General features: G+C 41.2%; 1 protein-coding gene across 6 annotated transcripts; it reads left to right on the top strand.

Annotated features, from left to right (window-relative positions):
* The first annotated feature begins 38,621 nt into the window (after nt 1-38,621).
* On the top strand, nt 38,622-70,261 carry slc38a4 (solute carrier family 38 member 4). Of its 6 annotated transcripts, XM_085251114.1 has the most exons (19): nt 38,701-38,767; nt 38,881-38,915; nt 51,359-51,608; nt 52,232-52,306; nt 53,196-53,234; nt 54,260-54,350; nt 54,873-54,988; nt 56,434-56,507; nt 56,924-57,016; nt 57,163-57,244; nt 57,328-57,410; nt 57,855-57,913; nt 58,831-59,091; nt 59,943-60,022; nt 60,866-60,966; nt 61,122-61,246; nt 65,484-65,628; nt 66,263-66,360; nt 66,564-70,261. In XM_085251114.1, the coding sequence occupies exons 3-19, from the start codon at nt 51,493-51,495 to the stop codon at nt 66,666-66,668; spliced, it is 1,743 nt and encodes a 580-aa protein (XP_085107240.1). In that variant the 5' UTR covers nt 38,701-38,767; nt 38,881-38,915; nt 51,359-51,492; the 3' UTR covers nt 66,669-70,261. The 6 variants fall into 6 exon arrangements, with proteins under 6 accessions (XP_085107239.1, XP_085107240.1, XP_085107237.1 ...); XM_085251113.1 differs by lacking the exon at nt 38,881-38,915 and having other exon boundaries at nt 38,622-38,767; XM_085251111.1 differs by lacking the exons at nt 38,701-38,767; nt 38,881-38,915 and adding an exon at nt 48,312-48,429.
* The last annotated feature ends 1,828 nt before the right edge of the window (nt 70,262-72,089 follow it).

The following is a 72,089-nucleotide window of genomic DNA, read 5'->3' as shown; positions in this document are numbered from 1 at the left end:
CTGCAGAGAATTTGGGCTTCAACATCTACTGGCTCTTCAAGGAAGGGGCACGCCATGTCTGACACTTCCTACTGTCAGGTTTCCGACAAAGAGGCGGAGAACGTCAGGGTTAGTTGAAGTAAACCTGCTAGGGGGCAGGTTAGCTTCACGGAGTGTGTCGTCATAGTGACTCACTCAGGATTAATCTAAACTCGCTTTGTGAAACCGAAAACCCAGAGTTTTCGTTAACTCAGGGTTTACTTACTCAGAGTTTGCACTAAACCGGCTTCCTGAAATAGGGCCCTGGGGTTGAAAGTCTCGATAAATGCACGGCGTTTCGGCGGGTACACCGGCTTCTGCAAGTGCGACGCTTATTTTGAGCGATCAAAAAATATAATTTTATATTTATATTTCAACATCACAATAATCTTCCAATTTAGAACTACAAGTTAAAAAAGAATTAACATTAATAAAATACACTTCAGCTAATTACTTAAAAAAACAATTTATTTTCCCAAACCACGCGGAGCTGCACTTTGAGGACTAAAGAGCTGCATGCGGCTCCGGAGCCGCAGGTTGCTGACCCCTGGTCTAGCACAAGAGCTGGAGCTAAGGGGGCAAAACAATCGCATGAGTGCTGCTGTTTGACTGAGGAAGAATAAAGTAGTCGTGGTAAGCCAATCACATGACCACTTAAAGACAAAGCAACAAGGTGATATATACCAGTTTATAAATTGTGTTGATCGGCCAAGATAACAGTATATTCGCGGCGTTTTTTCCTCGTCACGTTTACTGTCTAAGGACACCGCAGCAAGCACTCTGTGCTTATGAGCAAAAAAAAAACAAAACAAAAAAAAACAGGGGAAGTTTTAGGAGTGACGGCAAGAGAGAGAGAGAGAGAGAGAGAGAGAGGGAGAGAGAGAGAGAGAGAGAGAGGGAGAGAGAGAGAGTTTTGAGATGTGAGAGATTTGTGACGATTAGCGTGTTTGCAGTATGTAGTTAATGTGTTGTCTTGTGTAGTTAGTGTGTAGTGTTGTGGATAGTTTTGTGTTGTGTGTCAGAACAATGTATTTAATAGAATTCTGTTAGCACACGTGCTATTTATTATGATAAAAGCTTCTTATTCTCACTTTAGGTATCTATGACTTTCCATTATGGCAACATGAAGGCAGAGCTGCCCAGAATGTCCAGCAACAAGATTGAAATTCCATACGAGTGCAAGTCGAAATGCTTGAACATGTTTTTGCAAGCTTACAGTGATAAAGTGCTTGAGCCCAGAACACTGAGAGCGTTGGAGAGAGAAAGGATGTTTTCAGTGGAGGAGGTAGGTAGACAGAGGAGGGAATGTGATTCAGTGCTGAGAGACTGATGCGAGCTCATCCCTTTCGTTGAAGGGATGAGTATTTAGCCCACAGTGAGATAGGGAGGAATTGTAATGCGGCAGACTGACTTGATAATCTACATATGTAGGATAAGCTTTACAAAAGCCAAGAAAAGATTCTGAGCTTTAAACGCAGAGTAACCAAAGCTAAATTTTATGCAGCATATTACATGCTGTGTGAGCTAATTCAGTGGGATTTGTGGGATAAATGCAACACATTACAAATGAAACTGCCATTGATTTGTTTCTGGAAAACTAAAAAGGAACCATCTGGTTAGTCTCAGTGGGGGAAAAAGGCATCAGCATTGTCATACTAAAAAACTGATGCTAAATATAACTATATTTGGAAGCAGTGATTTTGTGGAGGGCACACTGCTCTTAAGCCCATTTCCATGAGATGTCTGTGTGTTGACGGTACCTGCAGAAGCTTTAGATCAACAAGTTTTTTTTACATTTTAATCCACGAAGGTCAAGCTGACCCCTCATATTCCTCCTCCTCTGAATGCACTTTAGCTTATGCAAGGTCAAAAAATGCACAAAAACACAACATAAAGAGCTTCCATGTCATGTAAGCTACAGCAAGGTTGGGGAAAAGTGTCACTCTGCTCAGACCCTAGTACCACTGACTCTAATTAACCATTGCTAATGTAACCTTGCCCAGTATCTGTTGTATCTATGTTGCAGGTTTAAACGTTGTTCTTTTGTTATGAGTCTCCATGTTAGACTATTATTTTAGAGGCATCCCCCCTCCCCATCATGTCCGACATTACTAGGTTTAGACCCAAGGGGCACCTCTGGAGATGAAAAATAAAACCAATGACAAAGGAGTTAAAAACTGCAGTTCCTCAAGGCTGGCTCCATAAAAGAGTCAATCCCCAAAAATTAGGTATTTTCAGCTGCTCTCTAATTCCCCAAAGGGTCACCACAGCAGATGGACCCACATGTTGCACAGACTCCTGGGTTGAAAGTGACAACTAACAACACATTTAAAAAAAAAAAAAAAAAAAACATATTTACAGCCTGATGCAAAAGATTGCTTTGGGTTTTGGATAGCTTGCACTTTGATTTATGATGTCATGTCTGACATCACTAGGTTAGACCCAAGGGGCAACCCCTGGAGCTGCAAAACAAAACCAATGACGAAAGGGTAAACACAGGAGTTGTTCGAAAATGGCTCCAAAAGGGAGTCACTCCCCACAGACTAACTTTTGGGGGGGTTTTAAATATCAGAAGTAATTTTCCTACCATAATTAGCCTTTCCTAGGAGTTTTTCAGTTATGTAAACTAACTCACTGAGTGTCATTTGATTCTCTATTAATATTGTTTTGTACTGTAGGTATACTGGCTTTGCACAAATACCGGCTGAAACTAATCGAATGTGAACTAAACATCCGATGCATAGTCAGTTGCCTTTTGTTTTCAACTATTAGAGGTAATTTGGGTGTTCTTTTGTATTAGTTTCCCAAGTAAATGCTGGAAACTCCATTATTATTAAACTATAATCCACTCAACCAAATGGAATATTTTCAATGCAGTAGAGTACAATGAAAACAATATGATGAAAACAAAAGAACTACCAATGTTAAAAAAAAATTAAGCCTGGAAGATATTTATAATGCATTTATGTCCTAACCCTGTGAGCACTCAGTCATCATATTCTGACCCTAACCACATATGTTGCAAACAGCCAAAACCGACTTTGTGGAAAAAAATGTGAATGTTTTTGATGTGTCTCACTTCTTCACCATCATGAACACAGGATGGACATCACTCTTCCACCTAAACACGAACATTTCACCATGTTTAACTCCGGACCCAACCTGGCCAAAGGAGATCCTGAGAGAGAACAAAGGACGCGACCCTAAGCGACAGCCTCGAGGTAAAAGAGCCGGCATCAGGAACAGGCTACGGGCTCGCGCATACCGCGCACCCATGCCCAGTATCCTGCTAGCCAATGTTCAATCCATCAAGAACAAGCTTGATGACCTCAGAGCCAGAATCAAGTTCCAGAGAGACATTTTGCAACCTCCTCTGCTTCACCGAGACTTGGCTGAACCCAGCAATACCAGACCACGCCGTGCAGCCGACGGGGTTCTTTTCGGTTTACCACATGGACAGGACAATGGAGTCGGGGAAGAAAAGAGGTGGTGGAGTGTGTCTGATGGTGAACAACAGATGGTGCGACAGCACAAACATCTCCCCACTCACACGCTCTTGCTCGCCCAATCTGGAGATTTTGATCGTTAAATGTCGCCCTTTCTATCTCCCTCGGGAATTCACTGCCTTATGTGAGCTATGAGGCTTTCACACATCAACAAACACTTCACCAAGATGCCGCACTCATTGTTATGGGAGATTTTAACAGAGTGAATCTCAAACGGACATTTCACAACCTTCACCAGCACATCAACTGCCCCACCCGGGGCACTAGAACATTAGACCACTGCTACACCCCGTTCAAGAACTGTTACAAGGCTCAGCCCCTGCCGGCATTTGGAAAATCGGACCATGCCGCCATCTTCCTCATGCCTGCTTACAAACAAAGGCTAAAGCAGCAACCACCAATCAGGAGGGAGGTCGCTCGCTGGACGGACCAATCAGTGGCCGCAATGCAGAGAATGGACTCTTCTCACTGTTGAGGTCTGGGAAGCGCTTCCGCTCCCTTAAGGCCAAAACAGAGAGAATGAGGAGGAGCTTCTTCCCCCAGGCTATTCGGGCCCTGAACCAGGTGTAGGGCTGGACTCTCCCACACACGTCACTATAAGACTGGACTCTCACACACATCACCACACGCACCACCACACATTTCCTATAATCCTATAATTCCTATAATTTATCATCTTTATAATCTTTATAATCTCTTCTGCTATTTGCACATTCATTACTGTAAATTCCTAAGTTAATTTGTAAATTTTGTAGTAAACTGTAAATTGTAAATATTGTAAAACTTTTCTTCTGTCATTTAAAAAGTCAAAAAGTCAAAGTCAAAGTCAACTTTATTTGTCGATTCTTCCACATGTACAGGACATACGGAGAATAGAAATTGCGTTACTCTTCAATCCCTAGATAAATAGCAAATGAACATTTAAATATATTTAAATATAAAAGTGATTTAAAAAATGCAAGTAAAATAATTAAAAAGTAAAAATTTAAATAAATACAATTTTACATATAACAAGAAAGCTATACAATATACAATATAATGGGTAAGTGACATTGAGTGTAAACCAGGCAGAGTAGTGCAAATAGGCAAATAGTGCAAATGGAGATTTAGTAGTGTACGGTAAGACGGTAAGATTTAATGGTCGGGCATTGTACAGGTACAAGCATTTCACCCCCATGTCATACTGTGTATGGTTGTGTGTGTGACAAATAAAATTTGAATTTGATTTGAATTTAATCACATTTTGTGTATGTAGCTAGAGACCCGACAAATGCGTAGTAGTTCAAAGGCAGAGACGCTGCAAGCGTTCATGTGCTGTGGACGCAATTTTAATTCATGTTGGCACCTTCCGACTCAAGACGTGAAGCATCATACCTTTGTTTTATTATCTGAGAAGGGAAAGGGAAACACAAAGGAAAGAGATGTGACTGGTATCTGAATAAAATGTCATCCTCTTCCTGTTCACCTGAAGACACGAAATATAAATAAAGTATGCATAAACATGCAATAACTTACTCTCAGATTAGATTCGATCAGATTAAACATGCAATCCCTCTCTGTACAACTCAGTGCACAAGAGTCAGCTAACAGCAAGAACAACAACATTAGCTGGTCAACACAAAGCCAGCTAATGTTAGGCTTGAGTGTCCTAAAAATCAAACTTTCCCTCCTTTCACTTTTCTCTCTGATAAGCAGTTTGATTGTAGTCGCACATGTTATCAGAGTTTACTGCATGTCTGAGTCCAACAATGTTATATGCACTTCAAATAAAGTTTTTCAACACGTGCTAACTCAGGCTACCAGTAGCTAACAGTGGCAAAAACAAGTTCAGGATGTCCACAACACCTCAGCTTGCTAGCTGGGTACAGAATATTGAATTGGCACATATCTGTTTTTACCATGTTGCTATTATTATTATATTCTAATAATAAAGTGGTAACAAAAGTGTTCTTTTTTACATAAACAGTAGTAGAAACACATCATTATGGGGTACAATCTAAATGTAATATTTTTGGTCTGATCTAATCTTGGCTGACTAAAAGAAGCAGCAGAATTCAGTCGACTGAGATCTAGTGGTGAAAACTTTATACATTATGTCTTTAAGCATATCTTTGAGTTTTTCCGACAGTATTTTTCATAGCACAATGAAAAGAAAACAAGTAAACTGGAAGAAAGACCAGAAGACCAGAGGGAAGACATAGATTTGGGGATAGATTTAAACCATGTCCTCTGCAATAGTCATGCAGCATATGGATTGCCTGTTCAACACAATGAGCTAAACAGGCAACTCTAGAACAAGCAATTTAATTTTTTTAAAAAGACAAAACAATCACCGATGATAACACGGTCGGTTAATTTATTGCTACTGTTGTCTGTTTGCCAAGGTGTTTGACAAAAGAGAGCCTGTTGAGAGAACCAGAGAGGGGTCTTGAACCAACTGCCCCCATCTGTAAACCGACACTCTCGGCAGGTAGATGGGCAGCCAACAGCCTGCCAACACACTAATACTGCTGAACCATAATTTCCCCATTAGATCTCAGAGGGTTAAAGCTGTACCAGTCAATATTTTCTTGGTAACAATTACATTCAAAGTCAAAGAGGAAGCTCACACAAAAGAACAGATGTGGACATTCTTTTAGTGTTTTTCAGCTTACTGTTTCGGCTCATCCGCAGCTACTGTTTCCTTCCCCATGTACGTGTTTTTCTCAAATTCAGCTGTATTATCTCTTGATGCAGACAGTTTTCATGCTTCCACTCACTTTACTGCTCTCAGCTGTGGTGACTATAGTGTTATGTCTATGTTCATACACCAAACTCTCCTGTTTTGCACTTAAAACACTGGTGTTACACATTTCTCCCCTGTTCAAAAGCTGCCTACCACCACCTCCTCTTTCTGAGTGTGTGTGAGGTAGTGTGTGGGTTAAATAATGCATGTAGCACCTTGCAGGACCCTCATGACATTAAAAGTGCTTTGTAGTGAGTGTCCAAGCCCACATTCTCACAGTGAATACTATTAGTATTAGTAATACCAATAGCATTTATACTAAATAGTAATCATTTCACTGTAGTGGTAAGGAACATTTTAAATGGGATTTAGTCATTTCGTGGTAGAATTATAACAAAACCGAATTGACAGACAACAACAACAACGCAGTGGCGTTATTTGGGGGTGTCCAAAATCGTAGGCTGCATCCTCCTGGGGCTGCATTTGTAGGTCGATTACGTCACAGTGACGCATTGAAGGCTGTCCACATTCTTAGACTCTTCTTTTCCCCAGATTTGAAGGATGGGTCAGGTGCATCCTTCGTGGCCCACCATATCCCAGAATTCATAGCGCAGCCCAGTCAATTCCAGTTTCCAACAATCGCGGTAGCTATCTAGTTTTAATAGTTTTAATAGTTAATAGTTTTAATATTACTCTAAGTAGTATTACTAATAAGCCTTTAACATATTTTCAGAGGAGAATGTAGCTGTGTAAACTTCAAATATCTGCTCGGTTTATCAAGATATCACATATTTGCAAAAGTGCTCCAACGTTTTCGGAGACGTCTGTTACCCACCAGCTCGATAGCTGACCGGGTGGTCAAGGTTCACTAGAGCCAGCAAGAACAGCAAACTCCCAGCACATCGTTTTCAAACCCCTCACAGTCTTTCGCTACTCAGGTTATACATGATATATAAGTCACTTAGATTACTTAAAAATGTTATTATTTGGCTTTTTGCAATGTTTGGTTTGTTCCTGAGTAAATCGGTTTGGCTGAGATTACAGCTGAACAAACTTCAAACGGAAAACTGATTAAACAGAAGTGTGAGATAATAGAGAATTTACACCAGTGTCCTGATATATTTTACATAGCAAGGAGCAGACAGCTGAGTTTATTAAACGCCACCGAGACAGCTGGTGACGCAAATCTGAAGGCTGAAGGCCACTCCACAGCCACTCACTTCTGGCCGACCCATAGGCTGCATCCTCCTGAGGACCCGGCCTTCGGTGGGCCCGGCCCATGTAGACCATGAAGGCCGGGTCCTCAGGAGGATGCAGCCTATGAATTTGGACACGGCTTTTGGCTTCTTCTCATGTGACCTTTGACCCTTTTCAGGTCAATCAAGAATGATTTGTCACATGATCCTAAAACCAAAAACTCCCTCTCACATTATTATTTACTGTGTGACCTATATCATGGGTTGAAATTTGATATTTGTGCTATTATAGGAATTTAAAAGACACCCAAAAAAACAGAGACTGTCACGGTTCTGGGTCCGTCGGACCCAGTAGTTTGAGTTTTATTATGTTTTGGTTTTAGTTTGCATCAGGGGTTGTTTTCTTGTTCTCTGGTAGTGTTGATTATGATGATGTTTATTATTTGAGTTTCATGTTTCTGTGGTGTTTAGGATTTGTTCTTCAGTTGTGTCTGCTTAGTATTTGTCTAGCTCCATGTGCCATTTTCTGTCTGTCTCTCTATGTCGAGTTTGTGTCTTAGTGTGATGGTTGCTTGTTCCTGTTTTATTGTGATGGTCTGCGTCTCATGTGAGTGTGTTCAGTTTTACCTTTGTCTCGTCTTGTTGATTATTCCCAGCTGTGTCCACCACCTGTGTGTAATTCCCCTGTGATTCTCTGTGTATTTAAGTCATGTCTGCCGTCATTGTAGTTGCTGGTCCGTCTGTGTATTCCACCCTGCGTCATCTGTGTGTTTCCCTGCTGTCAACCGCCAAGTGTTTCTGCTCATGTTCAGGTTCGTGTTGTGTAGTTAGTTTGTTCCCAGTCTAGTTAGTCATAGCTCCCTTTGCCGTTTGTATTTACTTTCATGCTCAATAAACCACCTTCACACCTTCACGACTGCCTGCGTTTGGATCCTCCTTCATTGCCTCCACACGGCTCACCTCACTCGCCGTGACAGACTGTTTTTAAGCTTTGGCACTTCATTAATTTTCTGTGCACCTGTAAAACGTTTTAGAAGATCACAGTTTACCTTAAAGTTAAGTTAAAGTTATTTAATGAAATATGGGAAAAGTAAAAAAAAAAAAAAAACTCCAAATATTGAAAGGCTGGAAAAACCAGCCTGCTATAGTGGGGAATAATGAATGTGTTGGTTTCTTTCAAACCCCTTCTTCTGTACAGAGTCAATGCTTACAAAGGAAGAGAGGCTGGTTGGTCTGTGGTTCATTCTGCAGCAAGATCATTACTCTAAATGTTGGAGAAACACACAGTCTGTGGCTGAGCTGTACTTGGAGAAATTGGACAGCAGGGTGAAAGCAAAGTCCAAAACATTCATTTCAAATTTCATTGCTGTTTGCCAAAAGCATGTTCGGCTTTTCAATACAGAGATGCTCCCTTATTCACTCGGGGTTGCCACAGCATGTAATAACATTCTTTTTTAACTTGCATTTAAGATGTAGCGTTCAGCAGTTCTTCTATACCAAAAAAATGCTCGTTGTTATAAAACTCAAAAATAGTTGTATACTTTTTTCTACAAAGAGTCACTTTAATGCCCAGCAACTCAAAGGCAACCAGCTGTGAATAACAGATAAACGAAAAAACATCCAAAGCATCAAATATTTGCGAGTATATGACCTGCTGTGTTTAGAGTTGTCTTTGGAAATGTTTTTTCCGTCAGCTGCAGGGGTTCTCTGTCTTTGAACCGCAGTCGCCTGGCTGACAAAACTGCGACGAGGTTTCTAAAACGGGACTGTTATGCCGAGGTGGCCAGTGTAGCAGCGGCTGATGCATCAGTGCACCGATGCCAAAGGACACCTTGACAAAACCGTGCTACATCACAGCCCAGTGACTAACTTGACTGGCCTCAGACCTTTCGGCTTGTTGGGGTCATTGTCTTCCTGCTGAATAAACTGCTCTGAAAAATGTGACCCACTTGCAGAAGTGTGGGCCACGTATTCTCTCCTGTGTGTGTGTTTTTTAAACTGATCTGTTGTTACCTGCTTTCTTCTCTTCCATAGTCAGTCCTCTGAATCTTCAGATAGGTGTTCACCTTCTGGTTTGAAGGCAATCTCGACATATAGAAAGAAATGATAAACATTTCCACATTTATGTGAACATTTTTTTAAAGCCCCTCGGCTTACTTAACTCATTAGTTAAATTTATTTTGCACATAAAAGCTGCAGGAGAAGTTTGCCTTCAGTGCTTTCTGATGAGAAGGGTTCTGTAAAATGAAGGTTTTAAAATGTTGCACTAGACTCAAACTATGATCTTTTTCCCAAAGTCATCAAGATAGTTTTGTGCCTTTAAAGCCATTAAGGCAAGCCTCACCCGCCAGCAGAAAACGGGGACATAAGACACGAATGGCTCATAAACAATGATTCAAAAAAAAGAGCAAAAACAAGTTTTTAAATCCATCTTCACTCTAGTGTTAAATTACTGTTGAAGAAATCTCAGAGGTGTTAGAGGCCCTGAACTTTCCGATTTAGGATAACACATAACATACGAAGTACAGAAGCATATAAGCAAACAGAGAAGCACAAGCTGTCCTGTGCCTTTTAAAGAGTGATTTACTGATCCAATACAAAATATCCACATCACCAGATTATTGCAAAAATAACCAAATGTTCTTGTTATCATTAAAGCTAATGAAGTGTACCAAAAGCATTTCACAAACACATGATGAGAAGAACTAAAAATGATTTCTCCCTCCATTAGTTCTGCTCATTTCTCTGGATAAAATGATCTTCATGGCTTGTGTGGTTTTTTCCCATATTACTAACATGCCAATTTGTTTGTTGTGATTTATTATCAGCCAGACTCATATTTGCTTTAAATGACAAATTTATTTAAGACGGAGTGATTTATCTAAGTCTGGGATGGTATGTGTTAACGGCCGCTCATAGATCCTACCTGCCGGATCTTCTTTTCATTGATATCGCTGTTATGACTGATGAAGCCGAGCTGGTGAGTTTCTGTGTTAACCAAGTAACGTGTTAAAGCTATAAATATGACTATTACTAAACTGTACTGTCATTAATAGTGTTGCTTTGTTAATGTTGTATGGTTGTTTTATTTTGTGTCTTTCAGTTGATTACCTGGCATCTGTAAAGGCACGGTTACTGTACTGGTGTTAGTTTATGGTTGTGGAATAAACTTATAAAAGGCAGCAATCAGATGTCCGAGCCTGAGTACGACACAGTTTCATCAGTTAAAACACACCCTTACGGTGGGAGTTTGCTAAATTAAAGGTAGTTAACTTAGTAAAAACCGTACAGTAATCAACACTTAGCCACCCCCCGCGACGGAGAAGTGGAGGAGGGTCTGTGTCGACTACGGAGAATCCAGCAATTAGACGGAGCCCGGCCAATCGTCACGGCCGATCGACACGGCCGATCGACGTGACTTCGTTCTCAAAACACCGTCAAGCCCTCGTACGTGAGAGACTGTGTGTGGATTTCTTTGCTGGGACTATTAGGGCGCTGGCATAGGATAAGCCGGCCGCCGAAAACGAACTTTTAATTCAGTTACTAGCCGCTAAGCGACCGGAAGTGGGTCGCCGCCATCTTTGTTGAGGGCAAAGGAATAACGCCGGTAATAAACAAGAAGGAAAAGTCAGTATGGCATCCCGAGAAGAATTAAAGAAAAGGCGGTCCTCTGCGCAAGCAGTTTTTACTAGGAAAGCCAATTCCATTGCCTTTAACATTGACCTTCTGACTGAACATGACCTCATGTGTGAAAGTAGGACACTCAAAGACAGTTATAGTGAGGTTTGTGATAGCAGTTTTGATTACATCGCTGCTATGGAAGAAGAAGATGCAAGTGGGCTTGCAGCAGAAATAGCTGAGGTGGAGAAGAAGCTGCAGGACTGCCGCTCAAAATACCAGACCACAGAAATGAAGCTAAAGGAAGCGTCATGGTCTCGTTGTGCATCAGGTCAGTTTGACAGTCTAAGAGTTGACCTAAAAGATATGATTAGCCAGGTGGAAGCGCTCAAAACGGGTCAAATAAAACAGGATCAGTTTGATTCAATGCTCCCTGCTGTGGAAGGCCGAGAGGAAGCTCTGAGTGAGTTTGTGCATAAGTGGGATCGTTATGTTCCAGAGAAAGAAGTGAACGTTATGCGAGCTTGTCTCAAAGAGTTCAAGGAAAGGAGGAGAGTGGCTATGGTGATGCTGGCTACCACCCTAGATGGAAGAAGGAGATCTGGGTGTGGCGACCTTAGAAGCAGGACTAGCAGTGAAGGTGAAAGCAGTGATGAAGGTGGCGCTGACGGTGGAGTGACGACCAGCACTAGCAAGCCCAGTGGGCCCGCTGCGACCGGTGGAGATGATGGCCCAGCGCGTGCCAGTGGTGCGCTAGATGCTGACGTGCACCCTGCTGCATGCCAAAGTGCCGCAGTGGGCAGTAGTAACCAGGTTATTGATGAAGGTGGCCCCGATGGAGCACGAGCTGCAAGTCCTTCCATTGCAGCCCTTCAAGCGCCACCACAGGGACCACTATACCAGGGTCTGGGGAGTCCTGTGTTCAACCCTGGCCTCTCAGGCACGCCACAGCAGCTTCAAGGAGTGCATGGTGTGAGACCCAATGGCGCTGGGGCAGGACAGAGCACGTCTACCGTCTCTCAAGGATCACTCGGAACAAGGATCGCACTCGCACCCCTGAGCCTACCAAAGTTCTTTGGGGACAGGAGAAGCTACTGGCGCTGGAAGAGTAACTGGGGGGATCCTCCAAGCGTTAGCGGAACCCACAGGTTCCCCGGAGTGCAGGCTCTTCCACCTGATGGACAGTATTGCTGATCCAGTAAAATGTGAACTTAGGCTGTCTCACTGCCGTACAGCGAGTGAGGTTTTCCGAGTTTTAGAGGACTGTTATGGTGACGTATCACAGATAGCAGATGACATTGTACTTGAGCTACAGGAGTTACCGGGCGTGCGCAACAACAAACCCAGAGAGGTTTTACAGTTGATCCAAGCTGTAGAGAGGGCGCTGTTGGACTTAATAGACCTAGGTTGTGAAGATGCCATAAAAAATCAGTTAGTGATCCGGTCACTTGAGAGTAAGCTGCCGGACAGTATGAAAGAAAGGTGGCTTTTGTACCGATGTGATCCTGTCAATGATGTCAGTCCACAGAACCGGTTTGATAAGCTATGGCAGTTCCTGAAAGATCAGAAGACAGTTCTGGTGCAACTGGAGCAGTTGCAATCCATCAGACAGTCTAATACTGCCAAGGCAGCCGATCCGAGCCCCCGCGAGAAACCAAAAGAGAGGCCTGATCGGAGGATAGAGAGACGTTCGTTCACCAAGGCTACTGCGAGCGAGACGAGAGGTGAGCTGTCACAGAATCCTTGCTGTTTGTGTGGCGAAGAGGGTCACACAGGGCGTTTATACCGCTGTAAGACGTTTAAAAAGGCCAACCCGTCAGAGCGGAGAGTTTACGTGAAAAAGACAAAAGTATGTCCCAGGTGTCTGGACTCTCATGGGAATGATGACCCGTGTAGTAAAAACTTTCTGTGTCGTAATGAAGGATGCAGAAGGGGTGATGCCTCATCGGATCACCATTTCTTCCTGTGTCTTAAGATCCCAACTAGGAAAGATGCAGCTAGGCAAGGGATAAAAGGGGATAAAAGGAGAGAACCCCGAGGCCTGACGGAAGAGCAAGAGGCTGTGTTTGCTGGCCTAGGTCTGTCCCCGGAGCAGCTGGCGGCTGTTCGAAGGGCTTGCACAAACAAAGTAACTTCAAAGTTGTGGGCTGGCAGAGGCTCAGAAGATGAGAGTTGTCTGAAGGAGCTCCCGGTCCTCATGATGTTGTTGGACGTCACCACCAAGAGGGGAGACTGGATTGGAGCACTCATCGATTTAGCCTCTGACACGAATTATATCACCCACGAGGCAGCGGAGAGGCTTGGTCTGCCTGGTGAACCAATCACCTTAGTTGTTCATGGTGTTGGTGGCATGGAGGCAAAAGTAGAGACAAAGAGATACCTGGTGAGCATAAAAGTAGCCACAAAGAAGGGAACATGGCGACTCCATGAGATGGTTTGCTATGGATTAGAAGAGATTGCCAATGTGGGTCACGTCGTGGACTCGGGGCGCCTGGAGAAGTTTTTCCCAGGCTCCGTCGAACCCGGGGAACTGATTCGCCCGGAAAAGATTGAGCTACTCATCAGCACCCGGGAGGGTCGTCTAGCCCCCCAGAGAATGATGAGGTGCGGTGACTTGGTTCTGTGGGATGGTCCGTTGGGGAAAACCATCAGTGGTGCACACCCAGATCTGTTTGAAGATGTGGAGGTGACTGCACGACTCTCATCGACCCATTTTGCATGCTCCATGAGGGCGGAGTCTCAGAGAGTTGTGGCCCTCCATAACTGCTGCCCAAAACCAAAGAACGGCGTAGAAGTCGGTACCACGGCTACATCCAACACTGAGATCATCAAATGGCTGCAGTGGGACAGTATTGGTGCCGCCTGTGATCCCATGTGTGGCGGGTGCCGCTGCGGGAAGTGCGCCCCTGGAGGGAAAGAAATGTCACTTGCTGATGAAAGAGAGTTGGAGATCATCAGAGGAGGTCTAACCTTCAAGCTGAGTGACAATCATAGTGACAAACCCCATTGGGATGCTAAATATCCCTGGAAAGAGGACCCTGCGACCCTGCCTAACAACCGCAAAGCTGTGGAGGCGACTTTCCTGAAGTCAGAAAAGCGCCTCGAGAAAGAGCCGCTATGGAAGGCAGCTTATGCTAAGCAGGTGTGCGACATGCTGGCTAGGGGGGCCGCTATCCAGCTTTCCCAGACGGTGTTGGACGAGTGGAAAGGAGCGGTGTGGTGGATAAACCATCTGATGGCGCCCAATCCACACTCCAACACCACGCCGGTGAGGCTCGTTTGGGACAGCAGCCAGGTGTACAGAGGTGTTAGTTTGAACAGCATCTTGATGAAAGGCCCAGATGTCCTGAATCCCATTAGGGCAGTGCTGCTCCATTTCCGGGAGGGAGAGCATGCGGCAATAGGGGATGTCTCCAAAATGTATAACTCTGTATGGCTGGAGGATCAAGAGGTGCATGTTCACCGCTTCTTGTGGAGGCATTCCCTGGAGGAGGACATCAAGGATTATGCTGTGGTGCGTGTGAACATGGGTGACAAGCCTGCAGGTTGTATCGCTCAGGTTGCCATGCGAGAGACTGCCTTTCTGCCACAGTTTGTCAACAGAGTGGAAGAAAGACGTGTCATTGAAGAGGATACTTACGTGGATGACATCCTTGTGTCCCACAACGACCTTGAGAGACTGAGCGAGATCCTTGAGGGGGTTGAAACCATTCTCAAGCATGGTGGGTTTTACCTCAAGCCTTGGGTGCGGTCTGGCTTTAGTGGGAGGCAAGGTGCTGTTCCTGCCGAACCAGAAACCATCATGTTGCCCAACCAGCTGTGGACCGAGGACAACAAGGCCTTGGGTGTGGGTTATCTCGTGGAAGAAGACAAGCTCTTCCTCATGGTGGCTATTAACTTCTCCGCAAGAAAGAAAAAGATGCGTACTCAAGTAGACCTCACTGAGGAGAACATAGGGGAGAAGACGCCAAATCCCCTCACCCGCCGTATGCTTCTAAGTCAGGTAGCAGGGCTCTATGACCCCCTTGGTCTGGCGACGCCCCTGAAGCAGAAAGGTGTTATTCTTGTCAGAAGAGCCTTTCAGGAGGCCGGGATACTGACTAAGGATACGTGGGATAAGCCGCTGTCTAGTGAACTACGTGGGAGAGCGATCAAGCTCTTTGAGGAGTACGCGCGGCTGAGTACCATCACCTTTCCCAGGAGTATTACACCATCCGGCTGGGTGGGTAAACCCTGGGGGATCACGTTCTCTGATGGAAGTTGTGACTCATACGGAGCGGTCCTCTACCTGCGCTGGGAAACATCTGGAGGGGTTAAGACCCGGCTCGTGGAGTCCAAGGCCAAATTGACTCCAATTGAACTAAAGGGAGATGCTGTCAAGGCAGAGATTTGTGGAGCTGTTTTTGCCACTCGCCTGAAAGGTTACTTTCTGAAGTACAGTCGGTTGGAAATAGATCGTTGGTACCATTTTCTGGACAGTCAGACTGTGTTAGGTGCCATCCAACGGGAGAGTTACGGGTTCCAGACCTTCTTTGCCAATCGAGTGGGAGAGATACAGAAGACTGGGCCTGTGACCGACTGGTGGTGGCTTCCTGGCCAGTTCAACGTGGCTGACCTGGTCACAAGAGGATGTTCCCCTGAGCAGCTTGGTGAGGGCTCTTCATGGCAGACCGGTCCCATGTTCCTAACCAAGCCAGTAGAGGAATGGCCCATAAAGTCAGCTGCAGAGGTGGCCTCTGGGACTAGAGAAGTCGTCAGTCGACTCCAAAGAAAGGCTTTTTCTGCCATCTTAACAAGGTCGCAGGAAAGGGCGCAGACTACTCCAGATGGTTTTGATAGCATCAAAGCCGTGGTCGGCGGCCGAGTAAGTCCAGAGCTTTTACCATTCAGCAACAAGGTTACGTCTTTTGAGACTAAGGGGTCTCCTTCTGTTGCTTCTAATGTCTGCAGGATCAAGGAGTGCTGGGGTTCAGCCTTGATAAATCAAGTAGATCTTTCACGGTTCAATTCTCTAGCCAAGCTCTGTGGGGTCATAGCTTATGTCCACAGAGCCTTGCGCTTTTGGTTATCTGGCAGGGGTCGAACTGCTGTAGGATTAAAGTGGGAGGCAGTGCCCACGGCTCAGGAGCGAGTAGAGGCGTTTCAGGACTTATGCCTCGCCGCCCAAGCAGGTGTGACTTTCCCTACGACGACGCTCAACCGCCTGGTTGTGCGCAAGGATAAAACAACGGGGCTCTTGATGTGCTATGGTCGGATTCAATCCGTTGAGGAGGAGAGGTCCGGGGTCCCTTTGATCCCCTACAAGTGTCGGTTAAGCTCTCTCCTCGCTGAGGACGCCCATCGTGTCAACCACGAAGGTGTTTCTGCCACCCTTCTTCGGATGAGGAAGAGGGGCTGGGTAGTTCAAGGTCCCAGGATCGTACGGAAGGTGATTGATTCGTGCGTAAGTTGCAGAAAGTGCAGGGCCAAGCTATGCACTCAGGTGATGAGTGATCTTCCTCCCGTACGTACTACGCCAGCAGCTCCTTTTGAGTACACTACTTTGGACTTGTTTGGTCCATATTTTGTCAGAGACTCAGTAAGACGACGAGTGAAGAAGAAAGTTTGGAGCGTGGTTTTTAGCTGTATGGCCTCAAGAGCAGTTCATGCAGACATAGTTGAAGATCTGTCAACTGAGGGCTTCCTGAAGGCATACCAGCGGTTTACTGCCCTGAGGGGTCACCCCAAGAAACTCTGGTCTGACCAGGGGAATTTCGTGGGAGCTAAACCTGCGCTGAAGGAGCTCTATGATTTCCTTGCGGGTATCGACAAAGACGAGATCCAAAGAAAGGCAGCCGTAGTTGGGTCTGACTGGATGTGGGAGTTTAGTCCAGCGGACTCCCCACACCGGAATGGAGCAGCAGAGGCAGCTGTTCGCGTGTTGAAAAGGGCGTTGAGTAACGTTGGTGAGGAGGGAAACTTTACTGCTCTGGAATTCCAAACCCTCCTCTATTTGGCGGCCAACCTCACCAATGAGAGGCCTATCGGGGCCAGAGCTCAAATTCAGGAAGAAATTGTAGATGTGTTGACACCAAACTCTTTGTTGTTGGGTCGGGCAGGGCCCAGGGGCGACAACATGGGTTTTGAGTTCCCTGCCTACCCATTCAGTCGTCTACGTGCAGTCCAGGTGGAAGTGGACAAGTTTTGGAGACGCTGGAGTCAGTTGGCCGGGCCGCACCTGTTTGTTCGGCAAAAATGGCATGCCCCGGCGAGAAATGTTTCTGTTGGGGACCTTGTCTGGGTGGCAGATCAGAACGCACTTAGGGGTCGTTTCAAGCTGGGCCGCGTGGAGGAGGCAGATCCGGATCACCTAGGTGTTGTTCGAGATGTCAAAGTAAGGATTTGTTGTAGTCGTCCCATCAACTGGTCTCAGGCAAGGAAGGACAGGGAACCATGTCATTCCACCATTCTCCACAGGGACGTAAGGAGGTTGGTGGTGTTACTGCCAGTAGAGGAGCAAGAGGAACGTGGTTCATCCCCCTGAGTACCCAGGAGATACTTGCAGATTGGGGACTCTTGGGTGTGGGGACCAGGCCCAACCTGTTTAAAACACTGTTATAAGACTTTTTGTTTTCTATATTAGTGTTTATTGCTACTGGTTATTGTGGCCTACTTAGTCTGGCACGTAGCCCAAGTGGGAGGTGTGTGGTTTTTTCCCATATTACTAACATGCCAATTTGTTTGTTGTGATTTATTATCAGCCAGACTCATATTTGCTTTAAATGACAAATTTATTTAAGACGGAGTGATTTATCTAAGTCTGGGATGGTATGTGTTAACGGCCGCTCATAGATCCTACCTGCCGGATCTTCTTTTCATTGATATCGCTGTTATGACTGATGAAGCCGAGCTGGTGAGTTTCTGTGTTAACCAAGTAACGTGTTAAAGCTATAAATATGACTATTACTAAACTGTACTGTCATTAATAGTGTTGCTTTGTTAATGTTGTATGGTTGTTTTATTTTGTGTCTTTCAGTTGATTACCTGGCATCTGTAAAGGCACGGTTACTGTACTGGTGTTAGTTTATGGTCGTGGAATAAACTTATAAAAGGCAGCAATCAGATGTCCGAGCCTGAGTACGACACAGTTTCATCAGTTAAAACACACCCTTACGGTGGGAGTTTGCTAAATTAAAGGTAGTTAACTTAGTAAAAACCGTACATGGCTCCTGCTGCTGCTGCTGCACTAGTTTATGTGTTTGGCAGATTTAGTTCTTTGTGAGGGAAGCTATGTGCTTCAGCTATTGCTGTTTTTTTATTGTGTAAAATATTACTCGGAGATTAACAGTCTCAGCTCTGATCCTCCAACAGATCCTCCAATCCACCGCCAATCAAAGCTTAAAGAAAATCACATTTCATCACAGGATCTTTGTCCCATTTAAAACAATTCTTTTGTCTGTCAGATGAAAGACTACCAGCTGGAAACAGCTTTCTTAAATGTGTTGACAAGGCATTTTGCCTTTATGGAGAAGGATTTAACATTTTCAGTGATTCTGCAAATGCTTTAAATAATGTAAAGTTTTTCTTTTTAAAGGCACTATCTGCTTAACTACATTGAGCAACTCATGTGGTGTTATTATTATGGAGAAACAGCACGCTCCGGTGGATATATGAGGTACCTCTCTCTACTGCCTACTAAGCAACACATGTATAGTGACTCATTTTCCCTTTAAGATATATATATACACAAATTATAGCCTAACTATGTTGACACCTATTAGCTTTTGGACTTACTTTCTGAGAGTCTTCCATTTTGGTTGTCCTGGTCTTGTTGAGAGGGTGGAGCTGGGAAATTGGAAGGGTTGGTTTTGGCTGAGAGCCCAACTATGTCATCCACACCCAGATGTTGACTTTTAAGTTGCAAGGTACACAAACCCTTAATTTACAAAATTATGAGACTAGTTAGTAGTGGGAAAAGACTAGTAGTAGTGAAGACTTGAAATGTGAAGTAGTAAGGAAAAATTTAATTATAAATCACGTTAGCAACTAGCTAAACATAACTACCTTTATCTGCTTTACATACCTGTGAGCTGACTGCCCAAGCTTTCATAACTTATGTTCATCAAATGACAAACAAGCAGTCCCTCTCAGTTGAGCAGATAACAGTGTCAGTGGTAACACATGTCAAAAGGGACATTTCTATCAGGTTTATCAGTACTGTTGGCATTTTAGTCAGAGATCTTGCACTGCCTCATTCTAAATCACATGGGTACGGAAGAGGATTAGGGCCACTGGGAAGAAAAGTCTCCGAATTCTGACTTTTTTCTCAGATTTTTTTTCCAGTGGCCCTAATCCTCTTCCGTACATGGGTCCCTGTGAAACCTCTGTTTTTAAATTTGTGACTACAGTCACTCTGTACAATAGCTAGTTAGCTTTGTTACAGTTAACTTGCCAAGTAAAAGAGTTTAGCTACTGGTATGTGATTTTCTGATTCAGGGAACAGTATCATATGAGTGTGATTAACATCACATCCACTGGCTGGTGTGTAAATATAATTCTGATTTCATAAGATCTTTGAATGGTCCTGTTTTCTAAATCAGGACATTATTCTTTGTCAAATATAAATAATATCAGGCTGATCCTGCCACAATTTGTTCCCCCTGTCCAAATCACAGACAAACAGTACCCCACGGTTGTTAATAATTTTGAACGCATTTTGCACAGAGAGACATTTTTTGAAAAATGTATTGATAGTGTAACCCAACCAGTGCAGGGGCCTCCCTACAATAGCAATGTTGAATATTATTACACAGGAGAAAAAACAACTACACATAAAATAATTACACCGTGACGCCTCTGCCTTTCTAAATGGAGGTACAGTAATTGCGTGTGTATATGTAATCGTGTAAAATCTGAAGATAGTAAGATTAACAGTAACAGTATTTTGTCTCTATCCGCCATTGTAGAAATTCATTTCATGTAAACAATAACGTGGTGCACGGCGTGAGGTGAAAAAAGGCACATACCTTTGATGTTGTGAGACGAACTCCGGGGTAAAACAAAGGGGGGCCTAGCAAAAAAAGTTGAGAACCACTGTTTTAATGCAAGATAAATGTCTTTATGTCTGTGTAAAACAATTCCTAGTATTCTAGTGGACTAGATTTTAATTATTTGACATTAACTTTTTTAGACAGACTGTGGTGGGACTAACAGCAGAGTGTGAATGTTAGATAGAAAGTACTTAAGCATATGCTTCTATGAATTGGTGAATGAGGCAGGCTGTATTAAGTGCTTTAAGTGCTTGAGCAGAAAAAGGCTATACAAAAACTAGACCAAGGACCACAAAAGATATGTTGAGAAATAGAGATAAACTCAAACGTATTTATAAAGCAAACTATGTTATACAATCAAAGTGTTCAAACATCAAATAAATGAAAAATTAAAAAGATAAGAATTTATAGAAATAATGTTTCTAGTCATATAAACATAACATTACCGCAAAAACATGTTATTTAGACAGAATTTAAGAGCAGGCAGTGTTGAGGCCCTCTCAGCTCGCAGAGATAAGTCACATTCCCCCCTGTGGTTCAGGCTGGATCTTGGGATAACCAGACCCAACTGGTCAGTGGACATGAGTAACCTTGTTGGGAGGTTGGAGCTAGCCCATCGAATGATTTGTAAGCAAACAGTTAAGTGAAAATCAATCTGAAACCATACAGAGGGCCATAGAAAAGAGGCCAGTGCAGGGGAATTGAGCTCTTGGCCGTGTGCTTATGTGAAAAAAAATCATGGCAAATAATTACCAAGATGACATAATAGCATGTATTCTTCTTCCAGAGTCATTAAGCAATACAAAGGTCTTCAAGCTCCACAAGTGGGACCAACCCCACAGTTTAAAAGTGAGGGGATTATGTAACGATTGGCTAAATGAAGCCTATGTTAATTTTCCATTTCTACTTATACCACTATCTGCTTTTTTTTGGTAAAGGATACATTTACTACATTTAGTTAGCTTTAGTTCTTCAAATTTCTGTACAGCATAAAACGGTTAACCTAGCAGAAACAGGCTTTATTAGACATGCAAGTGTTTTAGCAGCTAACCAGGAAGCAAACTCCATGAATATATAGAATAACCTGTTCTGGTCATAATCTGTAATCACATCAGATACATTCTGCCTTGCCACTGTTGCTTAACATACACACTATCATTTTGTGAATGCGTAGCTGTACGTCTATGCCTGTTTGTCAAGATTTGTGTGTGCTTGTGTGTGGCGTTTCCTGTGAGGCATCGTTTTCTTTTATCGCTGTGTTGACACATGTGTGCTCACCCTTAAAACTACGTGGGGGGGAAAAAAAACAATGTGCAAATCATACGTCATGCTACGGTTGCTGCATGGGAAGACAACTCCCCACTATACACTATACACACACTCTGAGAGACTTCCCAGCATTCAATGGGGAGCGGTATAGGGCACTGAAGGTGAGAGTTGGCATTCTAGATAGAAAACATGTAAACTGATTGTGCCCTTGAGAGAAACGAAAAGCTACAGTGGTTTGTGTTTATTATTCCAGCTTTTCGTTGATGCAATTTTAGAATTTGATCATTGCAAATCATGAAAAATGCTGTTTTCAGAGACACGTTTTTTATTCCCCTCTGCAAAGTAAAATGGTTTGCCCCCACTTGTGGTCAGTTTATTAAGCCAAATGTTCATTTCTAAAAATATCATGTTGACAGGAAGGGGGCGGGCCCCATTTTGCAGGTGGCAGGCATTTAAACAAAGCACTGGCTTCACACTCAGCAGAGTCGCTAAGAAGCATGCCATCCGTAGCTCCGGAAACAATAACAGTGTCGCTCAGGGACTTCTTTGAATCCCCTCCTAACCCCTCCTGACCATCCAGGTAAAAACTCAAGGAGAGGAAAACGAGGGGAAAAACTCATTCCTCTTGATAAGACATGGCTGCTTAGAAAATTCAAGAGGCCTTTGCAAGTTGTTCGACTGTCTGATGGAAAAGTACAGGTCTTTGGCCTGCCACCCACACGCCTAATCATCATCTGTATGGGAGCATCATCCTCCTGAGCCGCTGCTCTGTGTATAGAATTAGCACAACTCAATTTGAGAAAAACAACTGGCGCATGACGTTCCATCGCACAAATCCTGTTTGTGCAGACACTCTCACGAGGGGCGACTTCTCATTATGAGTGGTGACACAGCAGAAAAAACAAGTCGGGGAAGGACACTGGAATATTGTGTTCTCAATCCACGTGTTTTGAGAAATTAAAGCCTTTTTTCTTAAGTACAGGTTATTAAGTAAAGGATCTACACAGCTTTCTGCCAAGAACAGTTTTGATTATTTCACTAAGTTCATGTTTTCCTCATCTGACCTTAAACCCTGTTGTACAGTCCCTGCTGACAGTTACACCCATAACTTCTCTGATAATTGCACAGTTTTTGTTGTTTTGCCTGTCTACACCACCACAGTGGATTTCATACAATCAATATATGACTGAACGGCTGACTTTCAACTTTAGGTCAAGGGGTTTAACTAAAGTACTGTATTTACTATTTAGGAAATTTTTATATGCAATAATTGTCATTTGAGGATTGCTGCTAATATTTTTATAATTTAGATTAAAATTAGTGCTGTCAGCGTTAATCTCGTTAAAATGGCGTCAACGCCATAACCGCATTACACGGCAAATCTCCGTTAGCGAGTTCACCCCGTGCATGGGGCTGCACAGCACTAACGCATTAACGAGCTAACGTGTTGACGCCGTGCAGCCGCACGCACCGGGCGATCCGTGTTAACTCGCTAACAGAGAATTGTTGCGTTAATGCGGTTGTGGCGTTAACGTCATTCTAATGAGATTAACGCTGACAGCACTAATTAAAATCCTTTGAAGTTTGTTGCCTGAAGTCTAGAAGCCCAGGGACATCACTAAATGTTTCTTCTCTTGAGATGATCTGGAAAGCCTTTATTGCAGCCACCTTACTGCATGTTTGTGGGTCTCCCTCTCCATTTAGTTTTCTATTTAATAACTGGAAAGTGTGCTCTATTGGTTTGAGATCCGGTGACTGCCTTGGCCATTGAAGAATATCTTGTTTCTTTACCTTAAGAAACTCATAGGATGCTTTTGCAGTATGTTTTGGGTCATTATCCATGTGCACTGTGAAGCAATGTCAGATGGTTTTGCAGTTTTGAGTATAGCCCTGAACACTTCACTGTGCAATTCATTAACAAGGTCCGCGTCAGGTGTCAGGTGAACCAGGACACTCTGATGATAAGTGGGCTACAGGAGCAAGAAAACATAAATGGAAGAGGGCCAAAGCCATGGCCAACTACCAAGACTTTGTGAAGTACCCTCTGAAAGTCTCCTAGAAGAAGTGAATGCAGTATTACAGACAATCTCTACTGCGACCATCATTGAAACCAACCAGCTGATATACACTACAGCAACAGTGATCCTTGAGATGCTTGGCTACAATATAAACGCCTGCAAGGAGCAGGACCCTCCCTGGAGAAGGAGACTAGAGGCCAGACTAGATCACAAATACTGTAGATTGCACTAAAAGGTATAGAAAAAAGTGCTTGCTTAAATTAAACCTTGGCACACATGCTAGACGAAGAGAAATTCACTAACTATCAGAACCGCAGAAAGGTGTGGTAAAGAAAGAGGTTCTTTAGAAATACAACAAGCTGAGGCCTTAGAAACTGCCAAGCAATGACTAACAGCCTTGGCTAGCTGCCTAAAGAGGTATACCAGAGACAGAAGCCAGGAGAATAAACCAGATTTTCTTGAGACCGTAAGACCAGACTGACGAACATGTGCACCGCCTGGATTGACTACAAGAAGGTCTTTGCCTCACACATGAATCCTGGAATGCCGAGAACTGTACAAGAGGAATTCAGGGGGATGCGGGAACCAACACTAGAGGGAAACTTCAAACCAGCACTCTGAGACATCCTGAAAGAAAGAAAAGGAAGAAAAAATGTTCTGACTAATTTTAGACTTGTGGACAAATATGTATGATATGGTTTCAAAAAGGCAAATCTAGTTTACTTTAACTGAAAAAAGCATTTTTCTTTCCTTTCTCAACATATGTCTTAAATAGCCACCATTTTGAGTTTTCAAACAGCCAACGGGGTTTTATCATAAAAGTAACCATAAAAGTGTCATGAAACGCTGTGTGGCAGGCAGGGATTGGACCCAAACGCAAACTCACGGGGACAGAACTTGAACTCAAAAGCACAGCTTTATTGCTGGAAAATAGAAAACAAGCAATACAAAACTAAACTAAACTGGTCAGAGGGCCCGGTGGCGCCAGTGTCCGGCAGCCTCGCCTCTGTCAGTGCGCCCCAGGGTGGCTGTGGCTACAATGTAGCTTGCCATCACCAGTGTGTGAATGTGTGTGTGAATGGGTGGATGACTGGATATGTAAAGCGCTTTGGGGTCCCTTAGGGACTAGTAAAAGCGCTATATAAATACAGGCCATTTACCATTTACCATTTAAACTGGGAAAAGCTAATTATAACACATACAGAAGACACGGGGAGACTCACACACAGCATGAGGGACAACACGACACTGACTCAGAGAAACACAGGGTTTAAATACACTGGGGAGTAACAAGGGGAATGAGACACAGGAGGAGGGCACAGCTGGGAGAAATCAGGACTGACGAGACAAGCAAAGCAGGACACATTCACATAAGACATGGACCTTCAAAGTAAAACAGGAAGGATCACACAGAGACACGAACTTGACACAGTGGAGACAGCAACTAAGAAACACAGAGACATAAACCATAAGGCAGAGGACTCTAAGAACCGAAAGACACAGAGGGGAACTCAAACATGCAGACACAGACTTACACAGAACAGAGGGGACATAGAGAAACATGAAGGGCAAGGGATCGAAACTAGAAACCATAGAATAACTCACACAAGTACAATAATACAAACATCACAAAGAACTAAAAACGCTGGGTCAGGAGACCCAGGACCGTGACAAAAAGAGTCTGCACCACTCGTTGTCCTTGTATTTCACCATTAACGATTTCCCTGTAACAATATCTGTTACACTCTTTCTTTGGGCCTTATATTTAATACACCCTGAAGCAAAGTCTGGACTTTTCGATTCTATGATGTAAAATCCACTGTGGTGGTGTACAAAGGCAGAAGTATAGAAAATTGTGTCTTTGTCGAAGAAATTATGGACCCAACTATCACTGAACTTAATCTCCAATGTGTTTAGCTCAACAAAGCATTCAGACTATGACTCTGCTTGCTAAATTGGCTGGATGGAACAGGTCATAATAAATAAATAATAAATCTGATAAAGAATTATATCAGAAAGACTAAACCTAAAATTTATACTAAAGTTGCTTGTGTATAAGTAAATACAAGTTTTTAAACAAGTGGCTGTTTTACCTTCCTGGTTCGTGGTCACTGGCTGGTGTTTATTAAAGGACAGGAAATGTTATATGTGACTAAACCCATCTATACCCTTAGCACTCTTGAATGGTAACTCCCACAAAGGTTTGTTCTTTCCATATTCACAGTGTTACTGATTGAACTGTCATAATAAGAGCTGACATTTAAATGGAATGAGAAGGACAAATCCACTTCTACTAGTAAATATCCTTTCTGCTGAAGGATCTTTGAGCAATATATATATTGGCTTCCCACTGGTTCGGGGAAGGCAAAAGACTAAGGGACCAATCATATTTGCTCATGTGAACAGTGAAGGTAGCTAGAAGCTGTTTCTGTAAGTCACATGAGGACAAAGATAGCTGATGTCTATTTTGGTGTCCCCGTTGCCCCTGTTGATTCCTTGTATTTATTATATTACAAATAGTGAACATTTGCATTATTGCACATAACCATTTTTAAATGCAGTAATTAAAATAAACGGAGAGCTATTCGATACTACAAATCAGTGCCAGATCAGAAATATTCTGTTTTAAATCTGACGAGTATTTACAATCAGTAGTTGTGGTAACCTTGAGTACAGCGTATATAGCCAGGATAAGGTGTTCTGCCTGTCAGGGTCCACTAATTACTTTTCAGGCTTTCTCCCAGCTGCACCAACCTCTAAAGGAGAGGGAAAAAATAAAACAAGTATCACATTATCACAGTATTACCAACTAGGAAAGGAGGCTAAAGTTCATTTCCTTAAAATAACCCCAGAACCACAGGGCGAAATATGTGAACATATGACAGTTTTAAACCTGCTCTTGTGAATATTTTTATGTTGTCAAAGGAAAAGATGAGTGACTAGAGACATGTGGACGATGCTGTCATTGAGGAAAAACAAAAAAATGTACTCTCCTTTAAACCTTTATTGTCTTTGAGCTCATTGTTTCAGTTTTAGAGTCATAGTTTCAGTCTCATTGACTCTGTATTAGTGTTAAAGTCCTGAAAAATCCCCTGTATTTGTCAGCCTATAGACAGCAAGTAGCTGATCTATCCATTATACTCCCACTTTGTGTCATCAAGAAGTTATTACTAATTAATTATTTCACTTTCCTTTATCTTAACAGACAAAACAGACACTGTTAATCCAGATTACAAATATGTCACACCAGATTGCTCATGAATCATTCTTTTGTCTGTCGAGTTTCCAAACAAAAATAAGTCTACCCACAGGATAGCCCATGCTGCGCTGTAACTGACAAACTGCATACGTCCCCTGTTTTCTCCACACACGTGTGGATCGTGACCGGTGGGCTCTCCGACACAGCCGACTGTTTATGGCCTGTTTGGGTTCATCAGAGCCAAACATCCACATCAGGAAGGGGAGCAGGGGGTGAGCTTTTGAATATAAACAGCATCTTCAGCCATCAAAAATGTGCCCCCGGACCTGTTAGTGAGCGGAGCCCTGAAAAATAGACATCAGACATTGCATAATATCTTATGTAACAAGCCTCAGAAATTAATAGATGGGGCAGAGAGGCGGAAGAATTGGGAAATTATGCCATGGCCTTGCAGTATTGTATCGGTGCCCTGGCATGAGGGGCACACAGGAGGGCTCAAAGGATTTTAGGGGGGAATGTCAACTGCTTGATGAGAACAGAACGTTTGAAGAGTTTCAGACTTTCAAGATAGATTAAAAATTCACAAATTATTAGACTAAGCGTCTTTTAGACTAAAACGACCTGATGCTTTTTCCAGTAATTCCAAGTCTTTTGGTTCATCATAGGTTGATAAATTCCTGACTAGTTAAGATAAAAACATGCCATAAGAACAGAGTAAGATAGGAAATGTGATCTATACCTTGTTAAACATTTTAACTCAAGACTGAGTTTGAGTTAAGAAGAAACTTGCTAGTTTCCTGTCTTTGGTTTTAGGCCAATGACAGTTCTCCACACCAAGGGAAGTGGGGTGATTGGTATTGATAACAATGCATCGAAGTGATGTGGTGCAGCACATGCATGCTTGTGCAGAAAAGGGAAGCATTGTTTTTGAAATTTTATTTTGACACTAGCAGGGCTGGCTTCTGCTTTAGTAAGACCAGAAGGGAAGTTTTAACTAATCTAACCCATAGCAAGCCTGAAGACTTTGTTTTTCATGATAATGAGTGGTGCAGATTGAACAGTATAAAGTTGCAAGTGTAAACGATTTTGATGAATTGACGGCTCAAGGCATCTGCTAATGAAAACAAACTTTGAACTTGGAGCAATTTCTATGTCTTTAAGTTACTACTACTCAGTCACCAAGCCTAGAGACTGAAATCTGACCCTCTTGGCAACCACTGGTCAGTCAGGAATAATGTGTATTCACCAACTGCTTTGCAAATTGTGAATTTAACTAAACTTCGTGATTCCTTTGGTCAGATTGCCATAGTCTCCTCCAGTTTACATAGAAGATGCATACTTGGCACTTAAGCGTGATTGAGATTTCTATCAGAAATTTATTTTTAAACCAGAAATTCCTTATAGCCCGACACTGTAACTTTCCACACCATGGGGTATGTGTCGACGTGATTTGTAGTTACATTTCTCAAGAGGTGCACATCAAGTTATGTAGAAGGTTGTGGCGTGGGGTTAAAATGGGGTTCAGGCTATAACGTAAATTACAACGTGGATCTGATGCAGAATATGTATTGAGCTTTGACAAAGGACATAAACCTATGAAAGAAATTTGTAATTACATAATTAGAGTTAAACATTATATTGTTAATTAACAACTCAAGTAATGTTTAGAATTAGGTAAATGTAGCAAGTGCATGATAATAATAGTGTAAGAATATGCATTACTATAACTAATAATATGTAAAAACTAATTTAGTTATGACACTGCCTTTTCTAATCTTAAGTGGTGTAAGTGTAACTGAACTGATATTGCAAATGCAAAGTACAACATCTGTAATGCGCATTTATAAACCCTTTCTAAAATGCTTTGCAATTAGGCATTCACATTTATTTAGCAGCACTTGATTCCTGAATAGAAAACAACATTAAATTGGTTAAATGTAGTTAACTCTAGGTGAATTAAATCTTTAACCACAACTCATGTGCAGGGTCTGTGTTCTTCACACACAGCAGAATATATTTCCTACTTTAACTGCACTGTTTTCACTAATGCAAACTGATATCAACCTATGTGAGCTCAGCCTTAAATAGCTGATAGCATTTTATTTTTGCATTGAATGAAGATGTGTATTATTCTACACATAATATTATATATCTAAAAGGAACATTGGACAAATTATATACACATAATTTGCATGTTTTGAAGCATTTTAGGATCAAATCTGACAAGTGCTAAAATAAAAATTTAAAACAGCCTATTATACCAAAATATTCAACAAAACTGTATGAAACAAATTTACCATATGGACACACTGCATAATCAAGGAATTTATCTTCTGTCAGATAAAGCTTGACATATACATATGCAGTTTTACAGGGGGTGTGGATTTCATGCCAGCAGATCTGATTTTGTTTCCTAGTACTATTGCACAACTTTATTTGGTCTCACGTGTGCAGTACATCTGAGCAGCCTACACTGACGTTCAATTAATTAAATGTGAATTAACCAGGAATCTGATTACTATTATTTATGATTTTTTTGTGCGACTTTCTTACCACAAGTGAGTCATAAATAAAGTTTTATCCTCTGTAAATCAATTATGTGCTTTGGCTCTTATGGTCAGAAAACACCCATCTGGATAAACATCTATTTGTAAGAGGTGAAGGGTCTTTGTCAGGGTCTCGCTTCTCGTCTTCAAACACTTCTTTTATGCTAAATCGGGAAGACAGATGTTAGATTTAACAAAAACACTCTGGGGTCCTACGCGTTTGCCCTCCCCTTTGATTTTTGTAAACATTGTTCAGCCGTGTCAAAACACAGATGTGGTTATTATTCAGAAAACAGGGTCTGACATTGAACAAGGGCCTGCAGGGCCTAAAAGTTCCAAATTCCAAATCTAAAGTTTTTATCTGTCCCAGCTCACGTGCAGTAAACTCAACCTGTCCCAGCGATCACTCCAGCAAAAGTTCAGAAAGTTGGCAAATGCATTTGTGCAATGTCTTTCTCAGTTTGTCAGTTACATAACGCAAGCGTTCGTTTGACTGGTTTGCTGAGTGGGAGTATTATCATGCAGCAACAGGTATGTTCCAGTCTAAAGTTTATCTAAGTTCTGTTTGCTAATATTACGATCCAAGTCCAAGTTATGAAGTTCAGCAGTATTTGAACAGAGAGGGTGGGATGGCTTTGAGCAAATAGAACTCTTACACCGTTGTTGGGCCAATCACGATAACCGATAAACGGGATACACATGTGTAACATCAAATCAAAGGAAAGGTCACACTGCTTTTAAATAGCTTATTAATATATACTTAAAAGCAGCCAGCCCTTTAATTGCAGCATGATAAAAAATGTGACATTTGTCTTAATTTGTAACATTTTTTAATCTATATTTAATTGTTGTTACTTTGTCACTTGAATTGTGCATGTGTATCCCACCACAGTGATCACTATTAATAAAATATTAATAATCAGTTTTATTCTTCCTTCTGTAACCACTAAAATTGATTGCTGTAGATTTTAGTCACAAGGTTTGTTGATATGTCCAAAGTAAATGTACCAATTATTGTTATTATGTACCAGCCGTGGTTACACCAGCCTCTTATTAGCAAACATCAAAGTAGCATAGCAGCATGTAGCTCTACAGCACAAATATTTTTAGCTCATTTTTTTTGTTTAATATTTAAGCAAAAATCACAATTCTGAGAATCATGTTTTAGTATTTTCACCCTCTTTTCTTTTTCTGAAAGTTGTGAGTATAATATTATGCTTTACCTTCAATTAAAACTTAAGTGCTAGAAAGTTTATTATCATTTTTGCTAATTATTATCTTTCTGCTCAGCATTAGCACATTCTTCTTTACATGCTCAACAATAAAGAGCGATATTTATCATTATGTTTATGTTACTTATCCACTTTAGCAAGACTTTTGTTCTGCTTACCCCAGAGCAAAATCTCTTCCTTCTTAGCTAACATAAGGAAATATTTTGGTTTGGGGTTTTTTCCTCAGCTAACATTGCAGCTAACTGTTCATCTGTCATTTGCTAATAAGTAGTTGGCTTTTCTACATGGAAAAGAAACTGCCACACCAGACAGCAGAGGCATAAGAGGCATAAGTCAAACAAACCTAGTGATATGCTATGCTATAAATTGCCGTTTTCCATTGAAAGTATGGGCAACTGTAGCAATCTTCTAGCAACCAAATCTGTCACAATGAGTTTTTGGTTATACTATGTTCAACACAGGCATGTCGATACCTGTGAGATTGCTTATATGGTGTTTGCCACACTGCAAACTGACATTATGTGTGTTTTCAACGTTATACAAGTCACAAAGAGCAGCACATTTCAGCAACATATAACAGAATTTTAGTAGTAATGTGATTAATTGTTTCACCTTGCTCTTAAATACATGCAGTATCTGTACTGCAATTGTTCAACATCGTCCATTATAAAGTGTTTAGTTTTAATTGTGTTTTGTTTCCTGCTTTTTAGATTTTGATTTTATTCTCCCATTTAAATCACCAGTAAATTCAGAAGCTAGGTAGTTGACATCAGGGAATAGACATTTTCCCCTTGTCAGCAGTGATTAGCAGGAAGTCCCAGCCAGTCTTTAGGCTTGTGTGATTGGGCCTCAATGTTCTATGAAGACGTTTGGAAGGAATATTTTATATTTTAAGAGTTATTATTTGAATGAAAGTATGAATGAACCACAAAGCCTAGCATTTTTCAAAGGAGAAGATCCTGTCACAATCTGCTGTAAACAGTTAACTAACCATCAGCATTCATTCCTTTTCAGGTAGGAAAGAACAAAGGTCATTACAGTTCACTTCTAAGATTCTATGTAATTCATTTTGTAATTTCAAAAGCTAAAATAAAAATTGGCCTTGAAAATGTTAGTTCTTTAGATCCATTGACTGCTATTTATAAAGGACTAATTTTCCTCGTGGTAACCGCATCTAAACATAGAAGGCACTTTTAGGTTCTGTTTCTCTTCTGAAAACAAAAGAAGCACATGATGGGAGTGTTATGATGAGAGTGTTATGATGAGAGTGGCTGGATGGCTTTGAAGCCCAATTTTCTTTGTTTCTCTAAACTGTTTGCTATCAGTCTCAGGTGGAATTGCTGCGCTGGCTTCTCTCACTGGGTCCGCCTCTGGGCAGCATTTCCCTATAGTTCCCTCCTTCATACACCTGCTTCACATTTGCGATCGAGTGCTGGGTATATCTGGCTGGTGGATTCACCAGTTCTTTGCAGGTTTGTTACAAATAACAGGTAATGAAGGTGGCTCAATGGGCGCCATGATGGTGATGACAATCTGTTTGTTTCCTCCCAGTTACCTGTCTGAGCTGTTGTGGAAACTTTGGCTCTTTGGAAATACAAACCTCCTCCATGACTCCATTCACCTAGAAAACAAGTAAGGCTGACACAGTTTTCACCTCTGTCAACAGTGTCCCACTACTGGACTGCTTTTAGCTCCCTATTTAAAGGCAGTGCTCACTAATGAACTGCAGAACCTCCCGACCATCTATCCACTACTTCTTCATTCAGTCGTTGTCAATAAAATAAATCTTAAACTTCCCAGCTGTTCTTTGAGTCTGCTCTCTGGGTCTACAATTAGCCACATTATTACAGGAAGCAGTCATCTATAAAACTGAATAAATCTCATTCAACCTTTATGATCCTGTACATTAAACATAAAAGTTTTTAATTAAATGTATTCGTGTCAAGGTGTCAACTTTTGCACCATATCTATTTATAAACGGCATGTTGCAATTAGAACGTCGCTCATGTGTGCCGGTTTTGTTTTTAGATACAGAATGTAACCCGCAGCTCAAAGGCTCTCAAATAGTTGCAGCTCTGCTATTGAAATCCATTTTTAGGTCAAGTCCCAGACATGCACTCCTTTCCATTAATCTGAGAGCATTTGATCAGGTCAGCTTCATGTCCGAATGTGCACACTTGTCGCTCTTCTATAAAATTAGCGACTACAATCTTACAAGGTTGATCTGGCACAGTAAAACTGTAGTAACATTTATGTGTCACTGTCAGCACAGCACACGTCACATTAATACGATTACAACTGCAGGTGTCCTCTGCTCAAACTAGTTTAAAGGGAGACTAATATTTTTTTAAAAAGCAAATATTAACAGATGCTGCCTTGGACAAAGCCTGAACGTGGTGCATCAGGCCGTTTTTTCCACATTTTGGCAGCAGCATTGTTTCATAAACATAAAAGTGCAACAGTCTGGCACACGCAGAGCTTCTAAAATCCCATAATGGTAACTTGGCTTAGTTCATCAGTGTTGTAGGTGTGTTTGAACGAAAGCATGAGGAGCATAAACATAATCTATCAAATCCCTGCGCTATGCGTGAGTAAGTGTATAGTCTCTGAGTTTCATACAGGTGGGTTCTGCCTGGCCTGCAGTGCTTGTTTGATCACTGAAAATGTGGCACATACTTTGAGTTTAACAGTCTTACTTGAACTGTTATCACCTAATGATGGTCAACATTGCAAATATATTTATGTAATATACATTACATTTACAATAAAACGCTTTAAATATATGGTACCAAAACTTTACTTCAATTCAACATTCGCCTCAAGGTCCTTTATACTGTACATTCAAGACCCTACAATTATACAGAGAAAACACCAACAATTAAATGATCCTCTATGAACAATCTCTTGGTGACAGTGGGAAGGAAAAATTCCCTTTTAACAGGAAGAAACCTATGGCACAGCCAGGTTTATGGAGGAGCAGCTATCTGCTTTAAGTGTCTGAGGGTATAAAATATTACTATTACACTGTACTAAGTGTTGAAGCATTGATGATGAGTTGTAGATGATATGATGATGATGATGCTCACCCAAACTCCTACCTCTTATCCCGATGTTGTTGACATCTGCTCTGCTGTGTTATGTTCCTACCTTGTGCTTTTATTAGCTAATATCAGTAAGTTAGCGGCCACTCATCTGCACTGCAAAGATGGCAGTTTTGCAGTGACCATAAAGATGCATAGCATAACCAACATGCACAAACTACAACAAACATAGCATTCGAACACCAAACGTCCAGAAATGCACATGGTGAATGCAGTATTAAGGTAGGTAGGTAGGCAATATTTATGCAGTTTCATTAAGATCTGACTTCTTCCTCGTTTGCTCTCTCCTTGGCTCTCCTCTCAGTGAGCATGAGCGTGTGTCTTCCAGGAATTGGCCCAGGCGCACCTGTTTTCCATCTGTAGTCACTGGCAATATTTAAACCCAGCTTTCATCTCCACGTTTCGCCAGATTGTTAACCTACTTCATGTGGCTGTGAAGTGCAGGCCGCTTGCATTTCAGATTTATGTTCTACTTACCTGCTGTTAACTTGTGCTTTCACTTACCTGCTTCTCTCCTCCTACTCTTGGAATAGCATACACATCTACATACCTGCCTGACCCACTATCATCCCAGACTAGGAGTCAACCATGTATCATCGATAGAGGACAGAAAGGAAAGACACTTCTGATTCAGTGACGAGTTACTTACCTGAATAAAACATTCAGGTGACTGCAGAAACTTGTCTGATTTTCTAACAAGAAGCCTACCTGAGTGGCTTATTCACGTTTCTGAGACATCCCAGGAGTATCACCTGTTTCTTTGTCGTAAAATTCTCACCTAAGTTGAACACCCAGCTTTTAAGAAGCTCCATGGTTAACTTCTATTGCTTTTGTAAAACCATCTTGGCTTTTTTCATTAAACGTTATGAATCTGTGATCAGCGATCTGCGTGTGTGTCCTCTGTGCGAATAGTGACACTAAAAGTTATCTGCATGTGTTTTACCTGCACTTTAACAGCGTGGAGAACCCAGCAATGTTCTGTGCCTGAAAAGGAACTCGGAAAAAGTAGGTCATCTGGCTTCATGTTCATACACGTGTTGCACTGTTGGGATGTGCAGTTTATAATATCTGCCTGCAAATCCTCTGGTCTCAGATATAGCTGCTCCATGGACCAGCTATCGTGTGACAATAGTTCACATGAACTTGTTACCTGACAGAAAAAGCCAAAGTGATGTAGAAGCGGACGAAGATGGTTAACTCGTTGAGGTATTAGAGACTTCTTCAGGGGACTTACTTACCTGCTGACAGATGCTCTGTCTAATTACTGCCAGTGTGGTTCAAGTATTCATAATCGCTGTCAGCTGAAATGAGCCGACTCTCATGAGATGATTTATAGCATTTCTGTGCTGTTATTCAAAACATGAGACAACACATGACACGTAGCACCAAAAAGGGGGAAAAGCATGTCGAGCTGGCCTGTAACACCACACACAACTATTTCTGACCTCAGTGGGCACGTTGGCTAATAATAAGAAGGCATAATAAGAATAAGAATAATAAGAAGCTTATTTTTTAATGCAATCAATCACCCATGCTATTCCAAAATATTGTTCTGCCCACTGTTATCAGCTGTACTGCGCATATAATAAAGAAAACTATCACTTGTTGCCTGCTTGTTGCCACATGAATGCCTGCTGAGAGGTGAAACCTGAAGGCGGATAAAGTCGAACCAACATCAGCTTCCTCTTTCCATCCTGTAAATACGGAGCAAGGATGTAGCAGAGAACAGCAGGTCAACAAAGCACACTTGGAATGTTTTCATAAACAGACGTGTTCAGTGTGTCGTTTCGGTGATGTTTGACGATAATGAGCTTTCAAATGTAAAACCAAAACATGCACAAGCAACAAACTTGAAGTGACAGCTGATGAAAGTCAGTTAAATGAAGAAAATGGCCTATCTATATAAAAATCCCCACTCACCACTGTAAGCAGTCTTCCTTCATGCTCGGGTCCTCTACCATAAGCCCGGGAGGTTGAGGGTGCAGCACAGTATCTTTACACTTGTTAGGACTGTGCGCTTCTGGACGGAGAGCTCAAATGTCATTCCTAGTATCTGCTGGAGCCACTCGCCTAGTTTGGGTGTCGAACAAGCTATAGGTTCATGTAACCCCTTCTGCTGGGATTACTTGTGTAGTAGCATTCCAACAGCTCCCTATTCCCATCCCTTGTCTACGTTCTTGTTCCAGTAGCCCACTTCTCATCAATGTGCCCTGATTCCTTAACACCTGATGTGGTACTTGTTAATCTAGGAGATGTTCGAGCCAGCATGGCATCCTGTATGGTTTAGGTAGCATGGGGGGCCTAGCCAGATGGACATCATGGTCGAGATTGGTATCCCCACCCTGTTCTGCTATATATATATATAGAGAGAGAGAGAGAGTGAGAGAGAGAGATAGAGAGAGAGATATTGTACATATATAGCTAAGTTATCTGGCAGATAATTGTTTGTAATGAAAGACAGACAGAGAGTACCGCAAACACTGGAAGAAATATTGAAAGTCTACAAAATGTAAGAAAAACTGTTGAGTCCATTTCATATTGTTTTAAAATGTTTGCATTAAGTTCGATGTATTACATACAAACACACCATATTGTGAAGACACCCAGTCTCAATAGGCTTATCCAGTAATATCTCCTTTAAATCGGTCAAACAGTGTTTGGCCCAGTGATGAGGAAAAGATAGCAAAGAAGGTTTTCAGCAACAGACCCGTCGCATCAAGAAATTCTTTGACAAGTGGTTCCTATTTTATTTTCATGGAAGAAAAGGTGCTCAAACTGAGCACCAAAATGGGGAAGAAAGGTGATTTAAGTGACTTTGAATGTGCCATGATTGTTTATGCCAGATAGGCTGATCTGAGTCTTTCAAAAACTGCTGATCTGCTGGGAGTTTTCCACACAACCATCTGTGGTTTTTCTAGAGAATGGTCTGAAAAACAGAAATGAGTGGCGGTCAGTGTTGGTCAAGTTACTTGAAAAAAGTAATCGGTAACTAATTACCGATTACTTCCCTTAAAAAGTAATCCCGTTACTTACTGATTACTTATTTTCAAAAGTAATTAATTACTTAGTTACTTAGTTACTTTTTAAAAACACGATTTACAAACTGAATAGGTGATAAAGCAATAGATCTTTCAGCCCAATTCTACTTTTTCTACATAATCCATCATACAAAATGTAATCAAATGGAAAAGTCTCTTTTTAAAACTTGTTTTATTAGTTTTAACCTTTTAACTTTATGCATCAAGCAAAAATTTAATTATATGCAACATTCTCTGACTGGAAGAAATTTGTTAAACTTATTTTCTGCACATTCCAGCACATAAAATAAAATATTTTTTGTGTTTACACTCACTCTTTCAAATAGATGCAAGTAAAACACAGCAGAAAATAAATAAAGTCAAAGACTAGCGGTCCTGTTGCTCTATTTTCACCTGTAAAGCAGGAGTGGCGTAGGCGGAGGTTTACCCTGGTGCAGGTGTGCCGAGAGTTTCTCTGTGAGTTTCCCATTACGTCATAGCGCACTCGGCGCTTGCTTGGAAGTTTAGGGGTGGGGGGTTCGCTTTAAAAAGAAGTTTTCATCCCACGCACAACGGACACTAATGTTTTTGTCACTTTTTATGGAATCTAACTCAAAGTAAGGTCAGTACTTCCACGCTTTGAATGCTGCACGCTCATACTCTCTCCCGCACCCATATAATCCATTGTTGATCTGCACACAGCTGTTGTCAGGAATGTCGCACTCGCTTACGTCACTGTTATGAGACATTCTCGCAAAAAAATCACGTTTTAGTAACGCAGTAACGCAGCGTTCCTACGGGAAAGTAACGGTAATCTAATTACCGTTTTTGCAATAGTAATCCCTTACTTTACTCGTTACCTGAAAAAAGTAATCAGATTACAGCAGATTACTGCCCATCTCTGGTGGCGGTGAGCGGCAGTGAGCGGCAGTTGGACAATAAAAGACCGGAAAAAACGCTGCCTGATGGGCTGAGTCTGAATTTCTGCTGTGACATTCAGAGTTTGCCATAAACAACATGAAAGCATGGATCTGTCTCCTGCTGCTGTAATGTGTAACGTGTGGGAGATACTTTGTTGGCACACTTTGCCAACTGAAGTTTTGTTCTAACGCAGCGGTCCCCAACCCCGGGCCTCGGACCGGTACCGGTCCGTGAGTCGTTTGGTACCGGGCCGCGAGAGTTGACGCTCAGGTGAGAAATGTATGGTTTTCAGGGTTTTTATCGGTTTTCAGCGTCATTTTGTTATCGTTTTTATCGTTAACTCGGTTTTCCTGGGTCTTTTCACGTGTGTTATGAATAAATCTTCTTTTTTTCGGTACCGGTACTAGTTTTATTTTGTTGTATTTATCAGCGACACCTTAAAGGCCGGTCCGTGAAAATATTGTCGGGCATAAACCGGTCCGTGGCGCAAAAAAGGTTGGGGACCACTGTTCTAACGTGCACTAACCAGTGTCACAGTCACCAGATCCCAATTTAATAGAGCACTTTTGGGATGTTACACGGGAGAGTCGCACCATGAACGTGTAACTGATAGATCTGCAGCAACTCTGTAATGCTGTCACACCAAAATCTGCCAGCAATATTTCCAACACCTTGCTGAATCCATCCCACAAAGGCTTAGATTTCTATGCCTGCTGTTAAAACTCACGACACTAAGATTTAATGTGTATTTGTGTAATATTTATTCCTTTTGGGGGGAAAGTAGTTAATGCAAGGCAGTAAAATAATACAATGGATAATAAATGCATGGCAAATAAAGGCGACAGTAAACTGCAGCTTCCTCAAACTTGGCCACCACCACAGGAACGCCCAAATGATAAGTCCGTTCCAGGTCCTGCTCGCTTTAAAAGCAGTGAATTGCACTGAACTGGCAGCGTGAAGCTGTTTTTCTCCAACAATGTGGTCAGCCAGAATGTAAACAACGACTCCCTGTCATTAAACCTGTATTTATCCTAAACACTGCCCAAACATAAAATTGGACACTCATTATAAATGGCTAAGACTACAACGCCTGTTTCAGGTGGAAAAACTGGTAAAAGACTGACTGAGCGACTCCACTCAGACCGTCACTTTCTGAGCTCTGGGCTGTTTAAGTGTATCCTCAAATCAAATGAGGTAATTGGGAGAAGAAGGAGCCCCCAGCAGCGGTGGGTGTAACACGACGCTTAAAGAGTTGCTATCATCACATGGCAGATGGAAATTTCCATTCAGTGTCCTTGCTTGTTAAATGGGAAGGGTCTGAAGCGCTCGTTTCCAGTAGTCCGCTTCCTCCTGCGCCGCTCTTACACAGTAGGTAAGACCCCGACATTTCCATTAACATCTGCTCTTTACTTTAAGTTTTTTTTTTTCCATCCTTCTTGTGATTAGCTGCCTAATCATTACCCTCCCTTTCTGATACTCTGGAAGCGGGCAGTTTGACTCGGAGGGCTTCCCCCCGCCTGGTAAGCAGTGTGGTGAGGTTTAATGACTAAAATTAGAACATGTAAGTCAAATCATAAATAATAATAATGACAGAGAGCTCACTTGTGCGCGGGTTTATTTGGGTTTGCATGCATGCTTATTCGTTTGTTTGTTTTTTGTTTGTTTTTATCGGGTTTCTTTCTACAGTAAAGCGTGTCTTTAGATAAGGAGCGTCTGTGTGCGGAGGCTTCCTGCAGGGTGGTGCCTGAAGTCAATAAACAGCGCCAAACGTGTCTTTATTTATAAGAGAAAATTGCGCTTTTTTCTTTCTTTTTTTTTTTTTTTTTTGGTGTGAGCATTTATTGTCTTAACAAAAGGGTTTCTCGAGCCACCAGTTGATCGCATGCAGCAAACGTGGATTTTGCGTGGAGCTTGTGTGTGTTTTGCATGCTTTTCCGCGTTCACTGAAACCGCAGGAAAAAAGCTACACAAAGGCGGCTAATAACGTTTCCAATTTTCATCTCGCTTTTTATTTAACATTTCCCTGCTTTTTTTCACTTTCCATAGTTTCTGTGACTCATAAAGTCTCTCTGTATATAATACAATTCCAGTAATGATTTTTGAAGCGGTGAGCAGCTGGAGAAGATGCTTAAAGAAAGAAAGGATCGTGGTTTATGTAACAGCGGAGCGAGGCACGCGGAGCGTGGCTTGAGGAAGCCCTCTGAGGACTAATAGATATGTTACGACTGCAATCACAAGCTCATACTGTCCCCATGCTTTGATGGAGATGCTTATATGGTTAATCTCAGTTTATTTTGACGAGATTTCATGTCCACGCTTTTTGTTTTTTTTTTCTTTTTCTTTGTCTGTCATGGTGTGCCCCTCAGTTACCACCTGGAAGATCATTTTTTTTGACTGTGGGCATCATAATAGATTACAGATTGTAAAGAGTGAGGTTTTTATAATGGGATGCTTTTCACTTTCCACTTTACTCTCTTGAGCGTCTTTTGGTTTGAAATTGGAGAACACTGGTCTTAGTGGCAGACAGCCAGGTGACAGCACAGGACTGAAAACAAAGACTTAGATTGAGCCTGGAGAATCTGCAGGCTTGGGCGTATTCAAGTGGTGACTTAAGGTTCTGTCACTGCCATTCTGGAAGCTAAAAATACCCAGTTGCTACTCAGTGACCGTACACTTTCAAACCAAGGCCTAGATTTTTCTTTTCAACCTACTTGCATAATAGAGGTCTGAGTATGACTCCACCTACATGGATATTTAAGTTTCTAGATGTGGGCGTGTTTTCTTTGAGGAATGTGGTGGTGGCAGTGGTACACACTCGTGTCATAAAGACTGTGTGGAGACATAATGGCTATCAGTTATTGAAGAGAAGTTATTACCTTGCTGCAGCTTTAATAATTACTACAGAGTAAATGTGTAACCTAAGTTTATAAGAAATTTGAAATGACCCATTGCCTCAATGGCAGTGGGTCATTCCAGCTCTTGAGCAGAAGTGCACTTTAATGAAGTTTGACAACTTCCTAAACTGTAACTTTTTTTAAAGAGTATGGTCAGAGTCAAAGGATTGTAGAAGCATAACATAAGCGTGTTTCCAGCTTGGAAAAGGTTTTGTGGATCACGTACCAACTGAGCAGTTTCCAACTATTTCACCAGCTGCACGCTGGTTAAACTAACCTCCATGTTTAATATCCGTGCAGTGCCTTTCAGTCTTACACCAGCTGACTGTAAAGGTCTCTGTGAAAGCAGCCATTACAGTTATTTTAACTGCTTTTCCAAGATAAAGGTGGGAAGGAAATTCCTGCACATGTTAGAGCTTGGAGCTCGTGAAGCCTTACTCCTCACTGACCCCATGGATACCTGAATGACACATGTAGGTCAGATCCTGCTGCGCAGCTGGGAGCTGAAATATTGCCTGCACTGGCTGATCTAACTTGGAGTATGAGCAAATGATCCACAAGCCAGATGCCGTGTCAGTTTCAAAGGAATGGATATCATACAAAGATGCATTGAGCCAGTGCCACAAAGCACTTAAGCAACTGGCAGTTTTCCAGAATGCTGTCGGCACATTCAATGCGAATGTGAAAAGGTAAATACACTGTATAATGTGTGAACTGAATGATTGCATAATTCACAAACCTGGGCTGTTCACTGAGGTAACCACCTGCCTGTATGCAGTAATCCAGCTTTTTTCTAATGTAAAACTTAGCAGAACCTTGGAAGGAATTTACCCCTTTTCTTTTTCTCGCCAACAGGGTGGTCAGGGGTCAGCTGCAGGGGTTCAGTGTCCTCTAAGCACTGTGGGATGTTTGCCAACACAACTGCTTGAGCACTTTAAAAACTCCTGTGGAGGGAATAAGGTGTGATTCCTGATTAGGTTTTTTTGTTTTGTTTTTTTGTAGTTTTAGGGGGCATTCCTCAGTTGACTGATTGTGGTACACCTGGGGTAAATGTCAAGGAGAAAACCACAAAAGGAAAAGAAGGCAAAGAGAGGGAGTGATAGAAACTCGTAAACTATTTTTTTCAGCTAGCAAGCATATCAGGTGTCAGTCACATAGCCCTGGAGACCTGTCGACCCATGTATTTCCCGACCGTTTGACAAGTGATTGCTGGAGTTTGCTAGCTTTCACCAGGTGAAACAGGTCATAAAAAGAGTACTGCTTCAAAAACCTCCTTAATTGTTATCCATAGTTGCACACGTCTTTGCAACGCAATTTCATGGTAGTGACAGTGCAACCACTTGCTAAGCATTCGCAGAATACACAGCAGGACAGGTGACTGCCAGCTCTCAAGGCCTGTGTGAATGGGGCAAGTGATATCACATTGACTGCTCTCAACCACTCGCAACTTGTTGGGGAATGTACATTTTCCCCTCATGATCAGTGGTTTCCTTGCAGTTAACAACCTGGCTATAGGCCTGTGTGACTGGGGGCTTAGCTAGGCTATCTGTCTCCCCATGCTTACTCTGCCTTCATATTTGTCCTGCAGACTTGAGAGTTTTAGAATATTCTCATCTAAAACCTCTGAAGAAAGGACAATATACAGACTTCCCAAGATACTTCTGCCTTTCCTAAAAATGTAGCATTTATAATTTACCCAGAGTAACTCTGAGTTTACCTAATGTTAGCAAGTCCCTGCAAAGGTAAACACGAGTTTCATGTAGGCAACACTGTGCATGAGAGAGGTAATATATTTAAATATTTTCTTCTTTTATCTGTCTGCCAGGAATCAGAACTATGAGTCAGTGCCTTAGCAAGAGATTAGTGCAGAGCACTTGATATGATTGTAGCTCTAAATATCCCACATAGCACCTCTGAATAATCAGAGAACACCGGGTTGATGGTTACTAAAATATTCTCCATTTTTCTTCTACAATTCCTTCCTTAGACCCAGTTAATGTAATTAAAGTGACCTGAATTCATGCTTGTGTAGTGTAAAGACTCTTTTTCTGTTTCTCCTAATTCAATATTGTATGCTTCAATTACACTTTATAAAGCTACTAGGGACAAAGGTGTCAGCTTTACATAAGCAGCCAGAGTAGTTCTGTGTTAAAGTGAACTTAAAATGCAGACTGTTATGTGGAAAGTTCTTACTATGGCGTGATGAAGATATCCAGAGTTCAAAATGGTGCCAACTAGAGAAACATGAAAAGAAGCAGGTTATTTTGTAAATGTGTTCTCCTACTGAGAGAACAGTCTGTCTCCTCTGTGCATCAGGTAGTGACGTCTTTATACAGGTGACCTAACAAAAGTTACTGGCTCCAAGCTCTCAAATTACACCCACGGGTTATTTTTCATGGTGGAAAAGACCACAGATGGAACTGGTTTTAGTCTTTTAGCTTAATTTTAATCAAACTGAAACTGAAGACACCGAGAACTGAGCCTTTGACGTAACAGGAAACAAAAACCCTTCTCTGGCCCATTAGCCCCTTCTGAAGTCATCATCCACACCTCCAGCTAGAGTCAAGGGTGAAACCTTGAGCTTGTGAAGAATTACACATTGTTACAAAACAAAATGCTGTCGTCACTATTAGCAGACATGAGCTGGCAAATCAATATTAACTGATAAGATGGACAGAGAGAGAAAGTCTCCAGGGTTCACAAACAGGTTTGGACACACCAGGTTTATTCCAAAAGGTCAATATGGTGTTTACTTTAGGTCTAAGGTCAAAGGTTTTTGTCAATATGGGCTTTTTTTTTGGTTGTTTTTTGTGTGTTACTTGTTTGATATTCGTCATAGAAATCTCCATCTTTATGTAACAGTTTCTTTTGAATAAATGAAACGATTCATTCCTTCACTTCCGACACTGCTGTCGCCTAACAGTGGACGCAAACTGGTATCTTAAATGTCACAGGCAATAAGGGCCGTTCCATATTATGTTAGAAATAGGTCACACCATGTGCGGTTTGGCTACGTCAAAAAGTGTTTGCAGTTGTTTTCAGTGGCCACATACGTCACAGTGATCGCATGAAATGACAGAGGTGCGTTCAAACCCCGTCTTCTTCTTTACCTTCACACATCTAGCCCGTCGCTGTGAAACGATAACGGGAAATGAACAGAAAATGTTGGAAAACAGTTGAGAGGAATTATCTAACCAGCTAACCTAGCACTTTGGATGTAGTATAAAGTTGCCCTTATTCAGGAGAGTCGTTGTATGTGATTATTTGTTCCAGACTAGAGGGAATACCTCAGGACTGAGGTTGAAAAAATAGTTACCAGCCACCACACCTTTTCTGGGAACACTCAGTCCTCTGTGCTTACTTTACCCTACAGAAGCAGAACATTAAAAATCAAACTTCTCTATGGAACATCAAAATCAAGAAATAGATTCCTAACCCTTCCATATGGTAGCAGTTTCAAACTAGATATGAATAGCATGAACGCAGCCTTCCAGGATAGTCTGTTCATATGCTCTCAACATGTGAAAACGTGATATTCGATTCCAGCGCAACAGCAAGGGAAATTTACAGAAGGGAGGAGGGAGTTGTCGTCCACATGTCACACATGATGATTCGTCCCAAGTGCAAACAATGACAAACTGGATGATCTGAAGGAGCATGCGTGCCTCTGTCACACTCTCTCATATGTTGTTATAGTTCTTGCTGCAGGGACACAAGTGAATGTTAAGCCATCCACAGATGACACGCCTCACCAGTAGCTATGGTTAGGCTGTCATAATTCTTTGCAGATTCAGAACGCTTTGATTTCTGTCACTGTTCTTAGGCAGCAGAGGCAGATGGACTTCACTGGTTTAATGGACAGTTTGGTATTTTTTGCGCTCATGAAAAAGAACTTTTAGCTCCGTGAGCTTCAGCTGTCCTTATCTGTTATCAGTACATATTCAGACTGTTTACAAAACGAGTTGCAATCATAGCAAGATCTCTCGTTGGGGATTCCAGTCTTGGCTGTATGGCTCTTCACAGATAAGACTTTAGAGATAACACTTTATTGTTCATCCATCTATCATAGGATTTCATGTTTTGGCAATTGTGAAATGACTGGAAAGTGTAAGCAAACCTAAGGTTAGCAAAACTGTTTTGTGCTTTAAAAGTTTCACGAGTTTTAGAAAGCAGGGATTGTCCGAGGTAGTAACACTGTTCTTCTAGGTCTTGGTGATATTTCTGGTTGGAATGTGGCGTTTGTTCATCGGGTGTCATCGTGTTACTTAGCAACCTCCGACCAATAGGTTAAAATGGCTAGTTTCTAGCATTTATGAATAGTAACACCTTATAAAAGTGTCATATGATACTGATTTTATAACAGTAACATCTAATTTAACAAATATTGAGTATACTCATTTTTGACATCTCCAAAGTGTGCCATATTAGTCCAGTGTTAGTATTAGTATTACATCATTTCACAGGGTAACTTAGTAAGTCAAGTTAACTGTACTTAGGAACCATATCAAAAGGTTGTCAGATAACTGTATGCATGTATTTTAGGCTACGTGATCTAATCCAGCTTTCAAAGTCACCTTTGTTTCAGCATTTTATGCATTTTTGTCTGGTGCATGTTGCTTATGTGCAGGTAAACCATAATTAAATGATAACTTAATGAAAATTAAGGTATGAAAATCTCCTTTCCTACATGGATGTTTATTTGATTGAGCAAAATCTTGCATTCTAATTTTTTATTATGCACTCAATGGAGGTGGTCAGTGTCTGACTGAGTGTAGTAGTTGAGCATTGATGCATGCATGCAGGTAAATAGAGTTTGCTGCATGTAAACATACAATGAGGCCCATATTTATGTCGATTTCTATAAACTATGTCTACCACCCTGTGGCCCTGTGACAGACTGGCGATCTGTCCAGGGTGTACCCTGCCTCTCGCCTCTCTATGACACCATACAGTTTGTTATTTAATCTGTTACCCAGAATATTGCTTTACCTTCACCTAGTGGCAGGGTACCCAATTGCTTCTTAACAGGAAGTTTTGTGGCCGGTTGTAGCACAATTTTTAAAGCAAAGTGCATCATAAGAAGAACAGTTTGATTCTTAGTGACTCATTCTGTTGACCTGCAAACAACTAGCGGCCATTTCTGCTGACTGATAACTTTTTGTTCATTTTAATTGTTTAAAGCCCAAGAGAGGCTGGCAGGCTACTGGTGTCAGGTATGAACCAGCTGGTTCAACTTCTCCTTAACAGCTACCGTTGTACATCCAAACTGCCTCATTAAATTGAATTTGTGGTTTCAGGTGGAGGAATGTGGTTGCAATTTGCAGCTACTGTGACGTGTGTGACTTCTTTTTGACGTAAGCACGCCAGAACAACTTTGCACTAACTTTTAGAATGTTTACAAAAAAATGTTGAAAGTAACTTTAGTCATTTGAATTAAGCTTATATTTTTAATGTATGTGTTATTGAATATTTTTGAGATTATCTTGAAGGGATCTCCACAAATATAATTGCTAAGTATCATATGATGTACATAGCACTTACTTAGAAACACGTGCTGACAGAGGACAACTAATGATTTACTTGCAAGTTGTTTGGTATTTGCACCCAGTCACATCGAGTTGAGAGGTTTGGGCTTCACTAACAATAAAGATATACAGAGAAGTTAAAGTTGATGGTGCCAACGATGTTTTGGTCAAAATGGGAGGTTAATAAACCCTCGATCCATGATGGAAACGTCCCTCGTGGCCTCTTGTCAGCCACCTGATTTCAACATACTTTGTTATTCTCCCGCTACAGACATGCAGTTAAAGCGGGAGAGTAACAACGTGTACTCTCTAATCTGGAAGAACCACATGATTACCTCAGCTCTTATTTAGGCAATTACTTTAGCAAACTTTAAGAATAGCCAGAGTGTGGTGGCAAACACCAGCAGTAGGTGGGATCTGCCAGTTAAATGACAAAGTGTTCCCAAAACATTGACTGGGGACATGCTAATGGCTCAAAATGTGGGTAGAGATATCAGCGTGAGCAATGATCAACCTTTACTGAACCCAGTGAGAAGAGAACTGAGAACATGAACTCTTACACCCTGTTCTGTACAAACCTATCAGTAAATAAGTGAAGTTTCAATTCCAGGATTGAAACTTATTATTATTACTCAAAAAAAACACCTAAAAGAAAGAAGAATCGGAAGATTCAAAAAAGGATAAATATCTGTATTTGTAGATGCTTGTAGCAACTTTGCAATATTTTCAGCCACATATTTCTTACTAAAAACCTTCATTTTAAATGAGCAAAGTTGGTGGACTGGTCCTTTGGGTTTATGTTTTTTTAGTTGTAGGCTGGAACTGAGGCAGATACAGATCATTGAATGGATTGGCTGAAGCCAGCACGTGTCTTTGCCTCCAACGGATACTTCAAGTCTTTGTTTTGTTTGCAGTGCTAATCATGTGACCTCAAACTCTGACCTCAGACACTTTGGTTGGTAGTTGCTTTTCAGCTCGGCTCAGAAGTTTCTTTCCCAACCCCCGAATCTGTGTCTTTGGGGGTTGATGCTTAGTCACAGGTGATTAGCCGAGCATGTGTGTGAAGACACCCCCCCCCCCCCCCCCCACACACACACACACACACACACACACAGTTTAGCTTTCACAGAAATTGTCTCTCCTGTGCATTTTTCTGCTTCATCATTTTTCTTCTTTGTGTCAAACTTTTGGGATGAATTTGATTTTACTTGCATTTAAAGTGAGATTATTATTACTGCTTTCTTGCTCTGGTACATTTTGAAGTTTCTCACATGATCTCACACACACATTGCTCAAGATTTGTCAGGTTGTGCTCGCCTTGCTAACTACTAGACGAGTGGTAGTGAAACGTGAAAAAGTGCAACAGAGATGGTAAAAAGTTGAGACGATAAGAGATAAAGTTGTGCAGAGCTGCAGGTGACATATTTCAAAAGCAAACTGTCCCCGTTTCCCATTTTAGGTTATACTTTTCACAGTTTCACTACAAACTGGACAGCAGCTAGTCCTTATTTGCAGCCAAGTATGTGGACTAATAATGGCTCGTGTGGGCTCAAGTAAATTTTCTGATTTTATTTAAACATTAAAACACAGTAAAGTATCGTATAAACGAAGACTTTGTAGCAGTTCAGCATTTGGAGTCTATATTTAAAACATATCTTTTCATGTTCAGCATTTACAAGCTCAGTGCCCGATGTTCTGAGGAAGAAAATAGTGTCTTTTTACCTTAAGTGATCTGTACATGTGTGTGTTTTCTTCTATTTGAACTGCATTACAAAGTAAAAAAAAACCCATCTCTGACACAAACATGACCTTGGGCACGCCGACATCCAGACAGTGAGCCATCTGATTGGTCAGCCTGTGGCACGGCCTACTACTGAAAACACTGACAGTCGCCTACAGTATGTCTGTGTCTGGGCATCTGTGTGCCTGCATGTGCAAGCAATTTTGTGTGTGTGTGTGTGTGTGTGTGTGTGTGTGTGTGTGTGTGTGTGTGTGTGTGTGTGTGTGTGTGTGTGTGTGTGTGTGTCAGAGACCAGTCCAGACAGCAGTTTTCTGTGACCTAAATCATACAGACCACCTGTGTTTGATCTGTATGATTTAGGTCCATTTATAAGTGGTCATGTGTCCTGTCATGTGGTCGTGTCTTGAAGCTGCTGAGGGTATTTAGGAGTTGGTGCACGCTGGTATCTTCAGTCCGATGCCGATGATCAAACTGGCCACGTTACAGTGTAGCTCTATCCGTCCTTCAGTGAGTGTATATAGTTTATTCTCCGTGTGCTCTCCTCGATTATATTTGTTGAGTCAGATGTGTATATACATGTATGCATACCAAGTGGGTGGTGTTGGTGGAGATTGGGAGTGAGCTATCAGGGTTACGACCCCGCTTATGACTGATCAAAAAAGGAGGAGTCTGAGCAAACTGCGCATCCTGATTGGCTGACAGAGGCCCTCCTTCCTCTCTTTTAAAAGCTTCCTGTCTTACCTGAGTCACAAAAGGGCCAGAGCACCTCACCCATCCACTCGTCTCTCTTCTGTCTGTTTTTCTTCAAATCTATTCATTCAAAAAGGGAGGACAAACAAGGAACCTTCCTAGAACCGCTTTAAGAAACCTTTCAGTAAGTGAGCTTGTTTGTTTAGGGAGATTTTTTTTCTTGAAAAAGTGAGCCATGCCATGCACAGCAGGTAGGACCTCTGTTGTGCAAATGTTGAGTGGGGGGTAAAACAGAAACACGTGTAATGTTTGCTTTCAAGGAATTTTCTGTGTAACACGTAGCAGTTTAAAGCATTGACTTCACTCACTTAGCTATAAAGGGGTGTGTTTGCTCGTGCCAAGACTTGTAGACCATGGCTGATGCAACAGCTTGTGTGTACACTGAAGGCGAATGGTTTCAGACTAAATAGGTAAAGGGCTCTCATTCTAAATTTACAAATTACTGTATTTTTTTAAGCCTGGCTTCTTTTCCTTTTTTGCCAAACACTTTAGATAAGACCAATATCTTATCTTAACATGACTGCATACAGTCTATATCACTATAGCAGACATTCTATATATGAGAAGAAACTTAAAATGACTGCTGCTGTGTGATTTGCCTTGAAACATGTTGAAAGAACCAAGTCAAAATCTTTAAATGCATATTGTATGAACTGTGTGTTGTCTCTGGAGTCTTTAAAAATGTTTTGGCCTCAGGAGTGAGATAGCTGGGTCGGGTTTGGAAAAGAAATGAACAAATTCCAGCAACCTATAAAGATTAATTTTACCGATGGTGGGAAGTACTTAATGTGGGTTTCTATAAGTAATGGTTGTATCAACACATCATTTTAACCCAGCTTGACAGGTTAATCCTCTTGGCTGCAGAGAGCGAACCCCAGTCTCCATTTCCCTCTAACAGCACGGCAGACAAGGACTTTGAGAGATTAGGTGTAGCGGCGTGTGTGATGTGGCTTTTAACGATGACACAGCCACCTAATCTCTGTTGGCTCAAAACTATTATGGCTTTACTTCACAGAAAGTACAACAACCTGTCAGTAACAATAAGTTTTTGTGAAAGAAGGTCTCAACTGCATCGGCCAGGACATTGAACACCCCTGGTAGTGTATCTAAAAGAGCTCAAGTTTTGACTGCAAACGCTTGTTTACACTTTGAAGTGGCTCAACCGCTTCCCTCTTTAAAAGCTGTTGCTTAAGTTGCAGGTCTTTGTATTTCTATCAGCTGTCCTTAAGACTGACCACTTGCGGATGGATGGTAGCTCAACTATGTTTTTACTGCTCCACTTGATCATCACCAGGTGGTTGTGGGAAGGTTTTTGTTCATCGTTGATGTTACAGTTGTTGTCGTATTGTGGCATTATCAGAAATTTGCATGAAAAACCCAATGATTGGTTTAAAACATAAGACCTTTTTAAACAGAGAGAAACACTGTTTGATTCAGTGCAAAGAAGCAAAGCTATCATTATGCATAAAGGTAATCAAGGTAGAATAAAGACCTGTCCATATCTAGTTAGTCATTACAGGAAGTGTTTGTGAACTAAAAATCACGAATGTGGGATACTGTTTGTCCGTGATTTAAACAGCCCAGTGCTGCTCCCAACAAAGGGAAAACCAATTCTGCAGGGGAGACCTACCTCGGCACTTGTGCAGGTGAAGCCAAAGGGAAGATATGCTTCACCATATTTTCTAGTCTTTGGCTTAGAATGAAGTTGGTTTGGAAACACATTCAGCGATGCTTCATCTCCTGCTTTGCGTTTCTGTAGGCGCCCGTGCTAGCAGTGTCCAAGCGTTTTGTTTTTTTCCCCCCTTTTCATCCCGTGCCCCCCCTGCCATGGCTCTGCGCCCCCCCTAGGGGGCGGGCCCCATACTTTGGGAAGGTCTGCATTAGTGTATGTTAAGTTCATGGCAGAAGAAAGAGCTGTGTGAATAGGTAAATGTGGTTTGCCGAGCTGTTCCTTTAACTTTACATTAACATATTTGTTCTTCTCAATGCATTACACCACATCATTACTGCTGCGAGTGCCGTGAAACAAAAGAGGATGTCAGAAGTGTCCTTTCTCATGGGTTCATCGGTGTCACGGCTCTGGCTGGTCCTGTACACGTTGCATTAGTTTTTCATTAGTGAGTCGCCCTTAGGCTCTTTTCTTCCAACTCAGTCAAAGAGCTCTTTGTGTGAGGGGGGAAACAGCACTGTAAATCACGTTGCTGCTATTTTCGTTTATAATCACGTTGTCTTCTTTCAGTGTGTTGAGCTCCTTCTTACATAACTTAAACACTACAGAAATTGAAGGCGGTGCCCCTAAGTGGAGTGTCATTTCTTTTCTTTGATGTTAAGGGTTAAGTTGTGTAAACCAGCTCATGCATTATCAAGGGCGCAGCTGATGGTGGTCCGACGACCCCACGGACATGCTATATCCATGACCTAGTTTCACGTCACTGGAGCTGACTCGACTCCGCTCAACAGTCATTATGTACGTCAGCACTTGGTTGTGATATCTTCCTAAAGAGACAAGAGATACAAATAACTTTAGTCATTAACACAACTAATTGAGCCTGTGTGAAATGTAAAAGGCAATAAAATTAACACAAAGTCACCCTTCCTGGTACAGGTGAAGCTGCGTAACAAGTGCCAAGGCACATATAATCTCTTAGGAAGCCCCTCAGTTCCAGGAAATGGTTTCCAGAGTAGAGGGCTCCATTTTTACCTTAAAGGATTTTTTTATTCTTGTGGGAGTGGTCTTCCCCCGGGGCTTTCTACAAGAAACCCTTTCTGCCATAAAGTACTTGGATAGTTAAAGGTTAAACATCATGGTTAACCATGTTTAAGTTGAAGTTTGCCTTCAGGGCTTTCTGCCAAAAAGGCTTTCTGTGTGCCTTCCTCATCATGGCCAAAAACCTGATAAGGGCAGATACTAAAACCACTGACAGCCCCTGTAATCAGTTATTCCAGTTCTTGGAACAGTTTAAGACCAGCAAAAAAAGGAAAGCAACATATAAACAGACAAAAAGCCAATTCTGTTACTGAAACTTTGTCTTGTTTTTCCTTTATTGTTTCAGGACTTTTCTCAACGGTAACAAGATATAGCTGAGGTGATTGACAAGGTTCTTGTATCCTGTGCCAGTGAAGTCTAAACCCTGAAAATCCTAGAAAGGTACATTTCTCTGCCTCTGGTCCTGCTCTCTGTACCACTATGCCGGGAATTGTGGAACGCATGGAACTGAGGAAAGTCTCCACAGTGGCTGACGACGACAGCCTTGATGAACAACTCACAGAGCCCACCGACTGTGAGAAGGCCACCATGAGCAGGTCAGTGACTGTGATGTCTTTCTTAATATCAGTAGACTAGAGAAGGCTGGATTTTTGTGGGCAAGCCTCTGGTTATGGCAATCTAATCACAAGCGGATCTTTGAACTCCTGCTTTACCATGATTGGGTATAAATTGGTGTGCATTGGTGCGTCAGAATAAATGACAGAAGTTGTAAATTGGTGTCAAATAATCAGCGTAGACAGCTTCTTCTCTGCTCGTTGCACAGAAAGGTGATTAAATCATAAATCGTAACACGGTAATGTTTTCAATGAATGACTCTCTGTGTTTGCATCACTTCAGGACACCTGCTTGGGATGTTTGATCTGTTTCTAAGAATAAATTGCATATGTTTTAGTCTGAAGCAGCACAGTGAATCTTTTTACACATAGCTTCCATATATAGTTGAGACGTGGACACACAAATGACCTCAGACAAGTGGCATAACCAGTTCAGCTTCTTTTCTGTTGCTTGTACTGGCACTTGCATATAGACATAAAGATTACATCTGTTAGCAGTTTGCTAAAAAAAAAAGAAAAGCTAAACATAGCACAGAAAGTTGATATACATTTGAACTGAACCACTGTGTTTGTGTCCTAATGCATATCTTTTTCAATCCTATCAGTCAGTATAATGTGGATGATAATGACGATGGAGAAAGCAATGTGTTCCTGACAAATGGGATACCAAAGAGGCAGAAGTATGATAATAAATACTCTATATTACTAACACATGTCTATGGGAAGCTGGATTTTCAATCTCTCTGACAAATCTTTCACCAACAGCACCAAAGCCTTTGGTTTGCTGCACATTGACAGTGTAAACTTAAAGCTAACACTAATGAAATAAATAAAAGTCTTTGTCTGGTGAAGGTTGGTGTGTTTGAGGACAACCGCTTGACAAAAGCTATAGACTCTACTTTATTTTCTTTTGCTTGCACTTAAGACTTGCAGTTAAACATAAACACTACAACAGCTATTGGCAGCTGGTTACAAAAAAGATGTGCCACAGTTGACGTATATTTGAACTGAACCATTAGCTACATTTGCATGTCCCAACGTATAACTTTCAATTCAATTCAATTTTATAGAAGACCCTACAATAATACATACAAACATTCTGTTGCTTTCTCTATTCTGCCAGTGAATATAACATGGATGATATGTTCCTTCCAAATGAGATACGAAGGAGGAAAAAGTATGATAATAAATAGTTTTTCCTTCTACTGGTGAATCTTTCACCACCAGCAGTACCAGGCTTTGGTTTGCTTGCACATAGCATCCACTAAGACTAGCAGACTTGGCAAACACTAATGAGTCATAGAATAAATATAAACATATTTTATTACTCATTTTAGGTTGGTTTATACAGATTATTACAGATTCTTGTCCATTCTTTTCTTTCTGGGCATAGGTTGGTGTCCAACTTCTTTTCTGTTGCTTCCACTGACACTTGCATTTTAACATAAAGACTACAGCTGATGGCAAGTGGTTAAAAGCAAATTGTGGGGCAGAAAGTTGATTCATATGTGACATTAACCATTAGCTGTGTTTGCATGTGCTAATATATATCTTTCTCAATCCTCACAGTCAATTTATGGATGATAATGAAGACGGAGAAGGACAAAGGTGATAATAAGAACTTTATAAAACTAGCACAGGACTATGTGTCTGACAAATCTTTTACAGAAGGTTCAGATTCATGACAAATAACCAACATAGATAGTCCAGTACCTTTTCTGCTCCCTGCACTTGTGCTTGCACTTGCGAAGTTACTCCTCATTTGGCATGTCTATCTTTTGGCTTTAAAGCGGCAAGATTAATTGCATGTAAATAATGTGTTTATCAGGGTGAGGCACACTGGTGGTTATTGAATTGGGAAGGTGTTTCAGTCCAGCTAGCTACTTTCTGCTGCTCCCTTGCCACAGCGGGTAGCTAGTTTTTTTAAAAAAAAACTGAGTTGTTAGAGTTGATGCGTTTTTAAGAACAAATGAAGAAAGGCATAGGTGTAAAGAGGTGCAGTTACAATTTTTACGTTTACATTTAAAACCCTGACACACACAAATGTCGTCAGATAACCAGCATAACCAGTCCAGCTTCTTTTCTGTTGCTTGCATTTACACTCGCACTTAAACGTAAAGACTACGGCTACAGATTTAGGTAGTTAACAGTAAATTGTAGCACATAAAGTTGATACAGAGACTGCATGTGCTAATGTATATCTTTTTCACAGTCAGTTTATGGATGACCATAGTCCTGGATGGAGGACTATGTGTTGGTAGATTGTTTTTCTTGTGTCTAACAAATCTTTTATAAGTGGCACCAATGTCTTTTTGTTTCCTGCACATTGTCAAGTCAAGGTACACTGAATGCTAACACTAATAATTTGCAAAAGAAAATCTACATATTTCATCACTCATTTGAACTTGGTTCTACTTCAGAGGAAGTCTCTGGGTTGAGAGCAGTGTAGATCGGTATAACCATATAAACAGTTGAGCATCTTATTGCTTGCACTCACGCTTGCACTTACGCACAAAGACTGCATTTGATGACAGGCGGTTACATCATAAAATATAGCACTGAAAGTTGATACACATTTGAAGTGAACCTCTCACTGTGTTTGTCCTAACGTGTATCTTTCTCAATGTTGACAGCCAATTTAATGGGGATGATAATGACGATGGAGAGAGCCACAGGTTTCTGTCAAACGGTATACCAAAGAAGAAGACATATGAAGAAGAATATGTAAGGATTTAGTCACATCAACTATGTATCTCCTTTTGACTCCCAATATAATCTGTTATATTATTTTTATATTTGGTTTTACTCACCATATAATGCATATGCACATGTCAACAATTCATCATCCTGTCTTCATAATTCAAGTAAATGAAAAGTATTAATTATACACACAGACGCACTTACTGTTCTACATCAATTTTTCATGTGTTCAGTTCACTGCTCATTATTTTAAATTAGACCACATGGCAGACCACAGTCTCTAAGTTGTTAGCAGTTATGAGATGCTGTAGGAGAGTGAGGTCAAAACCATAAGAATAGTGCAGAAGAACTGCAGCTTGTCTCCTAAAGCTTCTATCTGTCTGTAGGTGGCTTACTATGCCAAATGTTTAGCTCTTTCTTTTTCTAAAACAGGGCGCATATGATGCTAACATTAATGATTCATGTAGTAAATATCAATAGTTCATCACTCAACTGAAGGTAGTTTTACCTTAAAAAGCTCTTGTCTTTTCTTTTGACTTTGGGCAGCATCCTGGCCACGCCTCATTCGGCATGTCCGTCTTCAACTTGAGCAACGCCATTATGGGCAGCGGCATCCTGGGCCTGTCCTTTGCCATGGCAAACACTGGCATCATTCTCTTTACGTAAGTATGTTTGGACTAGCGGATATATAGTGCATTGTGTTACATGTTTGATAGAGATTAGGTGTTAATTTGGTTATAAATGCCAAAAACAATGATTGCTCCACAGGATATACTTTGAAAGATTATTCAATTTCAGTTCAACTTACTTATCAAATTACAAAATGACAACAACAATAACCTCAATGCACTTTATATTGTAAGGTAAAGACCCTAAAATAAAGCAGAGAAACCCCCAACAATCAGACCACCTCCTATGTGCAAGACCCTGGCAACAGTGGAAAGTAAAAACTCCCTTTTAACAGAAAGAAACCTTCGGCAGAACCAGTCTCAGAGAGGGGCAACCATGTGCCACGACCAGTTTAGATCGAGGGGAGGGAGACAGCACAAAATACATGGATTAATAATAACTAATGCAATTATAAGCTGAAGCTTGTTAGAGCTCCCTGTCAGTGTCACCCCTCCTTACAGTCCTGAAAAGAGACCTAAAATAAACACCGGTTAGCATTGCATTGTTCTCCACAGATTAATTCATGTCTTCTTAGAATTTATTGTAGTGGAGTTTAAGATGACAGAATTATGGGTTGGGCAGGAAAGACAAAGATTTTCTGCTGCGTCACTAGGTGGAGTGTTTAGTGTGTGTACTAACTAACTTATACCAAATGATGGCAGAAAGTTCTTTTCACTTTTTGTTAGAAAAGGTGACAATCGCGTGTTACCACAACAACCATGACAATTCAGCATTTTGGAATCTTTTGTATGGTATAATAGTGTGATAATTATGGTACAGCTAAGGCTGAAGGGAATGTCACTAATTTGTTTGGAAATCAGAGTGTCTGATTATTAATTGTTGCACTGACAAAGTAAAAATGATTTTTATGACTCTTTTAGATATAGACTGTGGTCACGTACCACTCGGATTAGGGGGCACCTGTTCCCCACGGGGACATCTGAGCTTCAGTGGTCAGTTCCCTCACCAATCTGGTCCCATGCATATGCATTATTGGACTGTGGATGACTTCCATTATCCAACACCCCCTAAATGCCCCCGGTGTACCCACCGCAACTCCCTCTGTCATCCACTGTCCACGCACATGGCTGCAGTCCAGAGCCTAAAAATGAGAACTAGCTGGGGGTGTGAAATAACTACAGGAAGCTGTACAACTTTGTCCCTCTTCCGTCATAATCTCACTGCTGACACACAGTATGGTATTTGAAGAATGCAGCAATGGATGTATTTGTAGCATTTACGTGACACAGACATTAGTCATGCTACAACCATGCCAAAGTCATTTTGAAAGGACAGAATGCCCCCCCACCGAACACAAACATGAGCCAGAGCAGCTTCAAATGTCATTACGTTTTTTTTAACAGCAAGGGGTAGATACTCAGTTACACAGTACCAGTTTTTCATACTTCTACACCTCTCTCTCTCTCTCTCTGCGCAGAGTCCTCCTCATCGCTATAGCCATTCTCTCCTTATACTCTGTACACCTGCTCCTTGTGACTGCTAAGGAAGGAGGTTGGTATTTGCTCTTCAGACCTTTAAACATTTTTAAATGTTACGACGTTAAATGTTATGACTGCTGATTAAGGGATTACAAGTGTATGTTTCCACAGATGATAACATTTTATATACAGTATTTAATTGGGAGGTTACTGTAGGTCACAGGGAGGAGTATGACGCATGAGAAAATGCTCGGACAAGTGATTGTAACAGCACAAAAAAGTAATTGCTGTTATGCCAACTTTCGTTGGAAATCTCCACACCCTTACCTAAAGGCATTTGAAGAAATGAGAATGAAGTAGTTATTGCAAAGATAACTTTTTTTTTTTACAAAGAAGGGGCTAAGTAAGAATTGCAAAAGAGACTGTGTAACATACACCTGATTGTCTAGTTAAGGCTGGTATCCTTAGTCACTCTCTCTGTTCTGGCAGGATCCCTCATCTATGAGAAGCTTGGAGAGAGGGCATTTGGCTGGCCCGGAAAAATGGCTGCATTTGGATCAATAATCATGCAGAACATTGGAGGTAGGCCCTAAATCAGTGTATTTCAATGAAACATATGTGTTTTTAATTGCATTACTGGAGCTACAATAATATCTGTAATGTGCACCTCTAAAGAAGTATTTGTAGTTTGCATGAAACCTGAAGTTGCCCTTGTTGTCCTCTTGCAGCGATGTCCAGCTACCTCTTTATAGTGAAGTATGAGTTGCCAGAAGTGATCCGCGCATTCCTGCACTTAGAAGAAAACTCTGGGTGAGAATGGGCTCCTCTAAAGATGAAGCAAACTAATGTTCGTGTGCCATCTCTTGTGGTCTAACCTTGTGTTGTGTTTGCAGTGAATGGTACCTAAATGGAAATTACCTGGTGCTGTTTGTGTCCGTCGGAATCATTCTGCCTTTATCCCTCCTCAAAAATCTGGGTAGGAACACAAGTGAAAACCGTCATATTTTCTCCTTCACATGTTTTGTAAACTTTATCCACTTGCTCCCACCACAGACTGACTTCCAGTTTCACTAAAGTTTCTAAAGTTCGCTTCCTGCTATGTCTCGCCAAATTCCTCAGTGCCTCCATGTTCTTGCAGCTGTCTGTAAAACATACAGACAGCTGTATAAAGCAGCAGACGGGATAAATTCTTTATGTTAGAACTGAATTTGTTGATGATGATGATGGTGGGGTTTTTTGCATCTGTCACTATTTAAATTTGTTTCTGCTCAGATCACACTTGGTTGGTGCGTTTCTTTAATAGGGCTGACAAGCAAGAGTGACACATATAATAGAAAAGGCATCAAAATGCATTAAAAACAGCTATCTAGGTTCAGAGTAAGAAAGGAACTCACTTTTTGTTTTCTCGTTTCTTTTTTAGGCTACCTGGGCTACACCAGTGGTTTTTCCCTCTCTTGCATGGTTTTCTTCCTAGGTGTGGTAAGTTGAGTGTGAGCAATCGTAATATGTGCTAATAATAATGTGATTAAGAATTGTATGTCAAGAGATCAGTATGAACATAAACCATCTGTACGTAGGTGTTTGTCACTTGGGGTATGTTAGCATCTTTCAGCTAATAGTTTCTGTGTTACGGCCTGTTGCCAGTTACTCAGATTTCCGATTTGCCAGTGTCAGGACTACTAACGGAGGAAGTAGATTTTTCTTTCTTTTCATATTTACTTTCCCAGGTCAACACTCAACTTGTTGCCTAAAAGAACAAAAGTGGTAGGGAAAAGGGTCAAATAATTTTTTTGTTACCACGTTTTAATACATTTTAGTTGCAACTTCTTATTCTTGAAGAAGGTGCAACTAAAACCTAAGATACAGCCTCACACCTCAACTAAGCAGTAAAACAACCGTCCTTAAATTATTTGTTTTAACCCTTCAGTATGGTTGACGCTATAATGGTATCTTTTGGCATTTTCTTGCTAGGTAGTATGACAAAATTACACTAAATGCAAATTACAAAGATGACATTTTTTAACAATATTAAACTCTTGATTCACTGTCACTCCTCACGTGCACCTTCTTTGGTAAAGGAGCCTGCTTCAGTGAACAGTCTTGATAAACCCAGCATGTGCTACCTCCGCAGCATCAAAAAACAGATAATTTTAGCTGCTAACTGGAGAACTCAGTCAATTATTTAGCAACTAAGTTGCCAGTTTATTTTTCTATGGAGTTGAAGGAAGCTAGAAAAGAGCTAAAAGGAGTTTGAAATCACTAAGTTGCTGAGATGCTAATGTTGCTCCGTATCTTTTGGATGTCGTAATAAAAACTGTTAGCTAGTACGTTAGCATACAATATGTGACAATTCTACTTTGAAGAGCACAGTCAGACTTCATGTCAATCTTTTTCAGATAATATACAAAAAAACCCAGCTACCCTGCCCTCTGCCTTTCCTCCATGGCCACTCATCCAATCTCAGCATAAATGGCTCGGACATGCCAGGGCTCTACGCCTTGCAAAACAAGTCTATACAGATGGATTTCTCCCACGCTGACATTTCCCCAGCAATCATTGGCAGCCACGATACCCAGCACTCCACGGGAATACACTCTGAACCTCACCCAGACGTTGAGGAGATGTGCACGCCGAAATACTTTGTCTTCAACTCACAGGTTAGTTCGTTGTACTGGTGCAGAACCTTTGATTGCCTTCACAGTCCATTGCTTATTTGTTATTTTAAGAGGTTTTAGCTTCTGAAATGGAGAACTGTTGGGTTTGTCATTGTACATGTGCAAATATTCACCATTGATCAGTTCCCAATTAATTAGACACTCCAAGACTTTAGTAAAGTTGAAGATAATCTTGTTGCTGGGGTAAAGTCTTGAAAACATGTACACAATGTATCATGGGGCTGTAGGGGTGGAATAGACAAGACACCAGTATGCCAAGCCAAGACATGTTTGACATCTTTGGTGCTGTGTTTTCGGCCTTTGAGTGACAAATGTTTTGTTTAATCTGTGGGCAAATATAATCATAAATCAGGGTACACATTTTAAATGTGGCATTATACTTCATAAAAGCGAGTTAATCCAAATCCAAACTTTGTGTAATAACAGCTCTTACAAATAAAATTTCACGATGATACCTTTCACATAATTTAAGTAGAAAAATGAGACCGTTCAAAAGTAGCAGCTGGTAGAAGTAAAGGTCATTGTATTGTCTGCATGTCATGCTTTGATTGGAGACAAAGAAAGGAAACATATTCCGTGTCTTTTTATGCATACCAGTTTTTATGACCTGAGCAGACAGCAGTGCAGCACTGCTGTGTTCAACTGTCCAGTGCATCAGAAGTCTTAAATGCTGAGGAAAAGGTTTTTTAGTGCTCTCCCTCCTCTCTTTTCTCCTGAGGCTATATCAGCAGGCATTTCTGTTTTACAGCTACTTTACCCAGTAGAAGAATACTTCTCATATATATTACATCATGTTAATGGCTCGTTTCCGTACTTTTTTCATCCTTCCTTAGACTGCGTACACTGTTCCCATCCTGGCCTTTGCTTTCGTCTGCCATCCTGAGGTGCTGCCTATCTATAGCGAGCTTAAAGAGTAAGTATGTTACTTACATTTACATCATCACATCCTGAAAAACCATCAAACATCTTATACATACATTTAAATCATCATATGCTGACCCGTTGCAATGACGTCTTCCAAGAGAGAGGAAGCGAAGAAACAGTTAGTTCTCGATATTCTTGATGTGTTCAAAGCAAAAAAAAAAAGTTGATTAGTAATTCTGACATGGCAAAAATTGTGGTGTCTATGTGGGGTACTCCTAATGTGGATTAGTGGATGCCTCCTAGTAGTGGACCTCTGCCAGAGCTGGTATTGTTTACATTCATCTGGTTTCAGATACCTCCTCGTGCACTGCTGTCAGGGACTTTAACATGGATTTCTAATTAGCATTTTTCAGTAATACTGTCATTTGGGAAGTGCTAGTTGTGAGCTAGCTCCCAGCTACCGCCTCCACCTTATTCGAGGAAACACCAGGGCATTCTGAGGCCAGTCAAGAGATATAATCTCCCGAGGACACACTAGAGAGAAATAGGGGCCTCCTTCCAATAGGAAATGCCTGGAACTCCTCACATATGAGGTGTCCGGGAGGCGTACTCGTCACTTTCCCGAACAACCTCAACTGGCACCCAATCGCTAAGGGGGAGGCAAGTCCTTTGGAGAAAAGTCATTTCTGCCACTTGTGTCTACAATCTTGTTCTGTCGGTCACTACCTAATTTTAACAGACCACCTCCTGCAGAAGTGGCGGGATAATGGTGTTACTTCTGCAGGAAGTGGTTTGTTTTCGACACTTCCTTTTGTGTTCACCCTTTTGTCCAATCCTTATATTTCGATCGTGAAGTCACTTCTCTAAAAGTCTGTGTGTTTGCCATCTACAGTCGGAGCCGGAAGAAAATGCAGAATGTCTCTAACCTGTCCATCCTGGCGATGCTCATCATGTACATGCTGTCGGCACTTTTTGGCTACCTCACCTTTTATGGTATAAGCAACAGTTTAAACAACAGAAAAAAACGATTGGTTTTTGTTTGTTTTGTTCTGCCATTCCGTTCTTTTGTCTTGCTAGAATTCCTATTTTTCCATTTCTTCAGTCTCAGTATTTCTCACGGACTGCTCTTTTATCCCTCTGCATCACAGACAACGTGGAGGCAGAGTTGCTGCACACTTTCACTAAAGTGTACAAGTTTGACACCATGCTGCTGCTGGTGCGTTTGGCTGTCCTCACTGCCGTCACTCTTACTGTCCCCATCGTGCTTTTCCCTGTAAGTACAACCTGCATAAACACACAGTCTGTCTCTGTCTTGTCTTCTGGAAGCCGAAAAAGTTGCCTTTATGGTAAAATATCATGCCTAGAGCTTATTTCTAACCTCTTTCATCACTCGCCTTCATCATTTGGAGCCTCGTTTAGGCAGCAGTTTAATTTGATTTACGTCAGAGCACACGAGCACAAACACCACGCCTGTAAATGTTGAACATTGCTGCCACTCTCTGTCAGTCTGCTTACAGACTGTGTTTTGTATTCACTGCAGTCATTCAGAATGTTTTGGGGTTTTTTTTTGTCATTTTCTGGACACCGCTGCTTTTTCCCGGCGTTGGTAAAAAAGAACACACTGTTCAGTTTGGAGCTCCATCTTGTGCCGTCACCTCAAAGCTCAAATGCACAGACGAAGGCTCTTTAAAAAAACAAAACTTTTTATCACATTAACGCAAACAGGCATACACACTGTAAGATTTCAGCAGTGAGGCCCGACTCTTTTTTACACCCGTTTATGTTGCTCTTTCTCTCAGCATGAAGTCAAAAGTCTGCATGTGTGTGATTTCCAGTCACCACAACTTCACAAGCCACATTCATTCACACGTACGCTTCCCCTCTTACTTGCCTGTCCATACATGGTCAAGGACTAATTTTAGCTTGACCTTTATCTGACTTGAGGAGAACAAGAATGGCTGCTAGACAGAGGAAGTTTCCTGACCCGTTTTGGCTTCCAGGCACTCACGCACACACACACACACACACACACACACACATCTAAACTGGGTTTAATATAGAGAAGAGCAGCTGGGGCATGAATTCTTCTCGGAAATACCTGAAGTTACAGCAGACTGCCACCAGGGGGCAGGAGCATTCAATCAGAGGAAAGTGCTGATGGAGAATGATGCAGCAAGTGATGGCATGTTATGGAAACACACTGCGACACCGCACTCACACACACGCACACACATTTATACAGACACATTTCTGTACATCGGTGCTCTCTTACATACAGCCTACACATTTTGTTATATTTTAGACGCATGGATGGAGCTTATGCCCGCACAGTGCCACTTCCGCCTCAGTTCCTTTGTTGTGTTTTGTTATGTTAGAGGGGAATCCCTTCAGCCCCCTCAGTCTCTGCAGTGGAAGTTTACAGACTCGGAGTGGACAGTGGAAAAACCCCGACTCTAACTGCTGCCTTCCGGGCGATAGAGAGGTGGAGCCAGTGAGACGAGCTAGAGAAGAGAAACAGACACAAACCTCTGCCAGGACCGCACAGTCCTCCAATTGTGTAGTTTTGTTGATAAGAAATATGCATCTGTACCCACTCTGTCAATGAGGAAGACAGTGTAATGGACTTACTTTGTTAGCATTATTGTGTTATCGTATTGTATTATTGTAGGGTCTTCACCTTACAATATAAAGTGCCTGAGGCAACTATTGTTGAAATCTGGCACTATATAAAATACATTGCATTGAATTGAATTGAATATTGCGGCCATATGTGAAATTATGTTCAAATCATATCAAAAAACGTAATCCTGGGTATTTATGATCGATGTCTAGTCACTGTGTGAAACATATCCAGCTGAGTCCTTCAAGAGAAATAGAGAGAGTTTGACAGAGGACATAGAAAACTGATAGCAGCAGAGAAACACGAGACTGAAACGGGATGCTGTGATGAATTAGGAAAAAGGCAGCTATGCAGCCTTGGCTTGGAGTTAAAAAACTAATGTGCACGTGGCTGTTTTATCAGCGTTGAAGCTGTTACAAGGAGATTTCTTTTAGTTATCCTGCTTTGCAAACTGATTTTAGATTGAATATGCCTGCATGTAAAGACATGACACATAACATTAGTCAGTCTTGGGTGTACTTTTAACTGGTGACAGTGTGAATGAAGTGACTGGGAAAGTTGATTAACAGCGTTCTGATTAAAATACACAAAGTTGGGGAGGTTTTAATTAACTGACCATAACTATTCCTACAATCACCGTTGCCATAACACTGCCGGAAGACTGGCTAGATCTAGATCCGTGCACGGCGTCGGATCAAAAGAACTGCTCAGTCACAGCAACGCTTATGCCAAGTTTCCGTGTGGCATTTGAGAATCTTGTCTTGAATGCTCCTGACCTTCATTTTGTAGGAAAATGTGGCCAACCTTCAGCTAGAGACTAACTTTAGCTTTATCTGCAGCTGTCTTTGACTCCTGTAGAGGACTATAAGAGACGAGACAAGACTGTATGTGTGGGAGATAAATGTCCAGATAAACGTCCAAGCCTGAAAGTGTGTGTGTGTGTGTGTGTGTGTGTGTGTGTGTGTGTGTGTGCATGCAGAGGGCGGTGCAGTCACGTGAAGGATAGATGCTTACAGAGGCCACATCACATAAGGCTTTGCCAGGATTCAGGATATAATGAAAGGGTTTTATGTGGAGTCAGACGTGCTCCAGTTCTCAGGCTCCAGCAGGAGATGGAAACCACAAAAGACGGCTGTAAGAGAGCTGATTAACACTTACAGCCAGTAATAACTTACTATCATCAACATAAAAATGTTCCTTTTGTAGCTCTGGCTTAAATACATGTATGTAAAGTCTTGTATGCTACAGCTGGTTTCTCTTTACTTCCTCTGCTCCTGCTTTAGTAATGTACATGTGACTGTGAATATTTGCAGATAGCCACTCAAGCTAAATATATTTAATGTGTCATGAGTGGTCATTTCTGGTGATTAATCCAGGCGTGTGAATGTCTTACTTTTTAATAGGTGTGCTCCTCCTAAGTGTGCTTCTGTAAACAGTTGTGTTATTTCAGTCCAGATGTGCTGAAACGCTTCCAAAAGAGCCGAGGGCAAACAAGCCTGAGGGGTCTTCTATTGAATTTAGGTTAAAAGGATGACACTGGTGTCATGCTGGAGGGGACAAACACCACCCAGACAGAAATTACACAACCTCAACACCCGAATGTTGTTCTTGCTGAAGTACAAAGCGTGTTCTGTATGTAAACCTCTGGGAAGGCAGGGCAGTCTGTGCCTCACACAGTGCAGTTGTTGTCCATCAGGATCGGTGTCACCGCTAGAGAGCACGGTTCACAAATATTCTTCTTAGGTTTGCTTGGCTGCATTAAAGCCTTTTGCCTAGAGAAGAAGTCATGGTTTGTAAAGCTTCAGTGGTTCTACAGCGAGGCAACACTTTTTTTTACACACACATATATATATATATATATATATATATATGTATATCCGAGAAGGGGCTTTCCTTACTGTGCTGCTTGTAGTTTCAGTTCACACTTGGTTTTGTCAGTCACACATTTAACTTTGCTCAGAAAAAGTCACATATGCTTGCCTATTTATTACCTTAGATCTTCATCTGTGGTTTGTTTTGGACTGACCGAAGCCTGGCCATACTGATAGGTTAGGAGTGCGCAGATATCAAAGGGTGCACTCCCAAGAGTCATAGTGCCAGATGACAGTCAGATGCTGAATAACTTGAAGCTTTGGAGTGAAATGCTGCGTCCAGGCTCTAGTTTTCCAAGCAGTCCTAATTACGCTGGTGGGAGTAAAGTGAAGGTATGGGTTGGGGCAGTGAGGAGGGGCTGTTTTAAAACGGCTAAGAGAGAAACTTGGGTTTGAATCGTTCATTTTATCTGTGCTGTGAGCCACTAGTTTGTCACAGAGAAGAAAGCACATGCTGGCAGCAACAAAAAAAGAGAAAAGGCGTAAAGACACGCCTCCTCCTCCTCTTCCTCCCCCCCCCCTGGGGCTGAGCCCGCCCTCCTCTCTGCACTGGCTGATGCAATCCCATAGTTCCATTGCGCTGCGGGAGATAATCCCAAACAGTTTTGAATGGGCGCTGTAAGCAGGGCTCTTTGTGACCTCTCTCCCAGAGGCTTACGGGCTAAAGGGGCCTCAGGTTTTACCTGATACCTGCGACCTTTCACCCAGTTCAGGCTTTAACAGGTTGCCTGTAGCTCAAGGATCTCCTGGTTTTCTCTGACTCACACACACACACAAGTTCATAACTCTTGACACACTTCAATCACTGGCCAAATGTGAGGAATCGGCTTCAGTCGCAGGCTGGCAGCCGTGCATATTTGTTAATGATTCGGTTCTTTGACTGAGACAAGAAGAGAGCAACTGACTTTAGTGTTGGAATAAATTGTTTTTATCAAACAAACGTTTATTTCTCTATTTACAAGAAAGCTGAAAACACTGTTTCACCACATTCATCACCACTATGTCACTGTTTCTCCTAGATCCGTTCATCCATCACCACGTTACTGTTCAGCGGGCGAGAGTTCAGCTGGACTCGCCACTTGCTGATTGCCGCCTTCATCCTGGCCTTTAACAACGTCCTGGTCATCTGTGTCCCCACCATCCGGGACATCTTTGGCTTCATCGGTGAGTCCTGACACTGAGTGTGAACAGAGAGCAACATTTCTGCCCTTTCAAAAAGACACATGAACCCAGAGTGAGTCAGTGAGGTTTGCCGGTTCACGCCTGATTGGCACCTTCAGATGAGGGATTGTTTAATTGGATAAAGCCGCTGGAAGTACAGAGAAGCTTAAAATGTCAGGTTAAATCCTTACCTGGTGAGGATTCTCAGGTTTAAGATTGTCAGGAAGAACACTTTCCTACTCACCCCCTTTTTAATAAAGAGTTGCCAGCAGATGCCTGTGCACATGTTCTGTTGGAGCAAAGACGATCACTTCGAGCAAAGTTTAAAAAAAAGAAAAAAGAAAAATCAGCTCTGCAAAACTAATCCCTAAATCAAACCGAAGAGTACTACTTTGTAACTGAGTACCAGCACCTCAAATCAATACTTAATGGCATGCCTATAATATATGAGGCTTGATGCTTTATTAAAGGTATTTTAAAAGCTTATGTTATGCACCTTAATTATTAAAAAGTCTAAAAAACACAGCTGTCACTCAACGTGTCACTTAAAGAATTCCTCATAGTGATTGGTCTGGCTGTTTGTTTCAGTTGTTGTCACCTGATGGCAGATTCAGTTTTCCTCTCGGTTTAATTGCAGGCGCCTCTGCAGCAACAATGCTCATCTTCATCCTACCCGCTGCCTTTTACCTGCGCCTGGTAAAGTCGCTGCCGTTGCGCTCCCCACAGAAGATTGGGGTAAGTGTACAGAAACACACTCGCAGTCACACACAATGCTTTCTGCTGCTGTCTCACTGTATTGGCTTTCTCCATGTATCCACTGAGGGCCAGATGAATGTGATCTGCCAGAAATTTCCACAGACCCCTTCTTTCTTCTGTGTATCTCATCAAGCTGAATCCCTTCTTGTTCTGTCTCTCTCTCTCTCTCTCTCTCTCTTCAGGCAGCCATCTTCCTGGTCATGGGAGTCATCTTCATGATTGGCAGCTTGACGCTTATCGTTCTTGACTGGATCCACAACCCCCCAGGCTCTGGGGGACACCATTAAAACACTTTTCTACCGTCTTCAGTTTCCCATTTAGAAGTGCAGCCACTTCCTTGACTGCCCCACAGCAAATCACTTGTTTTCCGTACCCACTGGTTTCCTTCATTTCATCAAATCGTTATAGAACCTCAGGCTATAGACATGAGTGCAGCACTGGGTTAAGACATCTTCAGTATCCTCCCAGAAAGTCCCACTGGAGGGGATCCTTTTAGCTTAGTTTGTATTTTTTTTTCTTTTTTCTTTTTTTGGATGTGAAACGACACAAATGAAAGAATCACAACAAGGGGTACCGGTCTCTGGTTTAAAATGCCAACATGCCACCGAGACAGCTTTAGATCGTCACCATCATCTTGATGATCATTCTTTTCCAGCTAAGAAGAAACAACAATGAACAGATACTCTGCAGCCTGTACTTGAAGCTGGAAGGGCTGGAACGATCATGTAGGTCCATCAGTCCTCTGTGAACTTTAAGGAGTCTTTTGGAGTGTGCCATCATCCATGGAAAAAGGAGCACATCTAGCATTGTGTTCAGTAGTAGCTGTGTAAGAAGCCATTACTATAATTATTACTACTATTTCCTAAAATTCCTGCGGTCGATTAAGCATTCATCTCTTCTCAAAATGACGGTTGATGAGCAATTTAATTCCATTTTTTATTTGGGAAATTCAACATCGATTTGCTGCTGTGTTACGTATTAACAACCAGAAGCTTTGCCAAAGTTGGCACGCACAAACAATTTTCTTTAGTAGAGTTATGCTAGATATTTTCAGCTCCAAAAAGACAAGGATCTTCCTTGCTGGTCTTTTTTCATTTCGGCTGTGCACACAAGATTAAGTGGGTGCTTTCAGTATTACTGTTCACAGATGGATCTAAATATGCAAGATACGAATGTACATAATTAAGTGTATCTACTGACAAAATGGTTGTTGTATATAATATCTTACTTGGCCTCTTAAGGCTGTTTCCCATTCAGCTGGATGATCATTTCCAACTAGCAGTATACATATACCTGCTGGAATCATTATTAAGGCACATACAGTAGAACTCATGAGATAAACATTGAATTGTTTTTTTTTTAAATAAGTAATTATATGGGGAAAAAATAAGTATGCATTTTAGACAATTTTTAAAAAAGATCAGCTAAAAAAGATACATATGAATAGGTTGACCTAAATATTACAATTATTTTAACTCGTGCCATATTATGCTCAAGAAGAACTTTATTCGAATGTACGTCCTTTGTTTTTGTTTTTTTGCATAATTATATGCTATTTAGTTTGAAGTAATTGTTTGACACTTTGTAAAAGTTTATGAGTTAGATGCGAAGATTGATAACAATCTCATGTAGGCACGTTAAGTAGGAAGTTAACCTTTTACTGTCAGGCCTGTAGGGATTGAAACGCTCCATTAAAGTGTGATGCAATGCTTAAACATTTACGGATATATAGAAATTAATTTAAGGAAATATAATATTTCAGTTATTAAGCTTTAGAGGCTGTGGTAGGCAAATTTTAACTTTACGCCAAACCATGCTAGCTAGTCAGTCAATATGCTAGCGAGGGCTAACAAGTCTCCAGGTTCCTTTGTTTTTACTTGGCATATAAACGAGATTGTTATCAATCTTCACGTGTAAGTCTTGACAATTAAGTGAAAATGTTCCCTTCACACACAAAATATCAAAGAGCAGTAATTTTTAGAAGTAAGGGTGCGGTAAATAATAACTAACAAAGAATGCTTCAATACCTAGATGACCATGCTAAAGGTGTCAGCCATTTTTAAGTATGTTGTGAAGGGTGTCTACCAAGATCCCAAGTTGCAACTCCAGATGTTTTACCTCAACATCTAAAGCTAAACATTTGGATATCCCCTAGCAATATATTTTTTTATATATATATAATTCTTGATGTTTTTTTTAATTTAAAAGAATAATATACAACCAGTAATCGTATTCATTATTTTATTGTGCCTTCTGAATTCTTGGTATTGTAATTGGCTTTTGAAACAGGTGCCTTAAATGTAACAGTGAATGGCGGCATCACAACCTCAGACTTGTTCCGTTTCACCGCTTCTCCCGTGCCATTGCGAGTCACACGCAGCCAAAGTGGACAGCATTTATAGATCCTTTGTGGATCTACGTACATAAAAACAAATAGATATTTCAAATGAAATAGTATATAATGTGCATGTTTTTGGCCTACAAACATGGTCTTTTTGAACAATTGTATATGCTCTGTAAATAATCTTTATTTTATGGTACACTGACACTCATTGCTTGTGAGCGGGTTGATGGATGAATTCTACTTGACTTCTTCTGCAATCCGTGTTTGTTTTAGTTTCTAAGTATGTATTAGACCTTTTTTTTCTCTTGCTGTCAGACAGTAGTTTGTTCTGGGTTTTTTTGGTCCTATATTTGAAGCTTGTATATTTGTAGAAAAGTTGTTCGCTATATATCTGTTTTCATATTTTAACATTAACCTGTCGTCACAATGCATTAACTCAACAGCCTACTTCCCAACACGGTTTTCCCAGGAGTCTCAGAAATAAGGCAACTGGGTTTATGTCACTAGCTGACCGTCACTGGGTTGAATTTTAAAGCCACGATTAAGCCGTGTTGATATTAAACATGTAATTTAACACTCAACAAAATTAGGACGAGACAAGTATTTTATGACCACACTACAGGAAGTTTCTTACAAGACACGTTAGTCATCTGTTACAAGACCAAGTGGTTCTTTTGCTATTGCACTGTGCAATGCAGTGTAGCCATCACTTAAACTAACATGTACTGTAAGCGTATATCTTTATGCATAAGAATCTTCCACGTTCACCAGCTCAAAGCTTTACCAGGACAATCATACACCATTGCTGGATGTATGTCAGTGGCTTGTGACGCATTGGTGTCATAGACATCTTTAAAAAGCCCAGTTTTTGGTCAGGTTTTATTTGCAAGGCATTACTTGAATATTTTTACAGCCTGATAAAGTCACCAAGCTTCTCGACTAAAGGGTCACTTGACCCGTGCAGTACTCACTATCAATATTCAATAATAGGTGTTTGAAAATCTGCCTCACTCTCTCCTCTGGGTCTGTTACTAATGTAAGAGTTTTTCTCAGTTCCTCAGGATGAGTTTTGTCTTTTCAAGCAGCTCATCCAATAAAAAGAAGAGACAGCAGTTTTTTATCAGAAAGCTCTTTCAACCTACTTTAGTATCTCAGGTATTCAGTCTGGCTGAACTTTTCTTCTCACTTTCGGATAGACTCGTATCATATCTCTTTTCCTTTTTTGTGTGATCGAGCCAAGCTGTACAATGCCGTGCTGGTCTAAATGACAAGTCTTCTCATGGATTTGTAAAACAGACAAGTCCCCAGAATGTGTTTCGAAAGAAGGTGTAGAAAAACCACCTGCCTTATTTTTCTATGGAGCCTCAGCCGTGTAGAAGCACTGGCTTAATGTTTCTGCTGTTCACAGTGTTCCTATGGATCAGATTGAACATTCAGATTTGTAATTTTACCTAAACAAAGGGGATTTTTTTTTCCTTTTTTTTGTATCGGTGATGCTGTTTCATTATGATGAACAATAAAAATGTGAAATAAAAACCATGTTTTTATCATTTTTTAACTTTTAAAATCATAGTTCTTTAAAGAAATCCAAAGCAAACGAACAAGTGGTAATAATAGAAATGCAGTATATTATAAAATGTTTGTAAATGTGGATATGGGAAAAATCCCTTATGTCGCTCCAGATTTTATATAACATGCTGGGGTGGGGGTGGGGGGGTTCTAGTTTGTGTCTGAGAAGTGTTGAAAACACGCAGTTCTTTGAATCTTTGGGCTGTAGGAGGGACAATACTCGGTGTATAAATGCTCAATCAACAATCATTTATTTCCATACAATTCAACAGTCAGAGCATTACAACGTCCGGACGGGAGAGATGCTACCAGAGGGTCAGGCACATGTCTCAAAATGGTGACGGGTTGCTCAGCTTTTTATAATCTCTAGTGGCCCCCAGCTAGTCGTAAAAGCCAAAACATCACATTTTTTCTCTGTTACAGCGCCTAAGTTATGACCTCGGCAGTTGTTTCTCTGCTTTCTGTAAGGTGGGGGTGTGGAATGTGGTCTGTCTATCTCCCCTGTCTTTAGACACAGAGTCTCCTGCTTACAACCTTCTCTTCATGATTCAACAATTAAGCATGTCAAGAAAACAGTGTAACACATTCCCAGCAGATCAAGGATGCACCTTTATCTAATGAACTAATATGTGAATATGTTCTGTTAACTCAAAAGTATAATGAGAACTAAACTACATACAGATCACACACTCTATTTTAAAGGGTATAATATGATCTACAACAATATCATAATTCAACTATTTTGATTACATCTATAAGGTAACATATAATAACAGAATAATATCACAGAAGGTAGTGACCAGAACCATATTTCTGTCATAACAATTAGATGGTATTGGGCCTATAGAAATAAATCTTCAATTTCCTGGATACCTAGCATCTGCTGCTGACATGTAACACCTGCTTGTAATGTCCCAAGAGTCAAAATGAGGAATGTTATAATCTTTCCATTTTTTTCTTTCTCCAAAGAGTTTTTCTCCTGCATTTTGCAAATACAGTAATAAAAATGCATAAATTTCATATATCTGCCACAACACTGTTGAGCTTGAGTAGTACAGTGACCAACAATACTTCATAATGGTTTGGAGTGACTGAATGTACTGATGCTTGTACACTTCTAATGATGTGCAATTCATTTTAAAAGGTTTTGCAGAGTTTTAAAAAAAATCCACTAATACTGCATATTTTCCTGTGCCAATGAATATAAAACTACTTTAAAAAAAAAAAAAAACTACTCAACAGTTTATAATTAAACTCATCTCCAGCTGGAGCATTAAAATGGCTATACACATCAACAAATCAATAATCCTAATTTAATATAGCACTCAAAGGCTTTTAGAGTACAAGCACTTTACCATCTATCACACACTGTGTCCAGTTTAGAATCTCTAATTATCCTAACATGCATGCGGCTGAATTGTGGACAAAGGAAACCCACAGAGGCACAGCAGTCTCCACACAGAAAAGCCCCCAGCTAATATTTAAACCAGGAATCTTATTGCTGTGAGGCAAAAGTGCTGACCAGTGCCATATGTTTCTGTATGAATACTCTTGTTGCTGCTTTTCTTTCTATTTTCTACTTGATGCTAAAACTTCCTGTAACTTAAGTGTCATTTTGACTTTCACTGAAACAAAGATTATTCTTAAAATAAAAATTATTTCACTTTGCAAAAGACATAAAGTTATTTTCTGACATTTCTATGCTCAAAGCAAATAACTGTATTGTACTTACCATAGTATTTTTACACCATTATTTTAACAATCATTAAGAACTCATTAACAGGCTTTAATTATG

This window comes from Mchenga conophoros, linkage group LG17 (genome assembly GCF_057382185.1).
Source record: "Mchenga conophoros isolate Kocher_MC1m ecotype Shallow Benthic linkage group LG17, M_conophoros_male_GT1.1, whole genome shotgun sequence".
Taxonomy (NCBI): Eukaryota; Metazoa; Chordata; class Actinopteri; order Cichliformes; family Cichlidae; genus Mchenga; species Mchenga conophoros.
The sequence above is the reverse complement of the archived record's forward strand: the minus strand, read 5'-3'. Positions and strand labels throughout refer to the sequence as shown.

Bases quoted from the DNA above. Each gene is read 5' to 3' on its own strand.
- slc38a4 (XM_085251113.1), top strand. From the start codon at position 51,493: ATGCCGGGAATTGTGGAACGCATGGAACTGAGGAAAGTCTCCACAGTG. The intron at 53,235-54,259 runs GTGATAATAAGA...CAATGTTGACAG, and splicing joins GAAGACGGAGAAGGACAAAG to CCAATTTAATGGGGATGATA. The intron at 65,629-66,262 runs GTGAGTCCTGAC...GTTTAATTGCAG, and splicing joins GGACATCTTTGGCTTCATCG to GCGCCTCTGCAGCAACAATG.